The 72,089-nt window shown below is 37.9% G+C and overlaps 1 protein-coding gene across 1 annotated transcript; it reads right to left on the bottom strand.

Annotated features, from left to right (window-relative positions):
* Nucleotides 1–4,639: 4,639 nt before the first annotated feature.
* LOC149180879 (calcium-transporting ATPase, endoplasmic reticulum-type-like) lies at nucleotides 4,640–38,861 on the bottom strand. The gene is made up of 4 exons (XM_089414019.1): nucleotides 38,565–38,861; nucleotides 38,147–38,516; nucleotides 37,140–37,906; nucleotides 4,640–5,197 (listed from the first exon to the last, which is right to left on the bottom strand). Exons 1-4 carry the CDS (start codon nucleotides 38,859–38,861, stop codon nucleotides 4,640–4,642), a joined length of 1,992 nt encoding a protein of 663 aa, XP_089270145.1.
* Nucleotides 38,862–72,089: the final 33,228 nt, after the last annotated feature.

Consider the following 72,089-nt stretch of genomic DNA (forward strand, 5'->3'; position numbering starts at 1 on the left):
AACTATTGTTTTCTCAAGACATCAAGTACCTTGTTCACATGCATGACATGTTCATCTCTGGATTTGTTGAATATGAGAATATCATCTTAGTAAACAATGACAAAGTCATCTATAAATGGTCTTAATACATCATTCATAACTCTCATGAAATTAGCTGGAGCATTTGTAAGACTGAAAGGCATAACAAGCCACTCAAACAATCCTTGTTTAGTTTTAAATGTGGTTTTCCAAATGTCCTCTTCAGCTATTCTAACTTGATGATAACCACTTCGTAAGTCTAACTTAGTGAAATACTTTGCATACCTCAATTGATCAATCAAATCATCAATTCTTGGGAGTGGATAATGATTCTTTACCGTTATTTTATTCAGTGCACGGAAATCCACACACATGCGCCAAGTCCCGTCCTTCTTTGGCACCAAGACAATGGGTGAACCACATGGCGAAGTAGATGGGCGTATGATACCTTTGTTCAGCAATTCTTGAATTTGCTTCTTTATTTCCATGCTCTCCATGATCGACATGTGATACATGCCAATGTTTGGAAGTGGAACATCCTGTTGCAATTGTATCTCATGCTGAATTCCTCTCTTGGGAGGTAACCCCTTTCGTTCCTGAAACATCTCACCATGCTTTCTTACCACATCAAACAAATCAGATTTTAATTTATCATCACAACATTCAAAAGATTCATAATCAATATAATTATTTTTCTTGATCATGAGAAGCACAAAATTTTTACTTGCATTTACTAGTCTCTTCATCTACCCTGCATTAACCAAAGAAATGTTTAACTTTTTGTGATGGGCTCTCACAATATACTCCACTCCATCCTTGAGAAATTGGTATTTGTTCTCATGGTGATAAAATACCACTTTCCTATCATACAAATATGGACTCCCCAAAATGATTCCTGAGATGTCAAGTGGAACTACATCTAACTCAACTTCATCAATGAATTTTTCAGTAATGGCAAACCTGAATAAGCATTTCCTTGTAACCTGTAAATTTGAATTATTGACTATCCACCCAAGGGACATGGCTTGTGATGAGGTACAGTTTCAAGGTTAAGATTTTTGACCAAGTCTTCTGAAATTAAGTTTGATTGTCACCCACTATCAAATAATGCATCAATCTTTGTGTGATTTGAAATTACTCTTACATGGACCAACTCTATCCTTGATTCTTCATTTGGAGTGTTGTTGTGACTATGTGAGGAACTAGGGCTTGCAACAACTTACTTTCCTTTTGTGACAATGGCTGAAATCTTGGTCTCATCACCAGAATCTGATCCAAGATCATGTTGTGTGGTAGCGGTCGTCTTTTGTTTTCCCTTATTGTTTGGTTTCTTAGGCCTTAGTTCGGGATGTAATTTCCAACAGTGGGTTTCATCATGCCCCACTTTGGAACAATGTTGGCATATAGTTTTCTCCCCTTCTTTCTTCACACTTGCATTCTTCTTTCCTTTCCATTTTCCACCCTTCTCTTTCTCCTTACCCTTGAATGGCTTCTTCTTACTACCCTCTTCCTGAATGTTCTTTCCTCTTGCTTCAAGGTGCGTGGCTTGCACACATACCTCATCTAAATTGCTTGGATTGAACATAAGGATAGTATGTTTTAAGTAGGAATGTAAACCCCCAATATATTTCAATAGTGTATCTTGGGAATTCAAGTTTACTCCTAACAACAAAGCCCTTTTCCTAAACTCCTGGGTATAGTCTTGAACTGTTTGGCCCTTGAGTTGCCTAAAAATTTTCCAACTCATAATGGCTTTTTGCATATAGGCTAAAGGATAAAACTGTCTTTTAATTGCAGAAACAAATTCAACCCAAGAAATGGATATCTTACCATGAATTCGCATTTCCTCTTGAGTCTTTGCTTCCCACCAAACTAGTGTTGCTCCTTCTAGCCTTAATGAAGCCAATTGGATCTTTATGTCATCTTCTTGAAGGTTTTAAATTTTGCAATAAACCTCCAATTGTTGAATCCAATTGTCTAACTTTTCTTCATTCACCTCACCATTTTACATGGGAAGTTCAAACTTAATGTCCAATTTGAGTAAGGGAGTTCTTTTCCTTTGGGGTTTTTGAATGAGTATGAACATTTTTTGTAGTGGAAGTGGAAGATGATGATGTTTGAGATTATGAGGATGATGAAGATGATGAGGAAGATGAAGATGGTGGAGATGGAGGAGTCTTTCCTCCATTACCCTTTAAATCCTTCTTTTCATCTTTTTTATCTCCTGAGCTTCCCTCTCGATGTGGGGGCTTAGAACTCTCTCCAGCCATTCTAGTATTCCTCTCTTCATAAATGACTCTAACCATGTCAGTTAAGTCATAGAAAGCTTTCTTGAATGCTTCCTCTTTTGAAATACATTCAGTCTCTCCTGCTCCAGACATGATGGCTTTGGATTCAAGCTCAGCTTCTGGTACTGCTTGTACCTCCTCAATCTCAATTGAAGGTAAAACTTGAGGTGCTTCAAGTGTAGTTGGGATTGGAACTTTGGGTGGATATTGTGGCCTTATAGCTCTCCTTCTTCTGGGCATTACCTTAGGAGTTGCAACCAATAGTTTCCCTTCTCCTCTCTGCAACTTTAACCTTGTAAGCATCATAAATTTGCAACCATTAAAACCCTACTTGTACAAAACTCAAGAAATCAAGAAAATAACCTTTGCTCTAATACCAACTTGATCTATTTTTGAATGTTAGTTTTGTTGTGATAATTTCAACTTCAGAATTAAAAACAACTGCTTATCATTTGCTTCATGTGCATAGGTTTCCTTTATGGTGTTTGTGAATGAACAAGTAAATTTATGTCAAGTTTTATGTTAAATTCATGAGAAAAATAGCATGAAAGTAAAGTATTGAATAGCAACAAATAAATGTACAACAAACCATCAAAATGAACACTTAACACAATGTTTTGATGAAGGAGTTCACCCCTCCTGGGCTACATCTCCTTGGTCTAACTTCCATGGCTTGGGCCTCTGTATTAGCTCAAAATGGAAAAAGTGTTGTTTACAATGCTCTATTTCTCTTGAAACCTGCTTCAATGTGCTCATAACATCAAAATCATCTAGGAATTCCTTCTCCTTCTCCTAATTTGGTCGAATTTTGCAAAAGTTATGGCAAAATCAATTTCTCCTAGGAAATCTCCACTAAAATGGAGGAACTCCAGTTAACTCCGCTAAAACTGGAGTTAGCACTGAAATTGGGGGGACCGCCAAACTAAACTTTCTACTAATTAGTGGATAAGTCAGATTAATTAGGCTTAAACTATGATTAGTGCATTAAGTGCGCAGTTAGGCTAATCGTTAACTTGGCGGTCTTGGTGGAAGTGGTTACATGGTGGCAGTAATGCCGCAGTTATGGTTTGCGTTGGTCAGTGGTTATGGAAAGATGTTAGCTGTTAGCTGCTGGATGTTATGGTGGTGTTCACATGGGAGGGGGTTGGCCTGCGGGCTAGCTCCCTCTTCCCCCAAACCACAAACCGTTAAACTTTAAATATGCATTGTGTCCATAGAATGTTAAGTCATGATGCGGTGGTAGAACAATAAGTCACGTGGTTTGTTCGGGCGAGGTCGCGGGTTCAACTTCGCCGACTTGCCCATTATTTTTCCACTGCGCGCCAATAAGTCTGACCTTTGGGGAGGGACATGTGGCAGCCTCCAAGGTTGCCACTTGTCCCCTCCTCATCAGTCCATCCTCCGACTAGTAATATGAAGCCAAATCACCACACCATTAACCAACCACAATGCGCCACTTGGCGAGTTCTTACTGGACATTGAACATCCCTTTGACCTGCCCAGTCACCTACCATGTCATCAGTATGGATTGTTGACTATGTAGTGACTGTACCTTTTTTTTCAAAAATTCTTTTGTTTGGCAAAGCGGACAGAACGTGATATCTTCCTCATACGAACTCGGTTTTGAGTGAAACAAGTTGCGTTGGGATCATATCACCGAGACGGACGCAATCATTCAAGTTTTGAGTGATTCTGAGCACTTTTATTTTTGAGCTAAATATTGAGCACCTGATCAAGATCATACAATGGAAAGTCATTTCAGGTCTCGTAATCTTGATCCATCATTGTATTCATCAATGCATAATTATTTCAGATCTATGTGTCAACTATGGCCCTTACAATGCAAATATACTTCATATTGAAGTATTCATCAAAAACCCTTTCACATGCACACTTAGCACTTTGATCTTCACCTTCTTATATAGTTTAGCCCTTATCCAATACCACGGGTCAAAACTACACTAGTGTCGGTGGTAATCTTTGACGGGATCAATATTTGTTGTCGTGTTCATTACTATGGGTCAATACCATGGTAAAGACCCCTAGTATTTAGAATACCATGGTGCAAAAACCATACGAGACTTTGCTTCACCAAACTCGCGTATATACGCGACTTGGCCTTGACGAACTCGCGTATAGATCTTCAAATATTCACTTGTATCAAACTTCTGATTCTGATCTATAAACCTTTGTCCCATCATTCTGTTATTTTTTCCTGTCATTATGTTATTTTGTTCCATCACTCTGTCACCTCTGAACTGACCTGTGTATTCATCTACTTACCATATACTTGTTCTGTTACAAGTGAGTTGCCATCAAGGACAACATATGCATCATAATGCCAACAGTCTCTTTAAATCAACGATTTCATTTGTCATAGACTTGATGAGTTTTTGTAGACCTTCAACATCGAATGCATCTTTAGAAGACTTCTTTTTTGGATCTTCCTTTTCCTTTTTTGCAGCTTTCTTTTCATCAGACACTGGTTTCTTTTCCAAAGACAAAATGTGTTTTTCAACAGCAATGGCCTCTTTCATGTTGTCAGCTAATGTTATTTTATTGGCCCTGTCTACAAACATAGCAATGTTAGTCGATAAATCACTAATATACCATTCGATTAATACCTCATCGCTGGGTTGAGATGTGTCTGGGATTTTATTTAGCAATTTATTAAATCTGGAATTGAAATCCTTGACCTTTTCATTTGGTGAGATTTTCAAATTAGACAGTTCATTTATCAAAGTTGTAGTCATTTTATCATCACCAAACTTTTTAAGAAAATCTTCTTCAAAAGTATCCCAATTATTAATCAAACCCGCAGGAAGAGAAAAGTACCATGAGGTCGTTGATCCTTTAAAGGTGTATGGGAACAGTCTACAGAAAACATCTTCCTAATTGACAACGTTTAAACTGATAGCGAGCATGAAATTATTAATGTGTTCTTCAGCCGAAGTGCCGCTTTTTGGATTGAACTTCGGCAACCATTTTTCAGGGTGTTTAGGAATCGGATGTAAGGGAGGTGTCATGGAAACTGCCCCAGGATTATTCCATGGCCTTCTTGAGTTTGGATTTGGATTTTCCATTCTTGGATTTCCTGTGGGAGTTGGGATAACTATAGGATTTGATGGAGTTGAAGTAGTAATAACAGTAGATGATGAAGCTCCAACTGTAGATGAGTAATTTGATTGAAGGGAAGAAGTAGATGAGATGATTAGAGGATGATCAGATGATGATGGTGAAGAAAATGTGGGAAATGAAGGTGTGACAAGTAAGGGTGATGAGATACTCTCACTAGCAAAAGAATCTGAACCAGAAGTGAGTTTCTTCCTGGGAAAAGGTAATGGGAATTCAAAAGGTGGAATCCAAGCTTCTCACTTTTGGAATGAGTTAAGACTCCTATAGATCTTAATGAGGAATTAATACTCCCTTTAGAATATTTAGGTTGATCAGTATGTATTTTAGAAAGTGAAAAACTACTCAATTTTTCAATAAGATTTTCAACCTCAGGAATTTCAATTGGTTGCTCAGGCTAAGGAGTATGAACATAATGCTCACTGTTTAATTCCTTTTCAAGGCTATGATATCTATTAGATGGTTTAGTAATCTCATATCGAGGATTCAGAGAAGAAGATCTGGAAGTTGTAGGTGATTTGGGTGGGGATTGACTCTTAGAATGATTTGAAGTTTTTGATTTAGATTTTCTTTCCATTCACAACCTTAGGCCCTCCTTCTAGCACCAAAAATGTTGATCGAGAAAAATTTCCTAATCAACATTTGGGGAAATCCACCTAGTCAAGACCTGTAACTTAGATCTATATTTGTTGAAGTGGTGGTTCCGACTAGTATTATGGGACTAGTTACCCTTTCACACAACAAGTGTATAATATAGGAATAAATGAAAGATAAATTATAACTCGAAGATATGTATTACATACATATTAGTCTAATATAGTCTAAACTATAAGCTTATTAACTTAATGTACCTGGGCTTTATTGAGTTAACATGCTTTTAAATTTTTCCAATGTTACTTAGTAATATAGATCAATAAGTAAAATTGGAAGTAAATCCCTTAAATGGTGAATGTAACTCGATTAAGTACTTAATCAGAATTAGATTTTAATGACAACAGACATGTAAAACTCAATGAATCATTCAAAACTAAATATCGCTTTCATTAGTATCTTCAATAGTGAAAAATACCAAATTTGATTCAATACACAAGAATGAATAAAATAAACAATTTCTTTTGAAAAACAGAGACAGAAGAAATCCAGAATAATAGTACCCAAGAAGAATTATGTTATGCCTTCTCTAGAAATGCTTGATGGTTCCACATTAAAATAAAAGATCGCTTACAGACAGTAGTGCACATATAAGTGTCTTTTTTGAATTCAAATCAAAACCCCTATCTCATAATTGAGATGGGTATTTATACATTTGAAAGAATAACAATCCTCCCTAGTTTCTCAACTAAAAATTACATAAAAGGAAAGCCAAACAATACATTAATATCCAATGGATAATCCTGGCCTAATCTTAGCAAATCTCAGAAACTAAATCTGAATCCGATTCAAACAAACTTTGAATAAGCCGAAGGGTTGTTTCCAACAAATTCCCCGAATAGCCTTTTCAACAACCTCTGTCTTTCTTAAGCGTTGTAGTGGTTTCAACTGTCCAATTAAAATCAAAAGTCCAAAATCTTACAAAATCATCCCTGGGATTATCCCTTCAATCCAAATAAAATAGAGCAATGAGCTTTTTATTTAAAATTAACTCGAATCTTAACAAATCATAAAGGAAACCATAATAACAGCCTGAAAACCATAAACCAGTGATTGTTCAAACTTTATAGCAGTGTTCAAACCAAAGCGTGACAAGTGGAGGACGTGGATGGATATCAGAGGTTTTATGAATCAGGGGTTTTGAAATGGTCGCAACATGACACACTCTGCAAACTTGTGATATAGCGGATGCCGCATCATATTAAACAGTTACGATAAAGCACATCGGATCTGAAACCATATCGATGATTGGAGATTAGATCTTATCAGAGCTGCCGTTTCAAAAGTTCTGATATGGGGACAGATGTGATTTTATAATTAAATCGTTAACTTAGATCAAGTCGGGTCCGCATATCGGAAATTGGAACATATCAGAGATCGAAGGTGATATGATATCACATATCCGAGATGAGAGGTTTTGACCAGTGACACATAACAAAAACGTCAATATGGTATTTCTCCTATAGGGTTTCATTATATGTGTTGTGTGTTATATATATTTGTGAACTTTGGTTAAAAGGTTTCCAAAGTATTATTACAATAGTTTATTACTCTGACAATGGATTATTATTCAAAGGCCCGATTTAACTTTGGTTCAATATAAAAAATATTAAAGTCACACGATATTATAAATCTTGGACTTGGGAGCTATTTGATTCATTTAGTCTCATTAATGAATTTTAAAACAAAGTTTAAATTAATCAAAGAAACTTTGAATAAGATTAAGGCACACTTAAAATAAAAGAAATCTAATTAGGTAAAAATGAAGTAACCAATGATTCAAAACGCAAATGCAAATTTAAATAGGGTGTTAGAGTAAGTTGGTTTTGACTTCTCTAGCAATGGAAGACCTCAACAAAAATATTGGGTTTGATTCATCTTCTTCGTGATGTATAAAAACAATTTGTAAGCATTGCTTATTGGAATGCAGGGGTTTTTGGAACAAGATAGACTCTGGATGTTTCTAATATTTTTGTAAGTTTTCTTGTGTATTTGATTTCTTGTTTCTTGGTATTTCTATTCATTTCATTGATTTTTTGCCTTGGATTGTAATATTTGAATATTGAACCTCTAATTGGTGTGTTATCCATATGGAATTGATGATGAAAACTCTACCTAACTATTATCTATTTGAAAACGAGGGTCAAAGGACTCAACCAGTGAGTTTATATAGGCGTTGAAAGCACTATATCAAAATCTATAAAAGAGAAAATCTTAGTCTAATCAAAGGATATAACATATTTAATTAATTTATGAGATGAAACAATGGATAATGATATGAAGGCATAAGTTCGTCCTTTGACTCTAGTTTCCATTTCTCACAAACTTCTATTTCACAATTTTCTTTTTGTTATTTTCTTTCCGAGACAACTTCTAATATCACTCTAATACTATTAAATGTTGCAAGGATATTTTTCTTGAATTTCTAATCTGTAAGGTATTTATGCCTCCAATTTTGAGGAATTAAATTAGAACTATGATACACATCCACTCTCACAAAAATAACATATAAAAAAATTCAAATATTATGCTAATTATATTATTATAACAATAAAAACTCTCCATTTAAGCATCATATTGAGGTAAAATGATACCTATAGCTCTTCGTTTTTTAAATAACTTATGTCCAAGAGGGTTTATGTTTGATTCCTTTTTTCAAGAAAAATGATTTCTAATGTCTTTCATTCATTCCATGTGATTTGGTGACCTCTATATGAATTTATTTTGGTGCCGAAGAGTGGGTCTAAGGAAACAATCTATTAATCCATATTTGCTTGAAGAGATAAGGAATATTAAGCACATTTATAGATTATGGAGCATGAATAGAGAAGGGGAGTTGACATGGGACATGCCAGTGACATAGAGGAAGAACATCAAGAAGAAGAGGTAGAGCCTGAAGAAGAGGGAGTTGAATAGAGATTGGTCAAGGCAATCTTGGGAGATAGCTCCACACCAAAATTAGAGGTACCAATGTAGGAAGGCAGCTTGAATGTTAAATATTTGATTGATTGGATCAATGCCATGGAAACATATTTTATGTATGAGACTGTGGATGATAAAAAAATTGAAGTTTGTAGTGAACAAATTGAAGGGCCTTGCATCCCTTTTGTGGGATGGATTACAAGATAAAAGAAGGAAGAAAGGAAATCTAAATATCAAGAGTTTTTATAAGATGGTGGCTAAATTTAAAGGTAAGTTCATGCCAAAACATTATTAAACTAGTCTTTACAAGAAAATGCAAAATATTAGACAAAAGGGAATTTTGGTAAAGGGTTATACATAATAATTTTATAGGTTAAACATCATAGCCATTCATATTGAAGAGGATCACATTTGCTTGAATTTTACTTAGAGGATAAGGATTTGTTGCTCCATTGATCTCGCCTCAAGATCGATTAGACAGTGTGTGACAGATGCAAATGAACTCTCAAAACCTAGTACAATCACCTACCATTCATCCCATCAAAGAAGACAAGAGAGGCATACTTGCATCCCACACAAACTGATGAAGTTTGCAAACCTTGTAGAAGTGTCAGAGACCCTACTTTAGTCCAAAGGTCCTGCTCCAAGATTATCAATATGATCATCTACACACATGCACTGGCAAATATGACAATGTTTGCCTCTGCAGAAAGTAGGTTAGAATGCATAAAAAATAACAAGATTGCATTCATATAAAAAACATGGGATTCAAGAGAGAATTAAGGATTTCTTTTCATTAATCAAAATGATAAAAAAAATACATAATATCTTGATGCACCAATTGGCTCTTCTCTAGTCCTCGACATTACCATTCCCTTTACTTACAATAAAACTGGGTTCATCTCACACGCAAGAGAATTTCTGGAATAAATCCACCATCATCACTAACCTATTCTCTTTCACCCTATCTCCCCTTTAGAGGGTCTCATTATATAATATTTTAGTGGACTCAGGAGGATGTATCTAGACACCTAGGGCCATGAGAAGTTAGGAAACTTCTCTAATAATTAACCCCCAACCAAATCAATAACAAATCGGTGTTGGGCCACCAAATTTTCACCTTTATCACCATTCTAAACACCCAGTTTCAGTCACTTTACCGTACTTCTTTTCAAGTTTATTACCCATCTTGTTGTGTTTCTTCATGAATGTGCCACATTAATATTACGTGTTAAAGTAGTTAATTATTATGATTTTTCTTTATTTTTAATGAACTGGATAGGATTATTTTTTGTTTTGTTGATGATGGTTTCCCTAGTATTGTTCATGTGGTTCTTATGAAATAACAACAACAGTGGTCATGGTTGGCATCTTTACACGAATCCAAGAGAAATTATGGAACATGGGTTTTGTTCCTAGGGATGTTGACATGAATTTATGTTACCTAATTCAACCCAAGTCAAATCCATTAGGATACATCTCATGATTTACAGTTTGGACAACTCATGTCAAGCAAAATCAAGTGGCTAACTTCAAATGTGATTTGTGGACAAACAAAGATGAATTTGGAAAATCTGCGACGTGATTTTTTCCTCAAAACATCCCAATTATGTGAATCTCAAGTGGTTTCTCCAAAAATTTCATGGATTGGGAGCTACGAGTGGTTCTTTTAGGCATACTTGTCTTGTTGTGTTCGTTGGGTAATGACAATCCAAACAGAGCAACAAGTTATCAAATGAAATAGTTCCAACCTATCCTCACATGGATTTATACTAAATAAATCCTATGTAATCTAATCTTGAGTTGTTATATAACCAATATCTCCCAAAAACAAATAGGGTCAATATTTTGTAATATGTATAAAGTTGTTACAATCTAGATTTGTGGGAATTAGTTTCAATTTTCCCCCTTCTCTTTTCTTGTATAAATGTATGGGAGTAGAGTAAGTTGGGGATTAAGTTAGGTTAGGAATGGATTGACACCATAATTCTTGTAACAATTCATCTTGTATTTTTATTCCAAAAGTATTGCAATATCTACAGGTTTTTGGCTTATATTTGTATTGTTGAGCTAGCATGTGAGTTGTGATTTACCATATCCCTGCTAAGGAGGAAGGGCCATCCTCTTTATAAGGGATCAGTGTGTCAGTAGAGGTAGTATAGTTAATTTATTTTAATTCACTTGTAGGTTATGGCACTTTACTTCCTATTATTTGAATTCATCATTGTTACAAATTCTTGTTGATATACCGATGTTACTATTGAATAAGTTAGCTTTCATAATATTTAATGTAGATTACTCGTGTGTCAATGTAGGTTGTCTCTAGGATCGATCATTACTAACTTAGTGTTATTTTATTTATGCAAGAGTGAATTTCAAGAGTGTTACTAACTTAGTGTTATTTTATTTATGCAAGAATGAATTTCAATTCCAACATTGTGTGCAGTGAGTTATTTTTATGCGAGCAAGGGTTTGACAATGTGGTTTTCGTGAGTTAATTTCCATTCCTTCAAGTGTGAAGAGTGACAACATGTTTTGGTTTGATTGTGTGCCAGTTCTTCTAGAAGAAAGCTTAGCATTAGGAATTAGTGAATGTCATTTAGCAATTGCTACTTGCATACACTTTGCAGGATAACCTTGAATTAAAGGACTTACCCTGGTTGATAATTTGTTTTTGAGTGAATTGATTTGTTTTATTAAGATAATTTATTCACCCAACATTTTGGTATAGTTTCCATGGAGGTTATTAAGGGCGCAAGAGCATAATTGGAATTTTTTATTTTCATAGATGCATTGTCCATGAGTGTGTTAGATGTGTTCCTAGCTTTGAGGTGACAGGGTGGTAAGAAAAGAGGTAAGAACCTACACATTGCTTCAACAGACTGAAACAGGATCAATCTCATAAAGAGTTGGGACACATGGTTTTCATTTCCTACAGTTAGACTTTGTTCCAATAAATTTCATTCAAAGTAGGAACTTTTTTCCCATGTACTAATCCATGTGTTGATAGAATATATCAGCTAGCTGAAGACGCTTGTTGAGCAAGGAAGAAATTTTGCTTCAAGGTATCTCTCAGTGAGGAGTTTGAGACAATCATTAAGGAACAACACTTTAGCACAAGATGATTCTGTTGAGATAGAAAAATCAGCCAATGGCGAAGTCACGAGGGCAAAAAATCGTAATTTGTTTGAAAATTTTAAAACTGATATCATTAGCTCTTTGTCTTCACAATTGGATGTTTTGCAAGAAGAATAGAAGTAGGCTGAAGTTGAAAAATCACATTTGATATTTTGCTCCAAATGTAGGAATAAGAACTCCCTGAGAGAGTGTCCACTTAAAAATGAGAAATTATGTGGCATTTGTGAGCAAGATCACTCAATGAAGCATTTCCCATGGTTTCCAGGATTAAAAGAAATATTCAAGGAATTAGGCGAGGAGATAGGGCTAGCATATTTTATTGGATATGAGAAGCCAAGGCAAGTGTGACTGATAGGTATAGCTCAACTATCATAAGATTTTAATACTTAGACTAACATGTATAATCCTCAGCAGGTTCCTCAACAAATTCAAAGTCCTGGAGTTCTTTGGAAACCTCTTATTCCTCCTCTGGTTCAATACCCCATTGCAACACCTCCTCCCACATTTACCCACTTTTACAAGCTCTCCAGGGTAAACATGAGATGAGTGTCACTACGATATGAACCGACATCCAAGTTCCACTTATGGAAGAGGGGCCTACAAACCGACAACAAATTGATATCCCATAGGGACTACATATCACTCAGGAGCCTGCAACCACCCCAGTTGCTCAATCCCTGAGTTGGAATTCTTTTTCACTAGGCTTATCCTCCAACCACACCCATAAGAATGCATGCATGTGGTTATGAGCCTCCAACCACACCCATAAACCTATTTTCATGCAGTTATGACCCAAATTTTTCAGTTAAGCGAATATGGTCGTGAGATTTATGCCACGTTTTCAGGCAAGCCTCTGAATCGTTTCCCAGAACTGATTGTAACTTTCTAGAATCATGATTAAGATGAAAACAATTCCAAACATTCAAACTTGAACAAGATCTTGATTAGGACATGCCTAGTACACAATAGACATTTCGTCAAACATATGGTAAACATGAAAGCTATAGTTCATGAATGCATATTTGATCATAAACTTTTGAATTTCATCTGAGAATCACCAAGAAGGCTCCAAACCCTCTCTAACTAGATGCAACAACACTCTTTAGTCCGTGCAATCATCAACCATCCAGTACTTAACAAATCATGAACACGAGTTGTAGTTAGAGCACATCATATAACCATGTATATAAATAACATATAATGAGAATAAAGACCATAGAAAATTAGCCATAATATCCATATGATAACCAGTACAAGTGCTCATATGTCACAATAGAAAAATAGCTCATATTATCATAAGCAAATGCCAACCAAGTCAGTGACTTCCACGTACCACCCAACCATAGATTGGGTTGAACCAAATCTTTCTTTCATCCAATCACCCCAGTGCCATATTTGAAGCATGAATGTGGGATCACATGGGTTAAACCAAAACAAAACCAACCAGGGATTCCAGAGGCCAAACTTCCTCAACCCTCAAGCAAAGTGATCTAACCTATACGGTCCATAAATCACTACCATCAACCAGATCAGTATCTACCCAAGTTGTCCAGGACTCCAGGAACTAGTAACTAAACCCACATCCTCTAGGGAACCTGAGTTGTTCCAAGGCTCCAAAGCATTTGTCCCAACCCCAAGGCTCTAGGTACTAGTAAATCAACCCAAAAATTCCATGGAAACCCAATTTTTTCTAGGGCTCCAGAGTATTTGTTCCAACCCACAGCCATAGGGAACTTGAGAACCAATCAAAAAATCCAAGAATTGGGAATCCACTACACCATGGTTATCCAGGAAATGGCAAGGCAATGTGGAAACCATTGTCAATCCAGAAAAATATCCATGCCAATGACAGCACATAACTAGGGAACCGCATGCATATACCATGCATCCAAAAATTAATAAGGAAATCACACTTGCAACCTATTACCTGCAAAGTATCCTTGTTGTAGTTTTTGATCCAATTGTCCCCTTGCACTCCCTTGCTTTCCTTTTCTTTCTTTCTCCAATCTAAGCAAATTCTATAGTGCTCCAAGAATTCTGGAAGTGTGCAAGAGTGTATGAGAGAGAGAAATGAATGGAGAGATCTAAAACCGAACTAACAAAATTTGTGAATTGATTCTCTGATGCCTTTTTAATATTGATGTCTCCTTTTTCTTCATTTTACTTCATTTTTCCTCTAATTTCCCTTGCATAAAAATTTGTGTCTCTTCACCTTCCCTTTCTCCTATTTTCCTTTATTTTCATAAGTAAATTCCAATTATTGCCTCCTTGCCTTTGCCAGTGGCTTTTCTAATTGCCATATCCATTAATTAATCATAAGTGATGCCTACTAAAGTGCTTTTCCCAACAATTAGCTTGGAATATGTGTCCCATGACATTGGTCTTATTTTATTTACATGGAAAAACTAGGGGTTGTTACAAACCCCTCCCCCTTGGGGGAACACTGTCCTCAGTGTTTAATGATGCTTATAACTAGCAAAACATGCTTCCCATGGAACTTTATAATACAACTCGATGCAACATTTACATCATACCAAATTGTTGAAACCATGAACACCATACTGCTTATTGGAGCTTTATAACACAACTCGATGTAGTATTTACAACATACTACTTATTGGAGCTTTATAACATAGCTCATTGCTTTATTTACAACACACGCACACACACACACATATATATATAACAAAAACACATATACCAAACACATATTCTCAACCAACAAATAAGGAAGGATACAAAGCCTGCATCTGATCATCCATCTCCCATGTAGCTTCATCGGGCCCAAAGTGCTTCCACTGCACTTTAACTTGCTCGATTGCTCGGTTCTAAAGCATGAGTTGTTTCTGCTGCAAAATGCACTGAGGTTCTGGCTAGAATTCTCCCTCTGGTTCCACCTACAATACAGACCAATCAATCACATGATCAGCATCTTGCACATATCTCTTGAGCAATGAAACATGGAAAACATCATGGAATTCACTGTTGGCAACAGTGCATGTCGGTAGGCCACTGGTCCAATCCTCTCAAGGGTCTCAAAAGGCCCACAATATTGAGGTGCACGCTTGTCACATAATCCAATCCTCAAGGAGATCCTCTTGGGCTTGATGTGCAAGTACACATGCTCCCTAATCTGAAACTCCTTGAATGTTCTATGTGTATCTACATAACTCTTTTGATTGTCTTATGTTGCCTTCAAATTCCTCTTAATAACTTGCATCTTGTTGAAAAATGTAACTAGTGTCGGTCTTCATAATTGTATTTGAGTCATGATGTATTATATTTATCAAAATAAAGAAAAAAAAAAATTATTATTAAATAAATTTACTCATTAAAGCATGGGTTTCAAGCTTGGGTCAATTATTTTTAAGGTCAAATTCTCCATTGAAGACTTCTAGGATTTATGACAAGTGTCCTTGTCCATGTCTCATTGTAAAAGACCCTTCTTGGGATTTATTTGTCAAAGAAGAAATTTATTTTATTATAAAATAAGTCAATTATCCCTCCTCCACCAATTCGGCCTCAAACTGCACAAGTCGGCCTAAAATGGGGGGCAGAAACACTATATAACGGCAACAACTTGACCTCATTTGTCACTCATTCACAACAGATTTGATCAGCAACTTCTGGGGCCAAAAAAAAGTGTGAATTCCAAGGAATAAGAAGGAAAAGGATAGAAAAGGAGAAGAAGGTCTCTCACAAGCATAAGAAGTTGAAAATTCTCTCTCTTTTTCCCACATGTGTGAAGTTGTGAAGCTATTGGAGGGGCCGAAATTTTGTAGTTGCTGGGAGGCCAAAATTCTGAGGCTTCGAGTGAAGTTGGGGACCAAACATTTTGGGTTGATGTTGGGTTGAAGTTGTTGGACAAGAAGACACTGCTGAAGTGTGCTAAAACATATTGGAAAGCAAACTTGGTGTAGGAGGAAGGTCTATTGGTCTAGGGTCTTCGTCTATCTCATTTGAATTACTAAAGGAAGAGTTCTTTATTTGGTTTTTCTCTGGCTGTGCACCTACATTTGGTGTCCTTTCTCTTCGTTTTTTGGTTTTGGTAATTTCTTTATGAACTAAGATAAAAGAAGAACATAAGAAATATAATAATGATTCAAATAAATCGTAAGTAATTATCAACAAGAGAAAATCTTTCTTCCTTTCCGATTTTCTAACACGGTTTCAGAGCTAAGGTGAAGAAGAAGGAAAAAGGAAGCCTGAAGATATATTGAATAAAATTAGATTGAAAGAAGGTCATTAAGGAAAAGGATTATATAAAAGGAGAAGTCTATTATCTACAGGAACTATGTCAAACTCAATGAAGGGAGAAAACAAATTAGAAGGATCCTCCAACTATAGAGCCTCGAAAAAGAGATAGATCTCATCCTTAAGAAGAACAAAGTTTTGGATCTACTTCTAGGAAAAGTTAAGAAACCCACAGGTGAAGCAAAGAAAGCAAAGTTCAGAGAAACTAAAATCTTGGCCATGAACTTAATAGTGGATGGATTAAAGGACAACCTCATTCCATATATATCCAACATAGATTCTACTCAAGAAATGTATGAGGCTCTATCCAAATTATTCACAATCAAGAACATTGGTAAAATTTCAAGCCTCAAGAAACAATTAATAACTATTAAGATGACAAAGGATGATATTGTGGCATCCATATTTATAAGTAAATCTAGAATCATAGATGAACTCCAAGCAATAAATGAAATTTTTCCATAAAAGGAGCTCGTAATCACTGCTCTTCTAGGTCTACTAAAATTTTGGAGTGCTTTTGCATCAGGAATCAACAGTTGGAAGGATACTCCAACTTTCCAACAAATGTGGAATGCAAGCAATCAAGAAGAAGCCATAATATCATTAGGAAGAAACAAGAAGGATGATGAAGAAGAGAACATCTCAAATGCCTATTTTTCTCATCACAAGAATAAGGGAACCTTCAAGAAGTACAAGGGACCAAAGAAGAAAGTAGACCTATCAAATATTGAATACTACAATTTTCATAAGATGGGTCATTATAAAAATCAATGTCCAGAGAATCCAAGGAATGTGAAGAGAGAAAGAGAACATGTGAATATTGCTTATGAAGCTCCACCTAAGAAGAGAAACACTGAAGAATCAGAAGTCAAGGACTTACACTACTAAATCCCCTCCCTTATCCTTCTTAGTCTTCTATTTTTAAAGTTTTGAATTATTCTCCTTTGTGTTTTGATTTATAGAGTTTGTAGGCCTAACATGTCTCGTTAGAAAAATTTTGAATTATTTTGATAAGTTGTAGGTTTCCCTCAAGATTGGACTAAGAGGGAGCCTCCACCATTTTTCCAAAAGATAAGAATTTTGTTCTTTGTTTCATCTTTTCATGTTTGCTTTCCTTCTCACATCAAAATTTTGTTTGTATTATGTGCTAATAACCTTTGTATTTTCCTTGGTTAGGAAAGCCTGCTAAATACTCTAAGGTTATGGAGGAGACTTCAAAGGATAGAATTTCAGTGACAAAGGAAGCCCTTTAGGAATTGATGCCCTATAAGGTTTGTAAGGAACAACTCAATGTATGTCTTAAACATTGTTATAAAGTTCTCTTCATGTAAAAGGTACAACCATTCTTCTTTTAAAATTCCCTCTACATTACTAACATCGTCATGTCTAGGGTTTTAAATCACAAAGACTCTTTTTTGGGTGATTAATCATTGATTGAATCTACCCACATTATATTATCATTATTGTGGAACCCTAAAAAGGTTCACTGTAAAACCCTAACCTAAGGGTGTGTCAATATTGATTATGAAACCCTAGTCTATTTAGGGTTGTTTATAAAATCTAGAAAACCTATTCATTTCATGTTTAGCGTTTTGGTATTGTTGTGATAGAAACCCTATTCTTTTAGGGTTTTCTATTAATATTTAAGTTATGTATTGAAACCCTGGATATTTAGGGTTTGGTGAATTAAGGTTTGTGAAAAAAATCCTTGAAAGTAAGATTCTAGGAATGAAGCCATAGGTATATGTTCGTATGTTTTATCGAAACCCTAGACCCATGAAATTCATTGTGTATCTAACTTTGATGTATTAATTTTTGTATCTAGGGTTTACCTAGTAGAAAATATCATGAAATGCAAAGGCATGATTATGAAATCCTAGAGATGTATATGCGAGTATGCTAACCTAATTTTCTTTGCTCATGTTTTAGTTTGTAAATTCTAGGGTTTATAACAAGCCCTAGTAGATATTGATATTATAGGATATGATGATATTATTTCCTATATGATTTAGTCTAGGGTTTGCAACAAACCATAGTAGAATTTAACATTGTTGAAACCTAAGATACTTGGTAGGATTGTTATTAACTTATGATATCTAAGGTTTTGAGTCTCGAAGGTGGGATCTAGGGTTTGCATTAACTCATGATAGAGTCTGACATGTAAATTCTGAAAATTGGTGAAACCATAATGTTATGATTAATATCTTGATTAAATTTCTTTAAGTTGTGATGATGAAATCTAGGTGATTATGAACCTAACTAGGTCTAGGTGTTTATATAGAGTCTAAATGCTTCCATTATAGTAACATGATTTTGGTATTGTTAACTTCATGCTTCTGTATGTTTGTATTTGGTTGTACTTGCCATTTAAGTTTTGTAGGTAAATAATCTTGAAGATGATGAAGATGTTCATATAAGCATGATGATGATGATCAATATTACCTTGATGTTCATATGTGCCTGCTTGGCACATAATCTGATCTTCAAGGATCTCCTCTTGGCCTTGATGTGCAAGTACACATGCTCCCCAATCTAAAAATACTTGAATGTTCTATGTTGATCCACATAACTATTATGCATGTCTTGTGCTACCTTCAAATTCCTCTTAATAACCTACATCTCTCATTCCATCTTAGCCAACATATCCCGTCCAATCACAACCCCATTCAAGAGATCACTCCAATTTATTAGAGTATTACAACTCCACCCATAAAGAGCCTCAAATGGACACATCCTCAAGGATTCCTTATATGCATTATAATATGCAAACACCAATGGAATATACTCTCCCCCATTCTGTTTTTTATGCATGACATACATCCTCAACATATCCTCAAGAATCCTATTAACCCTCTTTGTCTATCCATTTGGTTGTGGATGATAAGTTGTACTAAAAGCTAATTTTGTCCCCAAACCTACAAACAACCCTGTCCAAAATCTGGAAGTTAACTTGGCATCTCTATCTGAAATAATCTTCTTGGGAACACCATGCAACCTCACTATCTCCCTGATGAATATATGAGCTACCTCACTAGCTAAATTTGTAGACTTCACTGCAATGAAGTGAGCTACCTTGCTCAACTATTCAACCACAACCATGATGGAATCATGATGTCTCAATGTCCTCGGAAAACCTGTAATGAAGTCCATGGAAATGACCTTCCACTTACATTCTGGAATCATAATAGGTTGTAAGAAACCAGTTGGATGCTTACACTATGCTTCCACCTGTTGACAGTCCAAACATGTTGCAACAAACTCAACCACCTCTTTCTTCAAGTTCAACCAATGATAGAAATTCTTGATTGTTTTCAAAGTCTTCTAATGTCCCAGGTGACCTGAATACGACTAGACATGAAACTCCCTCAAGATAAGCTTCTTGATCTCATTTCTATCTGGAACATAAATCATGTTCCTGAATCTGACCAAGCCATCTGTCGTGAGGTGATAATCCTCATCCCTATCACCTTCACCCTACGGCAACCTCTGCTTCAGCTGTTGTTACCTCTCATCATGTTTCCTTGCCTGCAAGATGTGCTCCTGAAAATATGTCCCATATGAACTCACAACTAAAATGTGATTCACTTGCATTCTCCTACTGAGAGCATCTGTAACCCAGTTCTCCTTTCCCTTGATGTACTTGATCTCAAATTCAAACTCATTGAGGGTATGCAACCATCTAGCTTGCCTAGCATTCAGATTGGGTTGGTAAAATAAGTACCTCAACCCACTATGATCACTCATGAAGATGAATCTCTTGCCAAGAAGATAATGTCTCCACATCTTCAATGCATGAATGATAGTTTCTAACTCATGATCATGAGTCACATAGTTCCACTTGTGGTAATTCAGTCTCTTTCACTCATAGCATGCCACCTACCCTTCCTACATCACGACTCCACCAAGTGCTTCCTTACATGGATCTATACAAACTACAAACTCATTATCAGGATCTGTAATCTTCAATAATTGAGCATTTGTAAGCAAATGCTTCAACTACTCAAAATGAGTTGCACACTCCTCAGTCCATTCAGATTTCTTCCCTTTCCTCCGCAAGGATGTAATAGGATAGAAAATATATGAGAAGTTCTTGATGAACCACCTATAATCACCTGTTAGTCCCATAAATGATTTGAACTCATCCACATTTATAGGGGTTGGCCACTCCATGATAGCTTTGATCTTTTTCGAGTCCACTAATATCCCCTCTTTGGAAACAACATGTCCCAAGTAATGAATCTGAGATTGAAAGAAACTGCACTTGTTGAGCTTGGCATACAATTGGTGCTATCTCAAAATCTCAACACTAGTGTCAGGAGCTCTACATGCTCTTCCTCATTCTTGGATTATATCAATATATCATCAATAAGCACTATCACAAACTTGTCTAGATAAGGATGCAACACATTGTTCATCAAACACATGAAAGTGGCTGGAGCATTAGTAAGACAAAATGTAATCACCACAAACTCATAATTTGCATACCCTGTACAAAATGTGGTCTTGTAAATTTCTTCTTCTTTGATGCGCACCTGATGATATCCCGATCTCAAATCAATATTTGAGAATATTGTTGCTCCCTTCAACTGATCAAACAAATCATCAATCCGCGAGAATGGATACATGTTCTTGATAATCACCTTGTTCAATTGTCGGTCATCAATGCACAATCTAAGAGTATCATCTTTCTTCTTTAAAAACAATATTGGTGCACCCAAAGGAAATACACTTGGCCTTATGTATCACTTATCAAGCACTTCCTTAAGTTGCAACTTCAATTCCACCAACTCTAGAGTGCTCATCCTGTACTATGCCTTAGATGTTGGTGTTGCTCCTGACATCAACTCAATAGAAAAGTACATCTCTCTATAAGGAGGCAACTCTGAAATCTATGTAGGAAACACATCCTAAAATTGTTGCAAAACAAGATACCTCTTCTGGACTTCATCATCCTCAACATCCTTCCCTTTGTCACTAGAAATATGAACTACAAACAATAAACATCCTTTCTGGCAATTGTGCTTTGTGTGCATAGCTATAACTTTTTTCATCGATGTTAGCTTCTTCTTTCCCTGCAATACTTTCCTTTCCCTGTCATCATCCAAGCACTTAATAGCCTTGTCATAAGATTCTACTTTAGTCCTGTGAATGTCAACCAATCCATGCCCTATTATAAATTAAATAATAGAGCAATGGAACACATAAAATATTTTGGAAACAAAAACACAAAAAATCATAAAACAAGAGAGACATATATATACATGGTTCACCCAATTTGGGCTACTTCCATGGAGAAACAACCAAGCCTTCCTTTTATATTATCCTGCAAAATGAAGAGATACAACCTACATCAAATCCAATGTAATTTCCTCTTCACTCTCACATAATATCCTCTCTCTTTCTTGCATTTTGGTCGTCACTATATAACCTGCTCATCTCTATATTCTTTCCCAACTCATCCATAAACATTTGTAACCAAATCATTTCTTAACTAGCCTTTGTAGCAGCAACATACTCTGCTTCTGATGTTGAAAGTGCAACAATGTTTTGCAATTTTGAAACCCAAATGAGAGTTGTTCCACCTACAATATACACATACCTTGTGGTTCTCCTCTTGTTATCTCTATCACCTACCATATCTGCATCAACATATCCCTGTAAAATAGTGTTTGAGCCTCCAAAGCATAACACTTGATTTGTGATACCTCTCAAATACCTAAGAATCCACTTTGTTGCCATCCAATGATATTTTCTCGGATTGTTCATATACCTGCTCACAAATTCCACTACATGTGCAATATCCGGCCTTGTGCACGCCATTGCATACATTAAGCTTCCAACTGTTGATTGGTATGGAACTTTAGGCATATAATCAATCTCTTCATGGGTCTTGGGACACATCTCCTTAATTAGTTTGAAATGGCTAGCTAAAGGTGTATAAACCGGTTTTTCATTTTGCATATTAAATATTTCCAAAATATTTTCTATGTACTCACTTTGAGACAATTTTAATTTGTGATTTTTCATGTCTCTAGTTATTCTCATACTAAGGATTTTCTTGGTAGCACCCAAATCCTTCATTGCAAATGAATTACCCAATTTTCCTTTGAGCGCATTTATTTCTTGCATGTTAGACCCTGCAACAAGTATGTCATCTACATATAATAGTAATATAATATAGTTGCCATCATTTTGCTTTTTAAGAGAAACACAATGGTCAAAGCGACATTTAGTATAACCTTGTTTAGACATAAACCTGTTAAATTTTAGATACCACTACCTTAGAGCATGTTTTAATCCATACAAGCTCTTCTTCAATTTGCACACTATTTGTCCTTCCCTTTGACCTCATACCCTCCAAATCCCCATGGAGAAAGGTTATCTTTACATCTAATTGCTCAAGATGCAAATATTCTACTACCACTAGACTTAAAATAGTTCTAATTGAAGTCATTTTGGCAACAAGAGAAAATATTTCATTAAATTCTATACCTTTGTTTTGTGCAAACACCTTCACCACAAGTCTAGCTTTATACCTATGTTTTCCTTCATCTTCTTCCTTCAACCTGTAAAGCCATTTATTATGCAATGTTGCTTTACCTGCAGGAAACTTGACTAAGTCCCAAGTCTGGTTATGTACCAATGAGTCCATTGGTGAGCTCCAGTATTGTAGCAATAATGCTACAACTCCTGGAACTCCCTTCTTTAATTTTATCAACCCGGTAGTTCGTAACAAACTTGGAAGCGACGGTGTTGTATGCACAAGTACTAGCTCTTGCCGCAGTTGTCACTTAGTCAGCTGGCACAAGTCCGCTAGGAGCTTAAGCCAACTTCTATGACCTCTTAGAAGAAGCTTTTTAATTGATGGATGAAAGCTAACTTGAAGGAAACTAATCTAATTGCAAAAAGAAACTGAGAGCCAAAAAGAAACGCAAACCCTAGCAAACCCTAATTCTACCAGCTAGTCCTACTGACGCAAAGGAGAGCATGCAAACTACTAAAAGAGATGCCATTACTTCTATGAAGGTAAAATACATGTGTCTAGACTACCTCTATCTGAAGAAAACATATTTTTGTATTTTTGTTTAAGTTGTTGGAGTTATCATGCATGTGCTTCTAACTATTTTTGACTGTGCAGAGGTGGATCAAGGAGGAGAAATTCTTGGGAAAGGTTGGGAAGGTTCATAGAGGGTCTAAGGGGTCCCTAACACCCTTCCAGAGAGTCTCACAAAGTTTGGCTGCCAAGAAACCGCGTTTATGAGCTTCTATAGGAAGTCTGCAGGGGTTCTACAGGATGTTCAGGATTTCTACAGGATGTTCTGTAATTCTTCTACAGGATGTTTCGAAATGGGATTTTGGAGCATGGATGGAGGGAAAAAGATGGAGGAATGAGTATGGAGGTGAAATAAGGGTGTGAAGAGGTCTAGGACTTGGTGGATGAGGCTAAGGAGCGATTGGATTTGTTCAAGGATGGAGGAAGCGATGATGCACAAGAATGTAGGAATTAGGGCAAGGTGGGGAGAGTATGGCAAATGAAGGGTACGAATCATGGACTAAGGGTTGGAGTAGATTATCTGATGGATTATGGGTAGATATAGAAGGATAACAGGTGCTCTGCAAGTTATTTTTCGAATTTAACAAATGAAGACTTGGAAAATCAAGAACCTGTTGAGGGCCCCGAGGTCGGGTCAACAACAAGGGGGATACCCACCCGGTCCGGAACCTGGTTGGCGGCTCCTTGCCTGTTTGGAGTACCGGGTCCGACTGGGGGTAATGGGACCAATTTCCCAATGTGATGGGTGTGTGTGTGTGCGTAGAGTCTGATGGTATTAATATAAGGAAGGGGGGGGAGGATTCTTCTAATCTAGTTTTAATTCTAACTGCTAAATTAACTCTATGCTAATGTAATCTAATGAAGAAAAATACATCTAATCTACGCTAACCCGGGGTGTTTTTCTTTTGTTATGCGATCTAGAAAGATTTCTAACAGCAGCCGGTAATAAAGATCGTTCAACTGATATCAGAATATAAATCAATAAAGATAAACCATTCTGCATAAGAAGTTAGGCAGAGTAGTTGTGAACAGCATATCGCATAATCAGTTTTCTATATGTTAAACATAAATAAATGACCCCACCATACAGAAGTGCCAAATGGTAATACAGACATTCATGCAATAACATACAAAGAACTCAGCCACATATCACTTTAGGAATACTAGCAGAATCTAGCCAAGAGATAAAAGTACCATTTATGACTAAGTTCACTAATAAACTTCAAGTAACAATGATTTATTTCTACTTGTTCTAACATCTGCTAAGAGTACAGAAGTGCAACATCAGTAACAGATATTAAAATGCAAACATAAATAAATCTCGATCCATCCATTCATCAAAAACCTCCTCTGAGGGTGCAGAAGTGCATGTTCTGAGGATAAGTTTTTTGACAGATTTCCGGACCCTTCTCCAAAAACCATGAGAAGGGTTAAATACTACTAACTAATCAATATTAATTACATGAAATTAGGGAATCGGTCTCAAATGACCACCCTTTTACTAAAAGCAACTTTATTTCTAAACTTAAAATCTAATTCCTGACCGTTTCTGTATATTCTCTTTAGTGTTGTCAACAGTGTAATGCTTTCCTGGGAAGAGTCGGCTAACCGCCTTCTTGTTTCACTCGGGAGATAAAAGTGGAAATAGCAGGAGCTGGCACTTCCTTCCGGCAGACCAGAAGATATTTTCGAAAACCTTTCTCTAGCTGGGTGTATTCGACGTGTGTATACTTAGCGTGTCCCAGTTTCTTCTCGAACTGATTTTGCTGTTGCCGTTTTCGGTTTCCGGTCGTGCGAATGACTGAGTGGGTTAAGAGTCGTGCTGCATGGGCAACTCCCTGTGTCGAGAATTTCTTCTGTTCTTTGTTCCAGGTTTCCCTGGAGCATTCTCCTTCTCATGCGCTTCTTTCTCTGCTTCACTAAGTCTTAGCTTCAGGATCTTTTCTGAATATGCTGCTTTTGTGCGCCTTTGACTCTGAGTCCTGGATAGTCTAATTTCATCAGTGCCGGTTGGCTGATAGCCTGGAATCCGCGGTTCTGCTGCATGTGGCATCCATTTTGCGAAAGCATTCTCTCTTTGCTGATTGGCGCTTTCCTCTTTCCTTCAGATGTTTCCTGCATATAAACTTATATCAGTTGCGTGTCTTGCAGTCTACGCAAAGGAGAAGTGAAATGAAAAGACTTGACGTGAAAGCATTAATCTCTAATGAATGCATAATTCTGACATCCATCATCACTTGACTCTTCGATAAATGTAACGCAATCATTCCTAGATACTTAAGCATGTGGTCATTAAATTCTTTCAAGGCGCGCGCTTAATGCATGGGTCTATCGTGTGGTAAGTCTTTTCAGATCGCAGATCGCCGCCATCGCAGATCGCAAATCGCAAATCGCAAATATCGCAAGTTCTCGTTTAATGGTCACGTCGTATAGCGTAATGCTTGCGATTTGCGATATCGCATATCAGCGATCGCATTGCTCGAAGGTTTTTCTTTTAAGGGGTGCGTGTGAGGTATGCGATGCGATGAAAATCGCATCGCAATTTCGCAGTATTTGTTTTTTGCGCTCGAGTTATGCTTCGGCCTTTCTTTGCGATGCGATTTGCGCCTTAGGGAGAGAAATACAAAAACTTTAGAAAAAGTATTTTTTTGGGATTTTCGTTCAGGGTCCCCTCTTCGCTTGACCTTATTGCTAATGTCAAATGAAGAAAGGGGGGTTGTTGGTGACCACAACAATGGCGATTCACTGTGAAGAACCAGTTATCTCTGCTTGTTCTATTGCATTTTCACTTCCAAAACAGAAAAGTTTTCTTATGCCTAAATTTTGTTATGGACAGATAGAGTATTACCTTTTATCCTGTTAATGATGCTTCGTCACAACTTCTTATTTGATTCTGATTGTTTGTTTCCCCTGGGTTATTTTTTGTATTCATACCTAGTCATTACTCAGTCTCCTCAAAGACAAAATAAGGTCTTCTCTGTGCACTGGCTTTGTAAAGTATGCTCATTTGTCGCAGGTAGAGCCTCTGCTGCCCGCAAGCGTCCATAGCCTCGACAGGGTTACCATGTTATCTAGCAATGATCCTTTTTCCTGCTTGAGGTTATTTACAACATTCCAGAGAAAAATCCTTTTGACACTTTTTCTTTCTTTTTTGATTTTTTTATTCTTTTTCTCTAAAGAACAATGTCTTGGTTTGGTGGCCAAATTATGACACAGTCATTCACTTGATTTATACTTCTTGCTGAACAAGCTGGCTCGTGATGAGACCCCTTGTCTTTCGATTGCACAATCTTGAGTCGTTGCCCTGTTTTGGTAGATAGTAGTGGCAAAGTCAGCAAGTTATAATATATGTGATCATGATAAGCCGGCTTGTGATGAGACCTCTTATTCTTTGAGATATAGTGTTTTCTTGGATTGTCTCTCTGGATGCTGCGATTTTCCTTAGCAGGGAGGAAGTCATTGTTTTTCCTTAAGAAAGCTCTGGACGACAATAATAGAGTTTTAAGAACAGCAGTTTTGCAGAGAATACCTATTTTGCTATCGATGATACCTTTCATAGCATTGGCATAAAACAATTTTTTGCCAAAAGTTACTCTCATCCCAGGTTTCTTTGTGAAGTTTGAAACTAACATCATATTCAGGTTAAAGTCAACTCTATTTGTCAATAATAAAAATCAGATTTTTCGAAAAGTTTTGCTATTTATACAAGTGAAATCAAAATTTGATACAGAAATGGTATGTTTCTTCATGAATACTATTTATGATCATTCACAACCAGCCCTATCTATATAAAAAAAAAAATGAAAACTAACATGAAAATTTAAAACTATCCTACAAAAACAGAAGGATGACCTTCTATGGGAAATACATTTTGAGGATTTGTCCGTTTACAGGCAGAGAATCTCTCCTGCCTGTCAAGTCCTGCAACACAAAAGTCGACGGGCCTATGACTTCTACGATTTGAAAAGGACCAAGCCATAGCTTCTGGAATTTCGTATGTTTGCCCTTCTCTTCGTGAGCCTTATCCCACTTCAAAACTAGATCACCCATCTGGAAGTTTTTTCTGGTCTTTATGTTCGAGTCAAAAGAGGATTTTATCAGCGCTTGGTGGTGGGCATGGGTTTTCTTGGCCTATTCTCGTCGTTCTTCTAACTTGATTACCTCCATTTGCCTTAGTTGTAAGGGAGAAGTAGGTACTTCATCAATGTATTGTACTAAGGACAAAGAGGGGATGAGTAAGTGAGTAGGAAGAACTGCTTCTCTCCCGTAAACCAAATTAAAGGGAGAAGTCCCGATAGAGGCTTTCTTGGTAATTCTGTCTGCCCATAAGGTGTTTACCAGCGCTTTGTGCCAATTCTTTTGGTTTTGGTCAACTGTCTTTTTGATAATCCTGATTAGGTTCTTGTTCGTTGATTCAGCCAACCCATTACCTTGCGGGTAGTAGTTGGCAGAATACTTCAGTTTGAACCCTCTTTTGAGCGCGAACTCAGTCATGGTATTTCCAGAAAAATATGAAGCATTATCAAATATTAAGGCCGTCGGCAATCCAAACCTAGTAATGATAAACTGATCTATGAATTCAACAATGTTTTCAGAATTAGCTGTCTTGAGCGGAACTGCCTCTACCCATTTAGTAAAATAGTCGGTTGCAGTGAGGATATACCTATGCTGTTTAGAGGAGTGAGGAACGATCTCACCTATTATGTCCAGGCCCCATTGGCTGAACGGCTGTTCGATGTTAACCGGCTGCAGTGGCATGGATGACTTCTTTTGTTTTCCTGCAGCAGTTTGGCAGACTTGGCATTTTCTCACGTGATTGTACGAGTCTTTGAACAGCGTGGGCCAGTAGTATCCTGCACGTAAGATCTTGTGTGCGGTGGCTTCTCCAGCATAGTGTCCACCTGCTGGTCCATCGTGGAGTTCCTGCAAAACCTTTTCGGCTTCAGTTTTCTCAAGACATCTAAGAAGCACAGAATCATAGTTTCTTTTAAATAAGACATCATTTACGAGCTGGTATTGTTTAGCTTTTAACCTCAGGGCTCTCTTTTTTATGTGATCCAGGTGAAATGGAGCATATCCATTCTTTAGGAAATAAATGATGTCGGCATAAAATGATTCTGCGTCATTTAGGCTTACCTCATACGCGTGTACCTCTTCAGGTGACTCTTCGGGGATTTGCGATGCTCCAGCTAACATCTTGCAGAAGCCTTGGCCTCTTACGATGTGTGCCGGCTTGATTTCCAGGTCGTATTCTTGCAAGGCGGTGATCCAATTCGCTCTCTTTTCGCCCACGTCTTTCTGAATCAGGAGGTTTCTTACCGTCGGGAATGGTACTATGACCTTGGTATGGGCCTTTAGCAAGAAGGGTCTGAAATATTTGACTGCTTTAAAGACGGCATATGCCTGTTTTTCTACGTTCGAATATTTCAGCTCAGCACCTTGTAAGTTTGAGCTAAAGAATGCGATTGGGGCTTCTGCCTTTTCTTTGTTTGCCTGGGTCAAGATCGGAGCATAAGAATGATCTGAGGCAAACGTGTATAAGACAAATGGTTCTGAAAAATTTGGGGTTGCTAGGGATGGAGCGTCGATGATGGCTTGTTTGATTAAGTTAAACGCTTCGTGTTCGTCTAGACCCCATTTAAAGTTTGAATTCTTTTTTATCATTTTTTGTAAAGGAGAAATAATACGTGAAAAATCTGGGACAAATCTTTTCACAAAATTGATCTGTCCTAGGAAAGATTGCATGGTCTTTTTGTTATGGGGCATGGATATCTCGGAAATTTCTTTGATTCTGGCAGATTCGATGTGAATGCCCGATTTGGACACTATGAATCCTAGCAATTTTCCTTCACTCAACGCGAAAAAAGATTTCTTCGGGTTAAGCGAGATTCCATACCTTAAACATCTTTGAAAGATTTGCTTCAAATCTCTGAGATGGTCGCTTCGTTTTTTGGAGTACACAGTTATATCATCCAGGTAAATCACTACTGATTTATTGATTAACCCTTTGAACGCAATATCCATAGCTCTTTGAAAAGTAGCGCCGGCGTTGATCAGACCGAACGGCATCTTTCGATACGCGTAGGTACCCCACTTAGTTCGGAAGGTGGTTTTTAGCTAATCGTCTAGGTGCACCAGCACTTGATTATATCCTGAAATCCATCCAGGAAAGACATCAATTCTGAGCCTGCTACAGCCTGTAATATTTGCTCCATAGGTGGGAGGGGAAAATTGTCCTTCTGACAGGCTTTGTTGAGATTCCGGAAGTCAATGCAGATTCTAATATCTCCGTTTTTCTTCCTAACAGGTACCATATTGGATACCCATTTGGAATGTCTGACCGGGAAAATTATTCTGGCTCTCAACAACTTATTCAGCTCCGTTTTTATCTGATTTTCCAGGTTGGGGTGAATTTTTCTGAGCTTTTGTTGGATGGGTTTCTCGTTATCGATCATAGGGATAGTGTGCTGAATGATAGAAGTGTTATAAGTTTTCAGCTCATCGTAGTTCCAGGCAAAGACGTTTTTGTACTGTCGTAGAAGACGGATGTATGCTGATTTTTCTTCAGAGCTAGGCCTTGGCCTAGATTGACGTTTTGGGGTTTTTCGTCGGTTCCTAAGTTCACTGATTCGTAGTTCAGAGTTGAACTATAAAGTTTGGCATTAGCTGACCTTTTGAACCGACTTTTTAAGTCATACAAATCTTCTAATTTGACCACTGATTTGGGTATAGCGTTATCAGTGCCACTTTGTTGTATTTGGTGGTCGTGAGAGTCCTCGTCGATTATCTGGTTTGAGTAGGATCCTTCGAACGTAAGGAAACTTACGATGTCTGGGTCGTCGTTGAATACTCTCCAGTTGGTGATGTTGTCAGGAATAGACGGTTTAAAAATTAATTCTATCGAAAACCTATCTGGACTAAAGTCTTCGGAGGGAATGAGTCTGGAGGCTACGTTTGCTAGCAAGTCTGCGCTTGCATTGTGAAGTCTTGGGATTGATGAAATATTAAATGCTGTAAAATGCGCAGTGAGATCTTGCACTAAAGATTGGTAGTGCTTTAAATGACTAGACAGGCAATGTATGGTGTTACGTACCTGTTTGACGACGATCTCGGAATCTCCAAAGACTTGAAGATATTTGACGTTGGAGCCGATTGCTTTGTATAGGCCTTGCACCAAGGCTTCGTATTCCGCTGTGTTGTTCATGCAATCGAACTCCAGTCTGCATGTGAGCATGGTCTTATTTCCGTCTGGGCTAATCAAGACGCATCCTGCTCCCGCTCCCTCGTTGGACTTAGAGCCATCAAAATATAATTTCCAAAATAAAGAAGTATTTAAAGGGTTATCTAAGAAACTAACACATTTTGAATCATCGGTCTGGGAAAAGTTTTCTACTTGGGACACGACTGAATTTTCTAAATATGGTGATGTGTGAGCATTGAAATTTCCAAGGAAAGAGTCTACCGAATAGTTGCCTATGATGCTGTTGTTGTATGCTATGGCTTCGTTCTCTCCCTCCAGGTCCGTCACTATGTACTTTTGGTGCAGTTCTCGTTCAACCTTTATTTGATTTGGCTTCCCGTTGAAGGGTAACCACATGTGCGACCAGTCAGTCGAAAAATATCCGTGGAGCTTCTCGGACCAATCCCTGCTAAGAATTAGACCATAAAATTCAGGGATGTCAGCAACTAGAATATCGATGACCTGGCACACCTTGGGGTTGGACGATAGTCTTATGTTCACTTGATTTAGTTCGCCTATCACTTCGACTTGTGATCGATCAAGTTGAACTATGCGTACTGCGGATTTTTGCGGTTGAACATTAAGTTTGGCACATATTGACTTGGGTAGAATATTGGTTGAAGCACCTGAATCAACCAAGCAGTTATGCACGTTTCTGTTAAAGATCTCGTAAGTGAGGAGGAAAGGGGGAGTGTGAGATCTAGACCTCCCTCCAATCAAGGCGATGTCATTTGGATCGATTTTATTGATCGCGTTGATTGGGGGTCTCCCTATATTATGAGAAGCTATAGTTGTAGGTAGAGGCGCAGTAGGTACGGCGTGTAACTCTTTCATCATGATCTTCTGTTGGTGTTTCAATTTGCTCAACTCGTACAGGGTGATATTAGCCCTAGTCTTCTTCATGTCGTCGATGATGTTATACTCCATTTCATCCGACACTATTAGTGTCTTTGATGGAGGCGATTGCTCTGATTGGACTGGGCTAAATGAGGTCGCTTTAGGGGTTGTCTTCTTTGTTGCGACCTTTTCTTTTGCTGGAGGGCTTGCGCCCTTCTGTTTTGGGGTAGTCTGGGGAGGATCAAGTTGATTTCTGCTTCTTGTACTAACCGGAAGTGCTTCTTGATCTTCCTCTTGTGGGAGGATGAAATCCCACATTCCTTGCAGTTCCACCACTTCTTCATCGTCGGTATGTGTTTCAACGGTGTTCTCTTCTTCTTCTTCTTCAGATTCCACGTTAGAGACCACGCTGGGTGGCTTCGTCTCCATAGGAGGATTTCTCTTAAAACTCCTAAAAGGCTTTCTTGGGGACGATTCTGCTACTTGTTTCCTGATATCAATCATCTCATTTGACATGGCCTTTAATACCTTTTGTAATCCTTCCATGTCGAAAGGATCTTTCGTTTGCTTCTTCTTGGTTTCTTCTTTGAAAGAGATTTTCTTAGATTTACGCTCTTCGATTGTAGATCTCTTTTCTAGGGCTACTACTTGTCTTTCGACTGCTAATGCCTCAGCCAAATTTTCGACTAAGGTTGTCTTGCTTGCCCTATCTATGAAGATGGCCAAGTTTGAAGGTAAGGCGGTGATGTACCATTCGCATCTTACTTCCTCGCTGGGTTGGGAAGCAGCGGGGATTTTATTGAGGATCTTGTTGAACCGTAAGTTAAAATCTTTAATGGGTTCCCGAGCCTCAGCTTTAAGATTGGACAGATCATTGATCAGTGTCGTTGTCGATCTATCATCGCCGAATTTAGTGAGAAATTGATTTTGAAAAATATCCCAGCTGGTGATAGATCCGGAGGGTAGCGAGAAGTACCATGACCCGGTCGTCCCTTGCATCGTATAGGGGAAGAGTCGGACCACGGCGTCTTCGTTGGTAACTCCGTTGAGATTAACAGAAAGCATGAAATTATTGATATGTTCTTCAGCTAGCATTCCAGTTTCTGGATTGAACTTTGGTAACCACTTCTCGGGATGGGCAGGTATTGGACTCAGGGGTGGAGGTATTAGAACCGCCCCAGGGTTGTTCCATGGAGATTGTGCCATCGCTGAGTTACTGGTTAGTAAAAGTGTAGAAGATGATCTTTGAGGTTGAGAAGATAGAGATGTTATGATCTTTGACGATTGTGGAGGAAGAGTTGCGGAAGATGGATGAGTGATTTGAGGTGGAGATGTGGGTGGTCGACTTCACGGAGAGGGAGTTAAGATGGATGAGGTGGATGAAAGAGTCTCTTTGTCAGACTCTTGAAATGTTTTCCTTGCTCTTTTCCTAGTGGGGAGAGGGATTTCAGTTGGCTGAATGCCAAACTTTTCACTCTTCAATCGGGTCAGGGGATGAGCAGGGTTGTATTGCGAAGTCAAGCTGCTTTTAGATTTATCAGATTTCTGGTTAAAAATAGAGAATCCCTGGAGTTTACGGATTAAGGTTTGAACTTCAGGGGGATCGACAATAAGTTGTTCTGATGTATCGGGATGTATAGCAGCGGTGGATGTCCGAGCGACTTCCAGTTCTGAGTTTAGTCGTATTGGGGAAGTTGGGGAAGTTGGTGAGGGTGATTTGCTCTTAGAATGGTATTTGGGTTTTGAATTATGTGCCATTCATAGCTGTGGCCCTCCTTCTAGCGCCAGAAATGTTGAGGTCCCCGAGGTCGGGTCAACAACAAGGGGGATACCCACCCGGTCCGGAACCTGGTTGGCGGCTCCTTGCCCGTTTGGAGTAGCGGGTCCGACTGGGGGTAATGGGACCAGTTTCCCAATGTGATGGGTGTGTGTGTGTGCGTAGAGTCTGATGGTATTAATCTAAGGAAGGGGGGGAGGATTCTTCTAATCTAGTTTTAATTCTAACTGCTAAATTAACTCTATGCTAATGTAATCTAATGAAGAAAAATACATCTAATCTACGCTAACCTGGGGTGTTTTTCTTTTGTTATGCGATCTAGAAAGATTTCTAACAGCAGCCGATAATAAAGATCATTCAACTGACATCAGAATATAAATCAATAAAGATAAACCATTCTGCATAAGAAGTTAGGCAGAGTAGTTGTGAACAGCATATCGCATAATCAGTTTTCTATATGTTAAACATAAATAAATGACCCCACCGTACAGAAGTGCCAAATGGTAATACAGACATTCATGCAATAACATACAAAGAACTCGGCCACATATCACTTTAGGAATACTAGCAGAATCTAGCCAAGAGATAAAAGTACCATTTATGACTAAGTTCACTAATAAACTTCAAGTAACAATGATTTATTTCTACTTGTTCTAACATCTGCTAAGAGTACAGAAGTGCAACATCAGTAACAGATATTAAAATGCAAACATAAATAAATCTCGATCCATCCATTCATCAAAAACCTCCTCTGAGGGTGCAGAAGTGCATGTTCTGAGGATAAGTTTTTTGACAGATTTCCGGACCCTTCTCCAAAAACCATGAGAAGGGTTAAATACTACTAACTAATCAATATTAATTACATGAAATTAGGGAATCGGCCTCAAATGACCGCCCTTTTACTAAAAGCAACTTTATTTCTAAACTTAAAATCTAATTCCTGACCGTTTCTGTATATTCTCTTTAGTGCTGTCAACAGTGTAATGCTTTCCTGGGAAGAGTCGACTAACCGCCTTCTTGTTTCACTCAGGAGATAAAAGTGGAAATAGCAGGAGCTGGCACTTCCTTCCGGCAGACCAGAAGATATTTTCGAAAACCTTTCTCTAGCTGGGTGTATTCGCCGTGTGTATACTTAGCGTGTCCCAGTTTCTTCTCGAACTGATTTTGCTGTTGCCGTTTTCGGTTTCCGGTCGTGCGAATGACTGAGTGGGTTAAGAGTCGTGCTGCATGGGCAACTCCCTGTGTCGAGAATTTCTTCCGTTCTTTGTTCCAGGTTTCCCTGGAGCGTTCTCCTTCTCATTTGCTTCTTTCTCTGCTTCACTAAGTCTTAGCTTCAGGATCTTTTCTGAATACGCTGCTTTTGTGCGCCTTTGACTCTAAGTCCTGGATAGTCTAATTTCATCAGTGTCGGTTGGCTGATAGCCTGGAATCCGCGGTTCTGCTGCATGTGGCATCCATTTTGCGAAAGCATTCTCTCTTTGCTGATTGGCGCTTTCCTCTTTCCTTCAGATGTTTCCTGCATATAAACTTATATCAGTTGCGTGTCTTGCAGTCTACGCAAAGGAGAAGTGAAATGAAAAGACTTGACGTGAAAGCATTAATCTCTAATGAATGCATAATTCTGACATCCATCATCACTTGACTCTTCGATAAATGTAACGCAATCATTCCTAGATACTTAAGCATGCGGTCATTAAATTCTTTCAAGGCGCGCGCTTAATGCATGGGTCTATCGTGTGGTAAGTCTTTTCAAATTGCAGGTCGCAGATCGCAGATCGCCGCCATCGCAGATCGCAAATCGCAAATCGCAAATATCGCAAGTTCTCGTTTAATGGTCACGTCGTATAGCGTAATACTTGCGATTTGCGATATCGCATATCGGCGATCGCATTGCTCGAAGGTTTTTCTTTTAAGGTGCGCGTGTGAGGTATGCGATGTGATGAAAATCGCATCGCAATTTCACAGTATTTGTTTTTTGCGCTCGAGTTATGCTTCGGCCTTTCTTTGCGATGCGATTTGCGCCTTAGGGAGAGAAATACAAAAACTTTAGAAAAAGTATTTTTTTGGGATTTTCGTTCAGGGTCCCCTCTTCGCTTGACCTTATTGCTAATGTCAAATGAAGAAAGGGGGGTTGTTGGTGACCACAACAGAACCTAATTACCTTGACCTAATCTGACCTAGATAATAGCAAAAGAAATGGAATAGAAGTTTATTTGCACAAAATCAGATGAACTAACTATGCAACTAAGCAATCATAACCCTAAGCATGCAGTCAAAACTGATATCAATTTTGACAACTAAGAATCCAACACTAATACTTGCATGGTGAAGCAAAACAACGTTTTTGTGGGCAACAAGGTCACCTTTGTCCCAACTCACGATCCCATTGAGGGAGAGGTAAGATCAGAGGTGCTTGAGCCCCTTTTTCCAAGGATCCTTTATGTTATTAATCTATCCAAATCAATCTGAACATGAGAATCTACTTTAATCATCAAAATCAACCTAAATAACGCAACAAGTTTTAAATCTAAATAGCAGATTTTACTCTAAGAATGCAGCAAAGACACATGAAAGTAAACAAAGGAGGTACTGAGCACTTGAGATGGGCCCAACCCCAAGAGCTACAGCCTCCTAAGAGAGATATAGAGCTGGTGCAAAGCTGGATTCATCTTTATTGATCAAGAAATGAAGAGTTACATCAAAATTGTCCACAAGGAGAACTTGAAAATGAGCTGACAGCAAAACTAATCTATTGCCTAAAAATCGAACTACAAAATGACTACAACAAGACTATGAAATGACTAACTACCAGCTAACCCCAAATGAGGCCCTAAGCCTTCTTATTTATACAAATTGAGGACCCCAACAGTCCTCCTAAACTTTAGGGACTCAGCTGCCCAAGACTTGTAGTTAACAGCAGTCCTACTTGACTTGCTTGGCTGCCCTTGTGCTGATTGATTTGGTGGCCCTTGAACTCCGAGCTGATGGTGGAGAATTCGAGGTAAGGGCCCATAAATGAAGGGAACACCTTCCTAAAAATACTCTCCACGAATTTGGCTGCCAAGTGCTCATTTCAACCATTGATTTTGTCTCCAAATTGACCAAAAAGGCTACACAAAGCACACATTAGACTTGTTGGCATAATGACTAACCCAATTCACTCTATTAGCATAAATATAATCAAAAACATGCAATAAACTAATGAGAATGGTGGATTAAGTCGAATTAGGAGGTTGAATGAGCCCAAATAATTATCCATTTTTGGGGCTCATCATCACCCCCCTACTGAAAGTGTTGCTCATCCTCTGAGCAACCAATCTATCTCCTCATCTTTGATGGCCTTGGTGGCCTCCCTATCATGCCAAGCTTCTGAAGTGATGTCCTCTTCTCTGTCATGAAACCATGCTTCTTTGTTCTTCCCACTGCCTGTGCTCCTTTTCCTAGAGAAGTTTCATCTTTGGTATGATTGTGAAAGTATATTCAATCTGATGGTGGCAATGGTGGTGAAAGGAGATGAAATCAGTGGAGGATGGAAGAAAAGAGTGGCTGCATGCCTCCTCAACAAACTTCAAGCTTCAAATCCCTCTCCATACTTGATTCTGGCCTGCCCAAAGGCTTCTACAGGATGTTTCTGGTAAAAATACAGAACTTCCTGTAGAAAGTCCTGTAGCTTCCTGTAGAAGGTTGAACCATGACCAGATTGTGTCCGAACCTTGAAAAAATGAGTGTTCATGGAGGGGATGGATGTGCTTAGGGTGGCTAGCACAGGCGCTGCCTCCCTAGCTAAAATCTCGGCCAATTTCTCCTTCTGCTGCCCTCTCCCCAAACTTCCTTGTACGCCAATCCCAAACAACGCAAAGCCTTTGAACTCATTTGATGAAACTTCCTCAAGAGTAATTCCCTTGATGCACCATATAATTCAACGACTGATCCATCTACAAGTTGTTGAAAAGCACTCCTTTCAAGCAAATTTTCCATGGCGCCCTTCACTAGCAGACGATTTTGTCCCATTGGTTCCGTGACAATAACACCCATGGATTTTCGATCACAATCAAACTCCAATAAAGCCCACCTCTTTGATCTTTGTATCCACCAATCACAATTGCCCAATTTCACTGTGCCACTATTGAGAATGGCACTTGTATCACCTGCCATTGGGTCTGGAACTCCCATTTTTTCAACCAATACCTTCAAGGCTGCCTCAGTGGGAATACCAGTAGCATGGAACTGGTGACCTTGACAAGATATCCCTGCATCATTGCAAACTGCAGCAACTTCTGCCAGAGTTTCTAAATTTTCCCCCATATTATGTGCAGGCCAATCCAATATTTTTCCATCCTCAGGATTATATGTTGTTCCTTCAACAGTAAACTCTCTAAGTGAACCAGCACTATGCCCTATGGCTATAAACTCACTGACAGACATCTGATTGGTTGTAAGAGTACCTGTCTTATCAGAGCAAATCATTGTGGTGCAACCCAAAGTCTCCACGCTCGGTAACTTACGCACAATAGCATTCTTTTGTGCCATCTTACGAGTGCCAAGAGCCAAACATGTAGTAATCACAGCAGGCAATCCCTCTGGTATAGCAACAACTGCCAGAGCAACAACAATCTTAAAGTAGTACGTACATTTCTCAAAGGAAAACCTGATATTTTTTTGGCCACCCATCTATGACTTCCCATGAAAGAAAATATTTGTAGTTCATGATCCAAACAAGAATACAAATGGCACCAATCACTGTTGTCAGTCTTTCACCAAATTCATCTAACTTTCTTTTCAAAGGGGTATCATGACATTCCATTGAAGCTTCCGCAATTTGTGCCTGAATTTACCTATTTCTGTAAACATGCCAGTGCTCACAACAATGCATGTGCAGCAGCCATTGGTAACTGTAGTTCCTGCAAACACCATGCATTCTTTTGACTGCAACTCGCAGTCACACAAGGTGGCTGGATATGTTCTTTTGACCACAGGCATGCTCTCTCTGGTCAGGTAGCTCTGCTCCATCCTAAAGGTGGATGTCTTGAGGGACACAATTCTCATGTCTGCAGGAACCTTGTCTCCCACCTTCAGTTCCACTATATCTCCTGGAACAAGTTCTCTGGAGGGAAGATCTACAACATAATGTCCATCTCTCAAGACCTTTGCATGATCAGATTGCATTTCTTTGAGAGCTTCCAAAGCCTTCTCAGAATTATTCTCCTGCTATACTCAAACAATGGCATTGAGGATGAGAATCAGGAGAATGACCAGGGGCTCTACATACGCTGTTATGCCCTCCTCAGAAGACACATTATCACGAAAGTAGGCGAGAAGAAATGAAATTCCAGCTGCCAGTAGAAGTATTTTAACAACTGTATCATCAAATTGCTCCACTACCAGCTTCCACAAAGGTGTACCATTTTTCTTCTGGAGCTCATTCCATCCATATATTTGACGGCGTTTTTCCACTTCATGAGAATTTAAACCATTCTCTAAGCTCACATCATATTCTTCTAAGCATTCTTCAACAGTTTTAGACCAAGCAGGGAATACCTTGTCCTCCATGGACTATGAAATAGATGATCAGATTCTGAATTCAAACAGATTGCTCCACCATTAACAGATCTATAATGCGTTTGAAAAACTCCAAAATCAATACTTTCAAGAACCCTGGTAACCTTGGACATGAGCTCTAACTACTTTTCTCATTTCAAGCTTGAATTTTGAAAAAAATCTCGGGTTTTCCTTCTGCAGAGCTGTTTTCTGCGTTTCCTGTAGACGACTTCCTGTAAAAATGCCTATAGAGTGCCCCTGCACCTCTAAGTGAGCCCGATACGCTGGAGAATTGTGAACCAGGCCACAAAGCTCAATGGAGGACGATGGGTTAATCACTTTGTGGAATCAGAGGATGCATACTTCAGTTGAAAATGTTGCAAGTGCAAGTTAACCGCAGTCTGTGAGTTTCAGCTGAGCGTTCGTTAATTGCTGCGTGATTTGTGGTGAAGGAGTGAGGTGGCCAGGTGTACGTGGCCACATGCAGACGGCAGTGCTATAATGAGCTGCATGTACTCTTCTTGTTAATCAGTTGCACTGGAGTTAAAGCCTCTACCACTGTCTGTTTTTTTTATTTTCAATTTTCACGTGAGTGACTTACCCATGCATGCTGCGTGATTTTTGCCTGGATGAGTGCAATCGGATATGGCTAACTTCTTGGCTGAATCCCCCCATCTCATTCGTTCATGCAGTGCTTAGATTAGATTCATGCAATAGAGGAACAAGGTTTAGTCACGTACCTAAAGTCAGATGGTTGCTGTGAGGTGCTTTTTGCTGTTGCATGCTCATATTCTGCTGCTGCATGCCTGGATCCTTTGGTTGCATGAGGGCTTGGCTGATGATTTTTGGTTGTTTTCCTTGTGCAGGTGTCCTCTGGCTGGATGCATGCTGCAGGAGTTCATTTCCACGTTCAGATCTGCACCTTCAAGCTGCTGCTGCTGAATTTTCACAGGACCAGAACTTGTTTTCGCCATTGCTCCCAAACGGTAAACCGAATTGATATGAAACTTGTTGAGTGCATTCCTATCATCATTATGCACCTCCCATAGCAAAATCGTGATCAATGGATGCACAGATTTCGAGAAAAATGGAAAAGGGTTGAAGATTTCAGAGATCAATTTCTCGGAAACCGTGCATCGGAATCGGCTGAAACTGCTTGGGTAGGTTAATACCACCCATATGCATATCCCCATGAAACAAGTTTTGAAATGGATGCACGAATATGGAGAAAATGCAAAAATGGCTGATGGTGATGGAGGCTGATTTCTTGGAAACCATGCACCGGAATGGCCTGAAACTGCTCAGGCATGTTGCCATCATCCCTATACAATTCTCTGTAAAATGATTTTTCAAATGAATGCATGGTTTTCAAGTTATGGCAAAAACAAATTTTGTTCTATGTATTTTCTCTTCAAAGAATTTTGCAAGTTTTTGCATGGAAAGAAAAACTAAGCTTGGGCTGTGATGCAGGTATGGAGATGATGGAGTAGTAGTTTGAAGATTGCAGGAGGACTTCTGAACCCTTGAGGAAGCTACCATGTTTGCCAAACCACCTTTTTGAAATCCATTTCTAGCTTCCTACAATTTCTACAGGAACTTCCTGTAGAAGCACAATGAGAAGCACAATGAGGTGGAAAAGATGATGGAAAAGGGTGAGGAATGGGAACATGGATGCTTGCAGGCATAACCAATGGATTCCAAGCTTTAGATCCCCTTCCAAAATCGAATCTGGCTCGGTTGAAGGTTCTACAGGATGTTTCCTGTAGAAATACAGAACCTCCTCTAGAAGGCACAAAAACTCCTTTGTCTTTGTTTTGAGTGATCCTCCTGACCTGCAATGTCATTGCTGCAACCTGAAATAATTCAATGGGAATTAGGTTTCTTTTTCTTTTTCTTTTTCTCTTTTTTTTTTTGAAAAACAACTAGGGCGCCTCATGGAGGTTTTCACCCTAATTGCCTGCCCTAGGCGCCTCCAAGGGAGGTTTTCACCCAGAGATCTTATTCTCTTTTCTCTTTTTTTCCAACCCATTAACCGCCTCATGGAGGTTTTCAATCAATGAGCCAATCTAAGGTGCCTCCAAGGAGGTTTTCATCTTAGATTTTTATTCTCTTCTTATTTTCATTTTTTTCTCTTTTTTTTTCCTTTTTTTTTCTCTTTTTTTTTTCTCTACCCTACCCTACTTGAAAAACAAAATCATTTTCAAGTGTAAGAATACTTCCAATGGAGCCATGTGCACATCGAGATTAGAGACAAAATGATGTGGAGGCTCGAAATGCATGCTTGGACAGCTATCTGGATTTTAGAGACCAAATGATCTAACTTTGAAGGGATCGAACATAGCTGAGGAAGAGAGTATCGCTGTAACTTAGTGACCTTCTGAAACCATATCTCAATATAGCTTTGATATCCTTGGTCCTTTTGCTGATCTGGGTCATGTTTCATGTCACTTTCTACTATGACTTCCTCATCTTCCTCTTTTTGCTGATCTTTCTCTTGAATACACGGAATATTTGATGGTAACCATGAGGGATCTTTCTTTATCTCTGTTTCTGATGTCTTCTCTTCATCAAGTAAAGCCCATGGTTCTTTGATTTCCTCTTCTGAATCTTCTTTTGCCTGATGTGGTCCTTCAATGCTTTCAATATAGTCTCCGCTTTGCAACACTCTTCCTGAACTATGGTGAAGATCGTTGAGCTCAAGAGCAGTTGTTTGGACATGTTGTGCCTCAGCTTTGCAATTGGGTTGAGCTGCCCCATGGTATGGTTTTGGAAATGGTGGTACGGGTAGTTGAGTGGAGGTGTGTATTTGAGATGGATGTGGATGGGGTTGTGGTTGGGTAGGCATTTGGGGTGGCCTTGGTGGAGGAGGAGGTGATGGTTGCGGTTGAGCAGGTGGTGGAGGAAAAAAAGCAGGAGGAGTGTTGTATTGGGGCCTCCACCCCTGATGAGGTGCATTCCACTGAGGCTGTGGTTGAGCATAAGAGTGAAACGAATGAGCAGCTGGTTGGGCATAATATGGATCTATGAAGGAACAAGGAGGAGGTGTGAACCAGGAAGGATGAGTAGGGGGACCCCAAGAAGGCATGAAAGTGGCTTGATAGGGGTCATAATAGGTCTCGGGTGTCCCTTGCAGTTCCTGCTGGTAAGATCTAGGTCCATGTGGCCTCCTTTGGTTCATATAATAGAGTGATTCAGTGGCTCCTTTGGCTCTCTGATATGCAGCTTTGATTCTGGGTAAGGAAGGGCATCGATCTGTAGGATGGTATTCTTCACATACAAAACACACTTCTATGGAGTACAATGGACATTCATTCCTCGGATGCTTTCTAGTGCACCTAGGACAAAAAATGGCCAAAGCCCTCTTGGCTTCTTCTTGCTTCTTTTGGATCCGCAAGGTATCCAGTTGCATGGCAATAAACTACCTCATATCACTCTTGAAATCTTCCATCTAATCTTAAAATTCATCTTTGGACAAGGTGCTGCTCCCAACATTTCTGCTTGTAGCCATTTGCTCCAGAGGAATGGTTTCTTCTTCTTCTTCCCTTGAGGTTCTTCAAATATGTCTTGCTGTCCACCTAAGGGTTCTTTAATCACAGCCATCGAAGAAGAGAGAATGTTGGCTGTGTGAAGCAGTGGGGGTGTTGTGCAATCATTTTTCTAACTTATCTCTACTCCTACAAGGCATGAAATGAAATCTTTTTGGTTGATTTTTGCTTTTTTCTACTTCTACTTGCAAAACTGAAATAGATTGAATTGCAACTAACTATCTTGCTAAAATGAAAATGCGAAATTGAAATGAAAGCAGGAAAGGACTAATCTATTTTGCTCAAATGAAATTGCAGGAATGAAATGCTAGTCTACGCTTGCGGAATTGAAATGCTAATCTACGCTTGCAGAAATGAAATTGCGGAATTGAAATGCTAATCTATGAAAGCGGGAAATGCTAATCTACTTTTGCATAAACGAAATTGCATAATGGAAATGAAATAAACTACTTAGCAGAAGATTGTAGTGGAAAATAGAAGAAAAGCGACAATCACCAATACTCTGACGCTTCCCCGGCAACGGCGCCAAAAAGATGGTGAGCTCCAGTATTGTAGCAATAATGCTACAACTCCTGGAACTCCCTTCTTTAATTTTATCAACCCGCTAGTTCGTAACAAACTTGGAAGCGACGGTGCTGTATGCACAAGTACTAGCTCTTGCCGCAGTTGTCACTTGGTCAGCTGGCACAAGTCCGCTAGGAGCTTAAGCCAACTTCTATGAGCTCTTAGAAGAATCTTTTTAATTGATGGATGAAAGCTAACTTGAAGGAAGCTAATCTAATTGCGAAAAGAAACTGAGAGCCAAAAAGAAACGCAAACCCTAGCAAACCCTAATTCTACCAGCTAGTCCTACTGACGCAAAGGAGAGCATGCAAACTACTAAAAGAGATGCCATTACTTCTATGAAGGTAAAATACATGTGTCTAGACTACCTCTATCTGAAGAAAACATCTTTTTGTATTTTTGTTTAAGTTGTTGGAGTTATCATGCATGTGCTTCTAACTATTTTTGACTTTGCAAAGGTGGATCAAGGAGGAGAAATGCTTGGGAAAGGTTGGGAAGGTTCATAGAGGGTCTAAGGGGTCCCTAACACCCTTCCAGAGAGTCTCACAAAGTTTGGCTGCCAAGAAACTGTGTTTATGAGCTTCTACAGGAAGTCTGCAGGGGTTCTACAGGATGTTCAGGATTTCTACAGGATGTTCTGTAATTCTTCTACAGGATGTTTCGAAATGGGATTTTGGAGCATGGATGGAGGGAAAAAGATGGAGGAATGAGTATGGAGGTGAAATAGGGGTGTGAAGAGGTCTAGGACTTGGTGGATGAGGCTAAGGAGCGATTGGATTTGTTCAAGGATGGAGGAAGCGATGATGCACAAGAATGTAGGAATTAGGGCAAGGTGGGGAAAGTATGGCAAATGAAGGGTACGAATCATGGACTAAGGGTTGGAGCAGATTATCTGATGGATTATGGGTAGATAGAGAAGGATAACAGGTTCTCTGCAAGTTATTTTTCGAATTTAACAAATGAAGACTTGGAAAATCAAGAACCTAATTACCTTGACCTAATCTGACCTAGATAATAGCAAAAGAAATGGAACAGAAGTTTATTTGCACAAAATCAGATGAACTAACTATGCAACTAAGCAATCATAACCCTAAGCATGCAGTCAAAACTGATATCAAGTTTGACAACTAAGAATCCAACACTAATACTTGCATGGTGAAGCAAAATAGCATTTCTGTGGGCAACAAGGTCACCTTTGTCCCAACTCACGATCCCACTGAGGGAGAGGTAAGATCAGAGGTGCTTGAGCCCCTTTTTCCAAGGATCCTTTATGTTATTAATCTATCCAAATCAATCTGAACATGAGAATCTACTTTAATCATCAAAAGCAACCTAAATAACGCAACAAGTTTTAAATCTAAATAGCATATTTTACTCTAAGAATGCAGCAAAGACACATGAAAGTAAACAAAGGAGGTACTGGGCGCTTGAGATGGGCCCAACCCCAAGAGCTGCAGCCTCCTAAGAGAGATATAGAGCTGGTGCAAAGCTGGATTCATCTTTATTGATCAAGAAATGAAGAGTTACATCAAAACTGTCCACAAGGAGAACTTGAAAATGAGCTGACAGCAAAACTAATCTATTGCCTAAAAATCGAACTACAAAATGACTACAACAACACTATGAAATGACTAACTACCAGCTAACCCCAAATGAGGCCCTAAGCCTTCTTATTTATACAAATTGAGGACCCCAACAGTCCTCCTAAACTTTAGGGACTCGGCCGCCCAAGACTTGTAGTTAACAGTAGTCCTACTTGACTTGCTTGGCTACCCTTGTGCTGATTGATTTGGTGGCCCTTGAACTCCGAGCTGATGGTGGAGAATTCGAGGTAAGGGCCCATAAATGAAGGGAACACCTTCCTAAAAATACTCTCCACGAATTTGGCTGCCAAGTGCTCATTTCAACCATTGATTTTGTCTCCAAATTGACCAAAAAGGCTACACAAAGCACACATTAGACTTGTTGGCATAATGACTAACCCAATTCACTCTAATAGCATAAATATAATCAAAAACATGCAATAAACTAATGAGAATGGTGGATTAAGTCGAATTAGGAGGTTGAATGAGCCCAAATAATTATCCATTTTTGGGGTTCATCATCCATCTCTTCTTTCATGGGTTGTTCTCACTTCTTCCTAGTTTCTACCTGCATTACTTCTTCATATCCTTCTAGTTCACCAGAATTAGTCAACAACACATAATATAATGAAGGAGAATATTTTTTAGGGGGTCTACTTTGTTAGAAAATCATAAAGGCATAAATATTTTCATTATATAGATAACTACTTGTGATTCTTTGATCTTTATGTTCTTCTTTTATCTTTTAGTTCATCAAGAAATTACCAAAAAAAATTGCAGAAAGATCACAGACACCATATATAGGCAGACAGCCAAGGAAAAACCCCTATCTAGGGGAAAACCCAATTAACAACTCTTCCTTAATAACTTCTTGAGATAATCCAAGACTCTTGACCTAGACCCAGACTTCCTCCACACCAAGTCAGCCCTTTCTTCCATCTTGGAGATGATAACCCTTCAATAGCAACTTCGACCCAACAACTAGCAGCAGCAACAACAACAACAATTTCGACTTGACAAAAGAGATGTCAATCTCCTAGAGGAATCCACACGAGAGAGCAAGAGATAGCCCAAAATTTTGATTTTCTCTTTTTCTTCCTCTTTTTCCAACTTCGCACACTTTTAGCCCTCCTTCCTTACTTCGAACTTTCCCACCCCTCCTTCTGGATATCAAACTTGCGTGTGAGAGAATGAATGCTCCAAATGAAATCGAACTGCTCCAATATATAGGCTCATGGTGAGGTCAAATTATCTAGTTTGAGTTCGACCCAATCTTCTTAAGCCCAACTTAGTGTGGAGGTGACATATAGCTTATTTGAATCAGTATTAATTCTATTTACATGATTCAAAAACCCAAGAAGGGTCTCTTTTAATGGACAATGACTCTAATGACTCGGAATAAATCCTAGAAGTCCTCAATGGGGACTTTGACCTAAAACATGATGACCCAAGCATGAAACCCATGCTTTAATCAGTCATAATAATAATAATATCATATTTTTCATTATTTTGATAAATACATTGCATTGTGATTCAAATACATTTTATGAAGATCAAACCTAATTACATTCTTCAACACTCCCTCTTAACTAGGGAGGTATTCATAACAATTACAAGGAAGATCTCAAAATAGATAGACTATGAATATTTTAGGCACCGCAATGGCATGGACTAGATTCCTGACTAGGGTAATCTATCCACATTCCTCCAACAGTTTAGGCACATACGGTGCCACGGACTAGTTTCCTAGCCAAGACAATCTATCCGGATGGGACTAAGATGGACTAAAGCTTTTAGCCTCTCTAGGTACCATCAGGATTACTTTCTAACCATCAACCCAGGGATCCAGGTCCGTATTCGAGGTTAGATCTCTATGACCAATGCCACCCTCCCTACTTTGAGATCCAGACATCAACACAAAATGTCAACCAGATGTCTTCCCAGCAATGTGTCTTACACACAAAGCCTAAACATATCAAATTTCTCCTGATCAAACAGATCAATAAAATCAAGTATGCTTCGAAAACTATGAGAGATTTACTTTTACAATCACAACCCCAATCAGTAACAAACTTTCAAATACATAAGTAAACACAAACCTTCGGGGTTTCCTAATATCTTGATGCTGTAGAACTTTGATGCTTTTCAAACCTTCGGGGTTTCCTAAAATCTTCATTCAGCTTCCAACTTCACATATAGAAGCCAAATCCAACTTTCCTTCTTTCAGTAGCACCTTAGTGTGCATTCTATAATTTCTTCAAGTTATCCATCATGACTATAGAATACCCTCCCTCTTAATTTGAGAGATGTACTTCTTTTCTTTATCATGGCTCCCTCTTAACTTAGGGAGATCAACTTCTTTTCTACGACATCAAAGAATCTTTCATGGCTTCCATATTTCTTTACCATCATTATTCATATAAATTCCTTCATCATGTTTATTAGATCAACTTTACTTACAAACATCTTCATCATTTTGAAGATTATGTACATGCACAACTTAGATAGAAATTACAACCAAATACATACATATAAATGCATGAAGTTAACTATATCATAATCATATAATAATTGAAGCATTTGACATCAGACATCAAATACCTAAACTTAGTTAGGTTTACAAGCAACACATACTTTCTTGCTATGGCTTTTTTCATAAACCCTAGACTTCATCATTAAGACTTTGAGCATCTTAATCAAGATAACAACCTTAATTATATCTATGGCTTCAATATTTCTTCCAGAGGCATGACATACCCTACTGCAATATATTGTAAACCCTAGAAGCATTTCAAATGAACATAGTAATGCATCCAACAACTTTAGAACGCATATGTTAGACTTCCACTAGGATTTAATGCAAGATCCTAGATTTCATACATGAACCATTAAGCTTCAACAATCAAAACCAACCACAGCTCAAATTCATATTTCAATAATCTTTCATAAATCTCAGATTATCACATTTTCATCATATATTAGATATTTTAACTTCTATTAAGGCTTAGTTACAAAACCCTAGAATTCACAAAAACTATCATCCTAGAGAATCAACCTTTGACTAGAACTTAGTTCCAAACCTTAGGTCTTATGACCATCAATGATTAGGTCAACACATATATCTAGGATTCCATCGTGCACAAGTATATCATAAAATGTGTTAGTCAAACCCAATTATACAAATATTAATATGTGAAAGTTATACATATAAAAAACTTTATCAGACTAGGGTTTTGATCAGACAAACACACATATACCGAGGATTTCATTTTTAAGAAATTATAAGGGTATTTCTTATACATCCTACCAAACCATAATGATCTACATAACACAGAAAACCTTGATACTTCAAATATTTGAGATTTCAGACATCACCATTCAACCCTAACAAGTTAGGGTTTTTCATAACCATACCAAAGCCCAAACATGACATCATCAAAGCATCAAAAATTTTCTTTAGACTTCATCAATAACCCTAAATAGGCTAGGGTTTAATACATTATCATCGACATACCCTTAAGTTAGGGTTTTAAAAAGAATCTTTATAGGGTTCCACAAGAATAATCAAAGATATGAGGAGGGTATATTTATCTAATGATGAATCACCCAATCAAGAATCTTTATGATTCAAGAGAGCTTAACACAATAATTTTAGTAATGTAGAATAGTTTATCAAGAATGAATATCAAGAAGAGAGAAAAATAAATTAGTCTAAGGCATACCTTTTATTTCTTAACAAACCTTGTAACTCCAATGCTTTGTCTTTGTGAGGCCTTCTTTCATAATCCTTGAGTATTCAACAAGCTTTTCCTAAACAAGGAAAATATGAATAGAAATGTGATTAGTATTTAATGCAAACAAACTTAGATAAGAAAGGAAAACTAAAAAAGAAAATGTAAGGAATAAGATACTTATCTTTGGAAGCTGGTGAGGGCTCCCTCCAAGCTCGAGGGATACTTATAGCCTTATAAAAACAATTCAAAAATGTTTTTCCAAAATATGTTAAACCTACAAATACTAGAAATCAAAAATGAAACAACTAAAGCTTAGATTAAAGGACTTAGTAGTGTAAGTCCCTTATATCTAGTTCTTCGGCTTTATTCTTCTTTGGAGATCCTTCTTCAGTAACATTAGCTTGGCCCATGTTCCTTTTCTTGTTCTTCGTATTATCATGATAGTCACTTTTATAGTGACCCATTTTATGACATTGGTAGCTATCTATTTTGGACATATCTATCTTCCTTCTTGGCCATTTTGACTTCTTGAAGTTTCCCTTCTTGTGAGAAGAAGAGTATGCATTTGAAACTTTATCTTCTTCATTGTTGGATACTAATGATATTCTCATCTCTTCTTGGCTACAGGCATTCCATAATTGTTCAAATGATGGATTTTCTTTCCGATCGTTGAGTCCTAAAGCAAAAGCACTCCATGCAGGTGGAAATCCCAATAATGCAGTAATCACTAGCTCTTTTTCTGGTACAATATCATCTATGGATATAAGTTCATCTCTAATTCTAGCTATCCTTACATATAAGGAAGCCATAGTGTTATATTTTGTCATTTTTTGGTCCTTAATTCATTCTTAAGACTTGCTACTTGACCGATGTTCTTGATAGTGAAAAATTTTGATAAGGCTTCATACATTTCTTGAGCATGGTCTATGTTGGAAATGTATGGGACAAGATTGTCCTTTATACTTTCTACTATTAGTGTCATAGCCAATATTTCTGACTCTCTAAAATTTACTTTATCTACATCACTAGATCCTTTGGTAGGCTTCCTCACTTTTCCTTTGACCAAATCCAAGACTTTGTTCTTTTCAAGAATGAGGTCAATTATCTTCTTCCATTACCTGTAATTTGATGCTCCTTCTAATTTATTCTCTCCCTTTATTGCGTTAGACATTATCCTTGAAGGTAGTAAGATTATTTTCTTATAACATCTCCTTATATGATCGTTTTCTCAACCTGTTGAAGTTTCTTTGACTCCTTTCAGTAGATTCTCAAACTTCCTTTTTCTTTCTTCACGTTAGCTCTGACACCATGTTAGAAAATAAGAAAGATAGAAATATTTTCTTTATATAGATAATTATTTGTGATTATTTTATCTTTATGTTCTTCTTTTATCTTTTATTTCATCAATAAATTACCAAAACAATAGCACAAATATCACAAACACCAGATATAGGCAGACAACCACGACAAAACCTCTATCTAGGGGGAAACCCAGTTAACAACTCTTCCTTAATAACTTCTTGAGATAATCCAAGAATCTTGACCTAGACCTAGACTTCCTCCACGCCAGGTCATCCATTTCTTCCTTCTTCCAGATGATAACCCTTCGATAACAACTTCGACCAAGTTGTAGCTTCGACCCAGCAACTGGCATCAATAGCTGCAACAACAATTTCAACTTGACAAAAGAGACTTTGATCTCCTAGAGGAATCCACACGGGAGAGAGAGAGATAGCCCAAATTTTCAATTTTCTCTTTTTCTTCCTCTTTTTCCAACTTCACACTCCTTTAGACTTACTTCGCACTTTTCCAACTCTTTCTTCTAGATATCGAACTTATGTGTGAGAATGAATGCTCCAAATGAAATTGAGTTGCTCCAATATATATGCTTCTAGTGAGGTTGAAGTACCTGTTTTGAGGCCAACTTGGTGTGGAGGTGACATATAGCTTATTTGACTCATTATTAATTCTATTGACATGAATCAAAAGCCCAAGAAGGGTCTCTTTTAATGGGAAATGACTCTAATGACTCAAAATAAATCCTAGAAGTCCCCAATGGGGACTTTGACCTAAAACATGATGACCCAAACATGAAACACATGCTTTAATAAGTCATAATAATAATAATAATATCTTTTTCATTCCTTTGATAAATACATTTCATTATGACTCAAATACATTTTATGAAGACCGAACCTAGTGTTGATAAATAATACTGAGAGGGGGGGTGAATCAGTATTATCAGAACTATAAAACTTTTTCAATGCTCAGAAACATATACGCTACTTTCGTTAAGTGAACCAACGTGTACACGCAACTATGTCTAAAGAAAACAGCGTATAGCCAGAAATCTTATAATTCAGTTAGTTTATCTTCAGTTAAGTGCATAAGGGCATTATTCACCATATTAAGAGTAAACAGATGCAGTAGAACAGATCACACAAAAACCACACACATGAACACCATGATATAAGGTGGAAACCCAATGTGGGTGAAAACCACCTGCTGCAAGTCGTCTCTATCTTTCTTTAATATGAAACTTCAGTTTACAATCTTTTTGTACTGGTGCAGCCTTATACCAGTACGCAGGCTACAACCTGTTGAAGGCTTCAACCTTCTCTCATTCTCCAAACTCCCTTGGAAGGGAGCTCCAACCCCCTTTGCTCTTGTACTAGCTAAGATACTAGTACGTAGGTGCTGACCTACAATCTTCTTTCTTTCAGGTACCACCTTTCATACATTTTCAGACTGGATATTCCTGAAGCACAACATTACAATCTGAAGACCACAATTCATTCAACTTTCACAACAGATCATTGAAGCACAAAACAACCAATACTAGCATCATCAATCTTTGAATCACTGAACCACTGAAACCCTGTCAACACCAGTCACAAGAACTCAGAGCAGACTACAGAACTCTGCAATAGCAGTCAAATCCAACTGCAACCCCAAAAATCAAACTTCAAAAGATATACGCTACTTCAATGAGAGAAACCCGCGTATACACGCGCTTTTACCGAAAACAACCAGCGTACAGATCTAAAAATAAATTCTCTTAACTTGTAGCTGTACCAGACATCAGTTAGACCCAGAACATAACATTGCGTCAGTATGCAGATCTAGAAATACGCATAATCAACCATATCATAATAGTGCATTTCAAACCATTAGATCCCGATCTATCCTTAGATCTAGTCTTCCATCAACTGATATGATCTCTCCTTAGCTTAGATCAAGCAACCCAGAACCTGCATATCAGATCTCTTTCTTTTTCAGATATTCAAGCCTTTTCAAAAGATATCTTTCCCTAATGATCTTCTTCTCCTTATATAGCCTTAGGCCTTGCTCAATACCAAGAGCCAAAACCATAGAAATCCAATACCATCAACTTAAAAACTAGGGATCAACACGTCTGTCGAGATACTTTGGTCCAAATTCATAGGCTCAAGTACCAAGGACTAACTACCACGGACCAAAAGGAAGTTTCCCGACATATACGCCCTTTTCTGTTCATGCATCTGCGTGTATACGCGCCTTCGTATATAGCTCTCCTGCGTATACGCGACTTAGTATGCAGATCACCAGCGTGTATACGCAACTTGGACTTAATTAACCTGCGTATATGAGATTTTCTCTTCATTCTGTAGTCTGAACGGAGATCTGTCATCAAAGAGAGTTGCCATCAAGGACAACACCTGTATCATAGCGCCACCCCTGTGCCAAAATGCCAACAATCTCCCCCTTTGGACTTGATGGCAACCTCAAGCTCCTTAGAATCATTCTCCCCCTTTGTCATCAAGGGCAAAGGGCTGTGCTCCCCCTGAGTACATGCTGATACCTCTGCTGGGCTGTGCTGAATCATGCTCCCCCTGACTGTAGGCAAGATCTGCAAACGATGTTCTTCAAAGAGAACCAAGACTTATACACCATAAGGGACCTTCCTATCACCAAAAGACTCAATACATACATCCATACTCCCTACCAAGAGGGGACACATCAGAAACAATCAATTATAGTACATCATTCATCCCAGGCATAGTGGGGAAACCAACATAGGCCGTTACATGACCTTGACACCATAAAAGAGATATCACACAAGAGATACATGACATAGAGACAACAAATCTAGACCAAGACTTATGAAAGTCACCAGCAGCATCTGATAAACATCTTTTAGATCAGCAACCAAGATTTCTTTCTGAGCTCCTTCTCCTGAAACCAACATCAGTCAAACATCAAAAATGCCAACAATGCTTTATGAGACTTTAAGCTGCTCCCCCTGAACCTGTGCCTGCTGCACCCCCTGAAACTGTGCCTGAAGAATTCTGGCATACCCATCTCAGACCTTTTCCAACCAGAGTCTGACCTTGCTGTTCAGAACTCCATATACGCGATTTCTCCTGCATAAACCTGCGTATGTACGCGGATATACTTACTGCAGCACGCGTACATCATACACGCGACTTTCCCACCATAAATCGGCGTGTATACGCGGATATCCCTTACGTAACTTGCGTATACCAACTTTTCTGTAGAACAGACAAGCTTCAACAGCAGGATGAAGCATCAACTACTCCCAGCTTTTGTCTGAGATATTCAAAAGTTTCCCTGGGCAGTGGTTTTGTGAGAATATCAGCAATTTGTTCCTTAGAGGGAACATACTCCAACTTGACCTTCTGCTCAAGCACTTGTTCCCGAAGAAAATGGTACTTGATTGGTATGTGCTTGGTTTTTGAGTGCATGACTGGATTCTTTGAAATGCTGATTGCACTTGTATTATCACATAAGATAGAGACTGGTGGAGTGCAAGTGATTTGAAAGTCCTGCAAGGTCTGCATCATCCAAAGAATTTGTGTGCAACAAGATGCCGCAGCCACATATTCTGCTTCAGCTGTAGATAAGGCAATCGAACTTTGTTTCTTGCTGAACCAAGATACTAATCTGGAGCCCATAAAGAATGCACCACCACTTGTGCTCTTCCTGTCATCCACGCTTCCGGCCCAATCTGCATCTGTATAAGCATGAAGTGTGAGATCTGTATCTCTAGGATACCATAAGCCATAATTTTGTGTCCCTTGAAGATATTTGAAAATTCTCTTCACTGCCTGAAGATGAGTCTCCTTTGGATTTGCCTGAAATCTTCCAGCTATTCCGACTGCATGCATGATGTCTGGTCGGGTACCTGTCAAATAAAGCAAACTCCAAATCATGGATCTATAAGTTGGTTGATGAACTACTGCTGATTCATCATTTGCACTGAGGCTGCATCCTGTAACCATGGGTGTACATACTGGCTTTGAGTCTTCCATGCCATACTTCTTCAAGATCTGCTTGAGGTACTTGGTTTGAGACAAGAAGATACCTCCTTCATTTTGTTGGATTTGCAACCCAAGAAAGTATGTCAATTCTCCAAGTAGTGACATTTCGAATTCTTTCTGCATAACCAAGGCAAAGTTTTGACTCATAGTCTCTTCATTGCTGCCAAAGATAATATCATCTACATAGACAACAAGTATTAGCAATTTGTTATTTTCAACTTTTATATAGAGATTGCTATCTGCTGATCCTTTTGAAAAGCCTTGTTGGTGAAGATATTTGTCCAACCGATAATACCAAGCCCTTGGAGCTTGTTTGAGTCCATAGAGAGCCTTTTTCAATCTGCATACAAGGTTTGGATCATTCCCAAGAATGAAACCATCTGGCTGCTCAATATATACTTCTTCTAAGTCTCCATTCAGAAAGGTTGATTTCACGTCCATTTGAAACACCTTGAAGTTTTGAAAGCTTGAGAGAGCAAGGAACATTCGGATGGCCTCAAGTCTTGCCACAGGAGCAAAGGTCTCTTCAAAATCTATTCCTTCTTGCTGCGCATACCCTTTACAAACAAGTCTGGCCTTGTTTCTAATTACTTCTCCATTTTCATTCAATTTATTCTTGAAGACCCATTTTGTTCCTATTACATTCTTATCTTTTGGTCTAGGAACTAATTCCCAAGTGTTGTTCTTTTCGATCTGCTCAAGTTCTTCATCCATTGCTTTGACCCAACATTCATCTTTGCATGCCTCTTTCACATTTTGTGGTTCAGTGGAGGAGAGTAATGCCAAATAGCTTGAAGCTTCTGCAAGTGTCCTTCTTGTTTGTACTCCTGCTTCTTTCTGCCCCACAATCTGAGATTCTGGATGATTCTTTTGAACATATCTGGATGGAGTCTTCTCTTCTATTCTTGTCTGCTCCTCTGGTTCTTCTTGAGGTTCTTCTTCTTCTTGAGGTTCTTCTTCTTCATCATTCCGCCTTTGAGGATAGCCTTCATCTTCTTCAATGTCTTCATGATGAACTTGCCTAGGAATATATCCCTTCTCATCAACCACTACATCAATGTTGTCAACAATTCTGCCAAGTCTTTTATTGTAGCACTTGTATGCTTTGCTATGTGGAGAATAACCAAGAAGAATTCCCTCATCTGCTCTTGGTTCAAGTTTTCCAAGTTGCTCATCAGTATTCTTAATATAACATTTGCTCCCAAAGATTTTGAAGTGCTTCACCGAAGGAGTCTCACCACTCCAGAGCTCATGAGGTGTTTGAGTGCTGTTTACTCGGACATTTGTTTTGTTAAGAATAATAACCGCAGCATGTGCAGCTTCACCCCAGAAGGTTGTGGGAGTACTTGATTCATCAAGCATAGCACGAGCCATTTGTTGGATTGTTCTGTTCATTCTTTCCACAACCCCATTTTTCTGAGGAGTTCTAGCTGTAGAGAATTCTCTTCTTATCCCATGTTCTTCACAGAAATCGAAAAATTCGTTTGAGGTAAACTCCCCACCTCTGTCAGATCTAAGGCACTTAATTTTGTGTCCTGATTCATTTTCAACCAAGGCTTTGAAGGATTTGAATTTTTCGAATGCTTCATCTTTGTGCTTCATGAGCCCTAACCAAACAAATCTGGAGAAATCATCAATGAATAATATCAGATATTCTTCTCCTCGAGGTGTCCTCTTCCTAAATGGACCACATACATCTGTATGGACTAGCTCGAGAGGCATGCTAGCTGATCCTTCCTTCTCTGGAAAGTTAGTTCTGGTTTGCTTTCCAAACTGACAAGATTTGCATATGGTATTGTCTGGAATTTTGATATCTGGAAGACCACGAACTGCCTGATATTTGCATGCTTTCCTTATTTGTGAAAAGCTTAGATGCCCCAACCTCCGATGCCATAGCCAATGTTCATCATCCTTGCTTAAGTAGCATTGTTGTCTTTCCTCAAAGATATATAGATTATTTGGAGTCCTTCTTCCTTTGATCACTGTTTTACCTGTATCAAGATCGTGAACACAACATCCATTTGATCTAAATATTACCTCGGTTCCTTGATCGCACATCTGACTGACACTCAGAAGATTATGCTTCAATCCATCAACATATAAAACATTTCCTGCTTTGACCTTCTCTTTCAATGGAGCAACACCTTTTCCTTTTATGGCTGCAGAGATATCGTTCCCAAAAGAAACTTTCTTCCCCTTTTCTAATGTGGTATATGACTCAAGCTTTTCTTTGTCCCCTGTCATATGCTTCGAACATCCGCTGTCAATGTACCATAGACTTTCTTGACCTTCTGCATAAAAGGCTATCCCACATCTTTCTGGTTGTGATTCTTTTATTCTCCATGTTCTAACATTTGAGGTTTGTTCCTTCTGAGTTGTCTTCCGAAACCTGCTCCTGCATTCAGAGTCTTCATGACCAAAGTTATTACAAATAGAGCATTCAACTTCATTTTAAAGAACCGAAAAATTGTTATAAGTCCTTTTCATGGTTCTAGTCATTCTCCCTTGCTTTTGAGCTTCTCTAGTCATGATTGTCTTGTAGGCAACACATTGAGCTGCTTTGTGACCGAAATTATGGCAAGAAAAGCATTGGCCATTAAAGAAACTTCTGCGATAATCAGATCTATCATCCAACCGATTGTAGCTTCTATTCACATTCATTCTTGGAGCAAATTGGGAAGATTTTACCTGTGGCTGATTGTAGCTTCTGTTTGTCCTTAAGGCAGTTTGTCCCCGAATTTCTTGATGGTCTTTATTTGTTCTTGGGGTAAACTGTCCCTGATTCACCTGATGGCTTTTATTTGGCCTTTGCTCGCTTCTCCTTGCTGCATCAAGATAACTTTTAGAGGTAGAGGCTTGAGATGTTTCTCCATTATATCCAAGACCTGTCTTGATCAGAGGAGATCGCTGCACATTGATAATCTCATCCAAGGTTTCAGATCCTTTAACAAACTTAAGATTAATTGCTTTGGTTTTCTCAATCTCCTTTCTAAGACAAACAATCTCACATTCCAATTTTTCAAGATGTTTTTCCTTTTCAGCTAGTTGACATTGTAGAGAATCAATAATAGCACTCTTCTCTTCTAAACAAACTTTGAGATCCTTCATTTCTTCATAAAAGCCTTCTACATCTATAGCATCCATGTAGTCATCATCTTCAAAAGCCATCAAAAGTTTATATCTATTACCTTGTTCATCTTCATCACTATTTGAAAGTCCATCACTATCTTCATGAGTGTAATAGCTTTTCTTCTTTTCATATTGTTTCTTGTTCCATTTAACAGGTTCCTTTCCCTTGTCATTCTTATCTTTGTGAGGACATTTGGCAGCATAATGACCTACTCTTCCACAAGAAAAGCATTTAAAAGGTAACTTATCTCTGAACCTTCCAAAACCCCTTTGAAGATTTCTGACAAAATTTGATTCCTCTTCTTCATCTTCTGGCAGGTGACTTGCTTCATAATAATCTTCTTTGCCTGAAGCCTTGAAGGCAACTTCTCTTCTGTCTGATGGACCTCCCTTTCTCATTTCATAAGCGGTTAGAATTCCGTGAAGCTGAGACATAGTAAGAATTTGCAAATTTTCTTTTTCTTCTATGGCAGACACTTTAGATTCAAACTTGGGGGACAAAGATCTTAGAACCTTTTCAACCACAATGGCCTCTTTTATTTCTTCACCCAAGTTTTGCATGCAATTGACAATCTCATCTACCCTAAGGAAGTAGTTAGCCACACTTTCATCATTATACATTCTGAGAGTCTCATACTTAATCCTGAGAGTTTGAAGTTTAGCACGCTTTACCTGATCGTCTCCTTCATAGCTCGTGACCATTTTATCCCATATTTCTTTTGCAGATTTATAGTGCATTACCTTCATGAATTCTGATTGAGAGATGCATCCCAATAGAGTATTGACTGCTTTCGCATTTGTTTCATATTTCTTTTTCTCGACTGCATCTGTAGGAGTAGCTGAAGGAAAAGTGTAGCCTGTCTCTACGATGTTCCAAACTTCTGTACCAAGAGATTGAAGATAGGCAGTAACTCTTACCTTCCAATAATTGAAGTTTGTCCCATCAAAAACCGGTGGCCTGATTGATGCTTCTTTCTCGTAGTTGCTCATGATGAACGATCTACCTTCAAGCGGTCAAGCTTCTCTGAAGGACCTGCTCTGATACCAATTGTTGAAAATAATACTGAGAGGGGGGGTGAATCAGTATTATCAGAACTATAAAACTTTTTCAATGCTCAGAAACATATACGCTACCTTCGTTAAGTGAACCAACGTGTACACGCAACTATGTCTAAAGAAAATAGCGTATAGCCAGAAATCTTATAATTCAGTTAGTTTATCTTCAGTTAAGTGCATAAGGACATTATTCACCATATTAAGAGTAAACAGATGCAGTAGAACAGATCACACAAAAACCACACACATGAACACCATGATATAAGGTGGAAACCCAATGTGGGTGAAAACCACCTGCTGCAAGTCGTCTCTATCTTTCTTTAATATGAAACTTCAGTTTACAATCTTTTTGTACTGGTGCAGCCTTATACCAGTACGCAGGCTACAACCTGCTGAAGGCTTCAACCTTCTCTCGTTCTCCAAACTCCCTTGGAAGGGAGCTCCAACCCCCTTTGCTCTTGTACTAGCTAAGATACTAGTACGTAGGTGCTGACCTACAATCTTCTTTCTTTCAGGTACCACCTTTCATACATTTTCAGACTGGATATTCCTGAAGCACAACATTACAATCTGAAGACCACAATTCATTCAACTTTCACAACAGATCATTGAAGCACAAAACAACCAATACTAGCATCATCAATCTTTGAATCAATGAACCACTGAAATCCTGTCAACACCAGTCACAAGAACTCAAAGCAGACTACAGAACTCTGCAATAGCAGTCAGATCCAACTGCAACCCCAAAAATCAAACTTCAAAAGATATACGCTACTTCAATGAGAGAAACCCGCGTATACACGCGCTTTTACCGAAGACAACCAGCGTACAGATCTAAAAATAAATTCTCTTAACTTGCAGCTGTACCAGACATCAGTTAGACCCAGAACATAACATTGCGTCAGTATGCAGATCTAGAAATACGCATAATCAACCATATCATAATAGTGCATTTCAAACCATTAGATCCCGATCTATCCTTAGATCTAGTCTTCCATCAACCGATATGATCTCTCCTTAGCTTAGATCAAGCAACCCAGAACCTGCATATCAGATCTCTTTCTTTTTCAGATATTCAAGCCTTTTCAAAAGATATCTTTCCCTAATGATCTTCTTCTCCTTATATAGCCTTAGGCCTTGCTCAATACCAAGAGCCAAAACCATAGAAATCCAATACCATCAACTTAAAAACTAGGGATCAACACGTCTGTCGAGATACTTTGGTCCAAATTCATAGGCTCAAGTACCGAGGACTAACTACCACGGACCAAAAGGAAGTTTCCCGACATATACGCCCTTTTCTGTTCATGCATCTGCGTGTATACGCGCCTTCGTATATAGCTCTCCTGCGTATACGCGACTTAGTATGCAGATCACCAGCGTGTATACGCAACTTGGACTTAATTAACCTGCGTATATGAGATTTTCTCTTCATTCTGTAGTCTGAACGGAGATCTGTCATCAAAGAGAGTTGCCATCAAGGACAACACCTGTATCATAGCACCACCCCTGTGCCAAAATGCCAACACCTAGTTACATTCTTCAACATACTTAACCTGGTATATCTTCTCACAACACTAGCAGGAGTATGAGGTGCATGTTGTTTTTGTTGTTGTTGTTGTTGTTGTTGTTTTTTATCATTACTATTTCCTTGCAACTTTGAATTTACTTTTTCTGTGATCTCATCAAGCATTTTTTACTATGTGTTTTCTTTTTCTGGTTTCTTTCCCCACAATTGATATTTGTGCAAAACACTTTCATTGAATACCACATCTCTACTCCTATTGATTTTATGGTTCTCATAACCATATAAGTGATAACCAAAAACATTAACACCATATCCAATGAAGGTACACTTCTTTGATTTTGCCTCAAGCTTTGTTCTATTTTCTTTATTAATGTGGACAAATGCTTCACAATAGAAAGTCTTTAGAAATGAGTAGTTTACCTTTTTACCTGTCCAATCCTCCTCTGGAATACCACCATCCAAGGAAATTGAAGGCCCTTTGTTTATTAGATAAACTATAGTATCTACAACATCTACCCAAAATTGCAAGGGGAATCTTGCATGCAATCTCATGCACCTTGCACGCTCCATGACTGTCTTGTTCATCCTTTCTGACACACCATTTTCTTATGGTGTTCCTAGAACTTTCTTCTCTCTATGAATTCCATGCTTTTAAAAGTGATTATTAAAATCCTTGCTGCAATATTCACCTCCATTATCTAATCTTAGACACTTCAACTTCTTTCCTATCTCATTCTCAACCAAAGATTTCCATTTCTTAAAAGTATCAAAGACATCTAATTTATTTTGAATACAATATACCCAAATTTTCCTAGTTGCATCATCAATAAAAGTAACATAATAGTGAGAGCCACCGAGAGATGTTACCTGAGAAGCTCCCCATAGATTTGTATGCACAATCTCTAACATGCTTCAAACCTGGCAACAGTTTCCCTGAGTGAATAATTTGCATCCCCTTGTCACTCATGTGCTAAAGCCTATGATGCCATAGTGTCATATTTGTTGTTGTGGAGGTTAAAGAATTAACAAAATTAGAAATATCATTGCATAAATACAATGTACCAACCTTTTCTCCTTTTGCTATTACCAGGGCTCCTTTAGTGACCTTCCAAGTTTTGTTTGTAAATGTAGTTACACAACCTTCACCTCCCAATTGCCTTGTTGAAATTAATTTTTTCTTTAGATCTGTAACATTCCTTAACTTCTTTAATATCCATTTGTTTCCATTTCGTTGCTTTATAAAAGCCTTACCCATTCCAATGATTTTACAGGGTTTATCATCACCCAACTAACCTGTTCAAAATCTCCTTCAACATAGTCATGAAAATGTTTCCTAGCAAGTGTGGCATGGAATGATGCCCCTGAATCTACCACCCAGGAATCAATAACATTTTCTAATGAAATAATCAAAGCATATTGCAACACATCACCTATTACATTTGCTTCATGACTGTTTTCTTCAGGTGTCCTTTCTTCCCACATTTCCAATACACTATCCCCAATCTAGATTTGGATTTGCCTTTTCTTGACTTATTGCGATGTCTCGGGCTCTTTCCTCTATCTAGATTTCTTCCCCTAGTATATCCAGTCAAATCATTACTTGTTGTCTCACCTGAGCTTTTCTATCCCATTTCCTCACTAAGGATATCACCAGCAACATCATCAAACTTTAAACTACTAGATAGAAAGATAGAATTATTGATGGCCATGACTAAGCCATTCCAAATTTATGGCAATGAGCATAGAAATAATAAAGCCCTAACTTCATCACAAAATTTACCCCTCTAGAATTTAACTGACTAGTAACTGTGTTAAATTCATTTAAATGATCATAAACAAATCCACCTTCTCACATCTTCATATTAGATAAACACTTCATAATAAATACCTTGTTTGAAGCTGAGGTTTTTTCATATAGTTTGCCCAATTTCGTAATTAGACCCTCTATTGGCATTTCCTTTTAAATGTTGAAGGCCACTGATGCTGCCAGACATATCCATATTGTTCCTAGTGCCTTTCTATCAATAATCTCCCATTCTTCGTTCGTCATACTTGTCATCTTCTTTTATTTTCTGTGCAATGGTAGGTAAATATCTTTCTAATACAAATAATCCTCCATGCGCATCTTCCATAGCTGGTAGTTTTGGTCGTTGAATTTCTCAACCCTAAACCTACCATATTTCACCATTTTTCCCACTCGAACCATGAACCCTTCTTTCCTACGAGTTTATCAGCCAAATAAACCTTCGGCTCTGATATCAATAGTTAGAAATTAAATAACAGAACAATGGAACACATAAAATATTGTGTAAACACAAACACAAAAAAGCATAAAACAAGAGAGACACAGATATATATGGTTCATCCAATTTGGGCTACGTCCATCGAGAAACAACCAGGCCTTCCTTTTACATTATCTAGCAAAATGAAGAGATGCAACCTACAACAAATCCATTGTAATTTCCTCTTCGCTGTCACACAATTTCCTCTCTCTTTCCCACACAAAACAATAATACACAGCCACAATACAATTCCCTAATATAAACCAAAGGTTCCATTTTAGGGAAAAAAAAAAACTAAATTAACATAACTTCTAAAGTTAGATATCTCACCTAATGAACAGCCCAAATTGACTACGAAAATATAAAATTTTATAAGGAAATTTTTCTTTTACTTTTTGCTTCAGGGGCATTTCCCGTGAAGCCCCACTGAGCCGGGATCCAAAGAATTGCAGTCACCCCCCCTACACCCCCCTAGCAAAAATAGTGGGGGGGAAGCACCCCCAGCCCCCCATTAGGGACTAGCATCCAACCACGATTGAAACAAAAAACCTCTGGACAATCAAGAAGATAATTAGGCTCTACACCCAACATGCCCAAAAGCATACTATATGAACCCAAAGGAAGCACATTAATATGTGCTAATGTAGGCATACCATTCATCTCAAATGCATAAGATCTCACCCAATGATGAACACTTCTCTTGGTTCCTATAGCCAACTACACTAACCAAGTTTCTACATTCACATATTTATTCAAGAAACACTTATCCACTAGGTTAGGACTGATATAACTATAATTAGATACGAGATCAATCAAAGTAGAAACAATTTTATCACAAATATTACCTTCCATGTCAATAATGGATATCTGATAATCATCCTACATGTTATCCACTATTACATAAATTCGAGGAATACTCTGACCAACATCCCCAACTATTTGTTCCTCCTGAGCACAGTAAATCTGAGGTCTTCCACCTTGGTTTGATGGACAATCTCTCCTATGATTCTCTCCACTAGAAGTACAACATTGTAAAGGCTTCCTACCATCGCCTTGTTCTGCTCCTCAAGCTAAGACCCATGTCCTCTGTCAATTGCATTGAACTTCTTATAAGGTGCTACATTCTCCTTATCACCTACATCTTGAGGCCTTCCTCACTTCTTAGCCAACTTTCCTTTAGTCTTCTCATTACCTTTCCAATCCCACTTAGGCTCAAAATTATGCTTAGATTGCTCATATAATGCTTCATCTTCCCAATGACTTCCTCCAATGGCCGAGGCTCATCATACTCAATCTGATCTTTAAATTCTAAATCCAATCCACTAATGAACCTTTGGACCTTTGTCTTCTCATCCTTGAGGGAGGGCACATATCTCAACAGCTCCAGAAATTTGGTCATATACTCTTCCTCTGTCATAGAAATCATCTTCAACTCATAGAATTCCTTGGCCTTTCTATCATAACTCTCGAGCAAGTATTTCTTCCAGAAGAGTTTTAAACTCATGCCAACTAAGATCCTATATCATGATGCCTCTGACACGCTTCACATCTTCCCACCAGATGTTTTCTCTTCCCTTGATACTGAAAATAGCTATCTTGGCTTTCATATTCTCTGAATAATCAAGAATTCTGAAGAACTTCTTCATGCCAAGTAGCCATGCTTCTGCATCTTCTGGTTTCTTCACATCCCCATCAAAAGTAGTAGGCTTGGCCTTTTTGAACTCCTATGGAAAATATTGCTTCTCACTCCTACTATAAGGTTGTTGGAAATAATGATGATGATGTCTCTCATAACCAGAACTAGAATAGAATCTATGAGTGTTATCCCTCCTCTCAGGTGTATCCAAATATTTTCCACCTTTGATTGTGTCATCCCTACCCAACCTGTATCCTGATTGAGACATGTTTCCATATGCCCCATTAGTATTTTCCTCATGTTCATGACTGATCGTTAGTTGCCCCTACTTCTGCAAATTTGAAAGGCTCTAAAGGATGACTGCATTGACCTCTTCTTTCTTTTCCTGAGCTTTAACAAGCCTTTCCTATGCCTCAACCAACATACTATTATCTGTCTTGCAACTTACGATCTCTACCTTGAAACTTCTCAACGTAATCGCTAAATTAGGAGAGTGCTCTTCTCCTTTTTGTTCAACTAACCAGATCCATTCTATTGAATTCACTTCATGCCCGTAAGGGGAGTCATGTGAATTGTAGTCCACCATTTTTCTCTTCATCTCCGATTTTCTATCTTTTGCAAACATGTCATGTTAGATAAACCATATATAGACATAATCAAAATCATACCTCAGTGAAGTTCAAGGGAGGATATCCCATCTGTGCAATCAATCCATATTAGCACAATATATATACAGAATGATGCCACCATATCAACATCTCAACATCATGCATGATGGCACAAAACTGCAATAATAACCTTCACCATGCATGTCTAACCTACTATGCACGCATAACCATAGCCATCACAATGCATGCACAACAAACACATTTACAACTAACATGCTTGCATAACAATATACATTTTCCCATCTAGTCCAAGTGTTTGAACCTGGAAACTCCGATACCACCTTGTAACGCCTCCTCTGACTTTTTTCCCAAGTATTTTACAAGCTCTCTAGGGTAAACATGAGATGAGTGTCATTATGATATGACTCGACCTCCAAGTTCCAATTATGGAAGTGGGGCCTACAAACTAACCAAAAAACAACATCCCACAGGGACTACAGACCACTCAAGAGCCTACAACCACCCCAGGTGATCAATCCCTAAGATGGAACTTCTTTTCACTAGGCTTATCCTCCAACCACACCCATAATACTACATGCATGTAGTTATGAGGCTCCAACCACACCCATAATCTTTTCTGCATGCGGTTATGACCCAAATTTCTCAGTTAAGTACGTGCGGGCATGATATCTATGCCACCTTTTCAGGAAAGCCTCTAGAACACTACCTAGAATTGCATGTAACTTTCTGGAATCATGATTAAGATGACAGCAATACCAAACATTCAAAATTGAACAAGATATTGACCAGGACATGCCTAGTACACAATATACATTTCATCAAACATATGGTAAACATGAAAGCTATAGGTCATGAATGCATATCTGATCATAAACTTTTGAATTTCATCTGAGAATCACCAAGAAGGATCCAATCCCTCTCTAACTAGCTATAACAACACTCATTTTTCCATTCATCCATCAACCATCCAGTACTTAACAAATCATGAACAAGAGCCATAGATAGAGCACATCATATAACCAAGTATATAACCAAAATAGAGACCATAACAAATCATACATAATATCCACATGACAACTAGTACAAGTGCTCACAGATCACAATAGAAAAATATCCCATATTAACATATGAAAATTCCAAGCAAGTCGGGGACTTCCACGTACCACCCAACCATAGATTGGGTTGAACCAAATCTCTCTTTCATCCAATAAACCTTGCACTATATTCTAAGCATGAATGTGGGATCACATGGGTTAAACCAAAACAAAACCAACCAAGGATTCTAGAGGCCAAACCACCTCAAACCTTAAGCACATTGATCCCACCTATACAGTCCAGAACTCACTAACATCAACCAGATTGGTCTCAACCCAAGCTATCTAGGCTCCAGGAAATAGTAACTCAACCCGCAACCTCTACAGAACTTGAGTTGTTCCAGGCCTCCAGGGACTAGTAACTCAACCCACAAACTCCAGGGAAACCCAAGTTGTTCCAGGGCTCGAGAGCGTTTATTCCAACCCACAACCATAGGCAACCAAGAACCAATTAGAAAATCCAAGAATGGGTAACCCACTACACCATGGCTATCTAGGAAATGGAAAGGAAAGGATGAAACCATTGTCTCTTCGAGAAAATCTCCATGTCAATGACAACACATAACCAAGGAACCACATGCATATACTCTGCATCCAAAAATTAGTAACGAAATCACACATGGACATGTTACCTGCAAAGTATCCATATTGTAGTTGTTGATCCAGCTGTCCCCTTGTGCTCTCTTTATTTCCTTTTCTTTATTTCTCCAATCCAAGTGAATTCTAGAGTGTTCCAAGCATGATCCAAGAATGCTCTAAGTGTCCAAGAGTGTATGAGAGAGACAAAAGAATGGAGAGAACCAAAACTGAACTGACAAAAGTTGTGAACTGATTCTTTGATTCCTTTTTATTATTGATGTCTCATTTTTCTTCATTTCCTTCATTTTTCCTCTAATTTCCCTTGCATGAAAATTTGTGTCTCTTCACCTTCCTTTTCTCCTATTTTCCTTTATTTTCATAATTAAATGCCAATTATTGCCTCTTTGCCTTTTCCAATGCCTTTGAAAATTTTCATAGCCATTAATTAATCACAAGTGATGCCCACTAAAGTGTTTTTCCCAAAATTCAGCTTGGAATGCGTATCCCATGACCTTAGTCTTATTTTATTTACATGGAAAATGAACCAGAGGTTGTTACACCCACATCATGGCCATAGTGGCCCTCTCCCTTGAGTCAGATATTCCAGTGGGCTCATTGATGGTATGAAGCCTCCTTTCCAGGTCAATTCCATGTGCAAACTAAAACTTGTGTACAACAACAACTCCCATCCAATGCACCACTAAGTAATCCTCCTTTGTAACCCCAAACACTTGTGCAACCTAAACCAAATCCAAACAAGAAGGTTGCACAACAAGTTGAAGCACTTGTCTTTCCCACTTACTCCCCCATTCAAATAATGACATATATTTGAGATTGGGAATAGGAGTGAATTCAGGAATTTCCCTATTACCACAAAGCATGAAAAAGAGAATTCACCTTAGGAAGAATCCCCAATCCAGAGATTTATTTTAGTACCTTGAGGATTGCATACATCAATGGCAAGTTCTGTTGTTGATGACAGTGGGAATACAACACCTTTATTTTTACCTAGAAATATGTACTAAGGTACCTTGACACTCATTGACATCAATGGTGAGTTGTCTTGCATTTCTTAACAACATAGATTAATGGTCGATAATCCAATGATCTATTTCCATGCTTGAATTCAGCGCTTTCATTCGCATGAAAGAGTTGTACCACATGTTTGGTTTCGATAAATATTTTGTGAATACCGCAACAATAGTTGTAGCCTTTTATTTTTGCAAATAAAATGAAGCAGACATATTGTTGTACAACGAGGTGTTGGCCACCCAACAGACTCGCCTCTCATTTTTTTAAATAAAATGGGCCCCTCCTTTGATTTTCTTGTTTGGTTTCAATTTTGATACCTTACTTTGAACTGAAATGATGATTATGGTTTTAAAGCAAATATTTTATTATGGACTTTGACATCGTTTTATTTTCATTGACATATGGTTTGACAAATATTTTTAAAGAACTAGAAGGCACATCTCAAACCCTATTGACAATAGTCGATGGTTGTTCTTACTCCATAGAGAATGCTTATTCATTTTTGTGAATTTATATATATCTCATATCTTTTGAGAAATCTCATAATTTTGTAGACCTATTCATTCAAGCTTACATGTGAACATTGCGTTTTCATTGTGTTTTCGCATATCTCCTTGCCTTCACTATAAATTAAAGTTGCGCTCAAACTCATGTTGCTTTTGTATTATATAATTCATGGAATATGAATGTTTTGGTTGATTTTGGACCTTGTTATGACATATGACTTATGTACTTATATTTTACAATGGTTCATACTCCTTGATGTGTAAAATGATGTGACTCCATAACCTTATAATATCGCTCGTCATTATTAAACTTTGTGATCTATGTTATGGTGGTTGTTATGACTTAAACACATCAAATTTAACAATATTTACTATGGTTATGTGCACAATTAAACTATGGTAAGGAAGGATCTTGATATATCCTAAAATGAAATAATACTTTACAGCGAAGGTGCATCCAATGGGATTTTCTATGAATAAATAATATGTTTTTATGATCACCTATATTAACTTATCTAAACTTGAAAATGTAACTCTCGACGCCTAGTTACACCATTCATTATTGTCATGTCTTGAGATTTGTGGTTACATTATTGTAATGACTATTATCATTATTCTTAGGTACATCTGCTACTCCATGCCAGCTACCCAATTCATAGCATAGGGTTTCCATTCTTGTATTCCTTCCATTCCCATTTCGAGTTTTTTCCTTGCATGCATTGTGCTTAGGGTTTGTTCTATAGAACTCTATTTGTCTTGTTTCTATAAAGTCTCCGCCCAATTTTCTCATGTCGCACTGCAATTTTTAGGGTTTGAAACTCTATCTAGCTCGTTATGCATCCTTTCAAAATAGAATCATAGTTGGGTTTTATTAGGTATTATGAAATGCCTCATGTGGTTCAAATGAATTTGTTTAGGTGTGAAATAATTGAATCATATGAGGAGTATCTGACTCTGTTTTAGGAGATCGGTTGGTGGGATATTTTTTAATGCTTCCAGGGCTTTAACGATGAAGTGGTAAAGGATTTTTCCTCCATTTTTAATGGCAAAAAAAGCAAGGTTGATGATGTAGATATTTGGGTAGATGTTGACTTCATTGTAGAAGTGACTTATCTCTCCATAGAATGTGAGAATTGGTCAAAAACATGTGTTGAGCATAATGTGTCATGGAAAAAATTTATGGCTTCCAAAAATTGTGCGTATAATGTTAAAGTTATGCAAGTCATCTTTCTCAAAACCAAATGGAAATATTGGTTATATTTGTTTTGACTCTTTATCACTTATGAAGGTAGACATGGGTTTGTCTTTATGTACCACATATGCTTGCTAATGGTATTTTTATGTTACAAGCTTAATACCCCATTCTATTTAACATAAGATCCTCACCAACATGGCTAAGGCATACCAAGTTGAACGTAAAAATATCGATTGGTCTCTTTTTCACCATGGTTTGATTTTCATTTTGGTGAAACATTAGTTGGCCAAGACTGATGATACCTGGGACGCATTACTTCTTCGCAATGGATTCGATAAACCCCTTGTTGTTGAGCAACCAGAAGTTACCCCTAGGATTTCACCCAATCTTCAACCAGCCAGTTCAGTTCCATCTGAATCTCATAGTATTGATGATTTCATCCCTGAAAATCCATGACATTTTGATGGGTCAGAATTGTCTGATGGTACTATGGTTAAAACTCCTAAATTGGTGCATGTTTGTACCACACATAGTATGACATGAAAATATGAGTTTCACAACGCTGAATTAGATCCTAAATTTAGGGATAATGTTGAACTAGATTTCTCAGACCATAATCTTCATTCTAGATCTGCACAAGAAAAGAAAATTAGTTTATCAAACCCTAATCCTCAGTCCCAGGTGGAGAGTAAACAATTAGAAAGAAATATATCCAAGGTAAGGTGCAACAGGGGTAAAAATGTCTCTGTCAAGGAAGTTTATCATGATCTAGAATCTCTTATCAAGTCTCTGCCAAAGAAAAATAAACCTTAGTCAGGTGAGAATTTTGGTTTCATCGATAATGGTAATTACACTCAGGATGGTGATAGTAGCTCAGATAAACATTCTCAAAGCAACATTGACTCTGATAAATATATACATGACATGTATTAGCATCAACAATATCTGGTTATGGTCCCGAGCCTTGAGCACTAGATTAACCAGCTTATAGAGGAGAAAAATCAGTTCATAATGCTTAATCAACTTAGGAATAATCAAAATGATCAGAAGTCTACAAGGTCTAAGAAGAAAAAATAGTCAATGGATACACACATAATTATTAAATCACCTAATCTCAAAGCGGTCATTACTCTAGATACACATGATTCAAACTATGCTAAATAAAGGTTTTCTTAACAGTCTATTTTTCAGGATAAGATATTTTGGAGGTATGTTTTATATTTGGTTCAGTTTGCTAAGTATAAAAGGCTGCTATAGAATCAAAGATTCTGTAGTAGCCTTATTTTGATAACAAATGCTGATTATTAATACTACCTTCTTAATTTGTAAACATGTTCTTCTCATTCACCAAATGTTGGTCTCAATTTGCATGAAAATATGTTACTTTGGATATGATGTAGTTGTTACAAATCTCGCGTGGATACCATGTTAGTTAAACATGTTAGTTGTTGTCAAACAATCGTGATTCAACTGAAATCTCATGATAGTGAATCATATTATTAAAAGATTTCTTTGATTTTAAAGACTTAGTTTAGAATGTTGTGGGGTTTATCATCGTGTATATAAACCCTCAGTTTTGAGAGTAAAAGGAAGGGAAAATGCTAGAAAATATTGTGGTGACTACGGAACTTATTAGATCCTAATATTTGTAAGTTTTTCAGTTTGAACTATTTCAACTAGTCTATGCTTATATACATATGATACTTTAATTTCCATGGTTGCCTTGATGTACATCTTCTAAATTTTCTATAACTTTGTGTTGGAAATATTCTAAAGAAACAGCGTTGTTTTTTTTTCCATGACCTGGATCTATGAATAAACAGTGATAGCATTACATGTTTCCCTTTATTATGTTATTTATTTTCATATAAACTTATTTGATCTAATTAACCCTCCAAGATTTGTGTCTTAAGGGATAATTATGATTTGTACATTGCTCATGTCTAAGTTTTTGTGAACTATTTCTAGATTCAGACTGTTCGAGAACGTTGTTTTCACATGAGTTGAATTAATACACATGTTGTAACAATTTTTGGGTTATCATAGTCTTTCATCGTTTCTATTGAACTATTTCGGAAATGAAGTGTTGAAGGATTATTTGTCTTATAGGAATTGTTATGGTTGATTAGTTTTTTTCACCTCAGTCGAGAATAGTATTTAGATAGTGTTAGATAGTTCTTAGTTATATAAATTCTTGTTAATTCTTCATGTAAAACATTAAAACAAATCCAAATTGTTTTGTTTTTGTTTGAAAGACCAGAGGCACACATTATAGTGGTTTTATGTCTTCTACATATCGCATTAAGTGTTATCGAAATTTTAAATTATAATTGCATATATAATTTAAAATTAATTATACTTTTTGCATTAGGCATATAAAGTAGAAATAGCATAGTTAATTATGTATTGTTTCGAACAGTTACAAAAGGTTTTGTTCCTTTTCTTTTTGACCTATATTTCTTGTATAACTTGTATATTATTCATTGTATATTAATATCTAATCATTAATTATCATATCATATTTTACCAATTATACAACTTGTAGCTTAGGTATATTGACATAGAATAGTAGTTTTAGTTTCATGTGCATATAACATTAGAGAGTTTTAGTATTCCTAGGGCTCTTTCCTTCGCAAGAGGAAGAGATCTAAAGGCCAACGGAGCCTTTAAACCCATCGGGAGTGGCTACTCAAACGAGTTGGGATATCTAAAGAGCCTCGATTTGGGTCACATCCCTTTTGTTAAAAAAAGGTCCAAAATCCTACATCAACACTAGGGAAGCAATAATTTTATCCTTCACCCCTTCAAAATATTTAGCAACCATGAAACAGTGATTGTCATTACTCTATAGGTGTTGTCACTTCATTTTTTCAGGTTTTGTTAAAGGATGACTAGTAGTATGTATGTTCATATTTTCCCTACAAAAGACGATTTATCAACAACCTTCATTATACATCAGTGCTTTGTTTAGATCATCTCAACAACATCTCAATTTCAATTTCAATTTTCTTTATTAGCGTCCCTGGAAATATCAAAATGTTGACGTAAAACGTGAGGTAAGCATCAGCTTGAAATTTTTTGATTTGTTAAATATATAGGGGATCATGATAAGAGACTATTGTAAGCTTGGTATTTCATCTTGTCTCTATATTTCAAATCTAGCTCTCATCTCCTACTAACCCACTAGTTGACATTACTCAGCAAGCGAGATTCAATTCTTTCGAGCATTTGCATATGTCCTTATTATTTGCAACTTTTTCCCTCAGTCCCCAATGGCCAAACAACACTCCATTACCTTCATTGTATATTATGAATCATTTGAAAATAACATTAATATCCCAGTTTCCTCCTGTGATTATTTGACGCAGCAACAGCGTTAGTTTTTTTTTTAAATTAAATCCAATTCGAACCTTTATAACCCAACAATCGCTCTTTATTTCTATCGGAACCGAAACCATTTTATAAAATGGATACACACATCCAATATAATTCCTTTCTGTCTTAAAAACCAAAACCAATTATAATAGCGTTTGAATGCTATTTAAAACAGTTTCAATCGATGCAATTCCGATTCTTGCAATCGCGATCACACCATACCATAATATATGTATATCATGTCGTTTAACAAGGCTCCGATGCGATTCAATCGCAATCGCCCATCGGGTCTTTTACAAGGTGCTCTCACTTCAACGCTCCAAAGTTCCGATCTGATCCAAATTGGAATCGGAGATTGCCGAAGCTGAATGTTAATTGATTTATCGCCAATTTACACAACGCCATTTTGAGCTTTCGGACCCGATGCAATTCCAAATTAAATTGTGAATTAA

This window comes from Pinus tabuliformis, chromosome 3_2, assembly GCF_031772625.1.
Source record: "Pinus tabuliformis cultivar Carrire ecotype Pingquan chromosome 3_2, CPIR1, whole genome shotgun sequence".
Taxonomy (NCBI): Eukaryota; Viridiplantae; Streptophyta; class Pinopsida; order Pinales; family Pinaceae; genus Pinus; species Pinus tabuliformis.

What these genes read in the sequence shown, in the direction of transcription:
- LOC149180879 (XM_089414019.1), bottom strand. Translation starts at nt 38,861, where the DNA reads ATGGAGGACAAGGTATTCCCTGCTTGGTCTAAAACTGTTGAAGAATGC. An exon ending in TGGCATGTTTACAGAAATAG is followed by an intron (nt 37,907 to 38,146) that starts GTAAATTCAGGC and finishes TTGCTCTGGCAG; the next exon opens with TTGTTGCTATACCAGAGGGA. An exon ending in TGGGATTGGCGTACAAGGAA is followed by an intron (nt 5,198 to 37,139) that starts GTTTGGGGAGAG and finishes GTTGTCAATTAG; the next exon opens with GAAGATGTTTTCTGTAGACT.